Source organism: Lolium rigidum, chromosome 7, assembly GCF_022539505.1.
Source record: "Lolium rigidum isolate FL_2022 chromosome 7, APGP_CSIRO_Lrig_0.1, whole genome shotgun sequence".
In the NCBI taxonomy this organism is placed as follows: Eukaryota; Viridiplantae; Streptophyta; class Magnoliopsida; order Poales; family Poaceae; genus Lolium; species Lolium rigidum.
In genome coordinates, this window is record NC_061514.1 from 280,739,142 (window position 1) to 280,809,133 (window position 69,992).

Below are 69,992 nucleotides of genomic sequence, written 5' to 3' on the forward strand. Positions count from 1 at the left end.
CGTTTTTCTCAGATCCCCACTGATTTAGCCAATAAAACTTCACCATTTTGCTGGTATTAGTTGAGGGAAGCCCGATCTACAGATGGGTTAGGGTTTGGAGGCGTTTGGTGGTGCTGTTTAGCAACAATGGTGATGAAGTGGTGGAGGTTGATGGTGGTGTAAGGGGCTGAGCTGCTCGCTGTGGATTGGTGGTGGTGCCGATCTGCTGCGTCGCTGTTCGTGCTGCTGCTGTTGGAGAGGCTGCTCACGCTACAAGGGTAAACCCTAATCTTTCCATATTAGTGTTAACTGTGTAGGTTAATGTAGGCTGGTTTCAGTGTTAGTGTATTTATGTGGGCCGGTATTAGTAGTTGACGCAGACGGAATTTTTTTTAGGTGAGCAAAGATGACAGATGTAGTGAAGATAGTATTTTATTATGGTATGGGTAGTGTCCGATCAGATGAAATGGGAGTTAATCTGAGTGAGTTCAAATCTGTAGAGATGAATATGACTGCTCCTAGAACATGGACAATTGAGCAGGTGAAGGACTGGTTGACGTAATGTTTCGGGCTTAATCCTGAAGTGCACACAGTGGGTGTGCATGCATTGTGGACTAAGTCGATCACAAACATTTTGTGGTATCTGAGGCATGTAGATGATACCTCTAAGTGGGTGAGCTGGTTAAAAGGGTCTGAAAGGAGAGGAACTAACCCTGTGGCATTAGTTCTTCCGGTGGCGAAGGAGGTAGCGCCTCCTGAAGGCGGTTACAGTGGAGGAGGTGGTTACGAATCAGGCCGGAGCTGAGCCAAGCACCCGGCGGTGGCGGTGGTTACGAGCCTGAACAGAGCAGCCATGCGAAGATGTTTATAGTGGCCAAGGTGATGGTTACAGTGGAGAAGACGGTGAGGTTGATGGTGACGAAGAAAATGGATACAGGCAGAACCAGATGGAAGAGGAAGATACAGAAGGTGAAATTGATGCTGATGATTCCGATGAGTCTGATGATGGGGAGGAGGTGCCTATTCCCGGCGAGATGGAATCATAACTTTTCGTCCGCAATGACAATCAACGATGGTCTTGATTCTAACCGGGAGTATCACCGTAACAATGTCGCCGTAGGGGCCATGTTTCCGTCGAAGCGACATATGCAGGATGCAATAATTAAGTGGGCAATGGCGAGTCGAGGCAGCCGAGAACAACCGTGTCATCTGGAAAATACCTGACGATGGAATGTGTGGACATCAATTGTCCCGGAAGGGTGCATGGGTATGTTCCTAAGTATGACACAACTTGGCGTGTGAGCGACTTTGTGCCGCATAGTTGTGAGCTTGCAAGTATCCGCAATGATCATTGCAACTCCGTCGTCTAATCTCATAGCTCGGTCTGTTGTACACCGAAATAGTGGAAGGGCAAGCCATGAGAGTAAACGCCATCCGTGAAGAATGTTAAGAAGCATCATTTTTACACCATATCTTATGGCAAGGCTTGGAGGGCTAAGCAGAGGGCGATGGAAATGAGGTTTGGTTCGTTTCGAGACGCATACGACGCTCGTTGTTTGTTTGCTGCGTACGCCGCGGCGAGGAATCCAGACACATATGTGAACATCCGGGACATGTTTTTGCCGGAGTTCCCATCTTACAGGGTTCTGCATAGAGTCTATTTCTCGTTTGGTGTATGCATCGAATCATTCAGACACTATCGACCCGTGTTGTTCGTTTCACAGTTCACAACACCGATGAGTGAGGCACAAATCACTAGGAGTCTCGAGGCGTACCTTATGTGGCTGCTTGGGAAGGTGATGTTCACAGAGAACCATCAGACCACCATCAGCAGGCGCTACATCCCCATTGCGCAGGAGATAGCAGAGGCTACAACCGCCGACGACATCATACCGCGGAGTTGGGGTTCCGCGGTTCTAGCAGCCACGTACCGAGGTTTGTGCAATGCTTGTACACTTGTCTCCCCCAAGTCTGGCCTTCTTGGCTGTCCACTGTTGTTGCAGCTGTGGTCGTGGGAGAGGTTCCCAATTGGTCGACCAGACATAGATGCTGAACGCCCTTTCGAGGCAAACGGGTTTGATGATGCGGACCACATCGACATGCCTACGTTCGGTATACTTTGGACACGTCGCGAGGTACATGTAATTACTATATTTCTTTTGTAATTTATACTACTATGTGTGTACCTGACTATAGTTCTTTTTCTGTCCGCAGAGACGATTTGCTCGCGATCAGGTCAGGAACTGCTACCCTGCGTTCACTGAGCAGCTTGACGTGCTCGATGATAGGGCGGTGATCTGGGAGCCCTATACAGCGGCAGCAGTGCATGCAAGATACCCCGGCGGGATCTCAATCCTCTGCTATAGAGATTGTGCGTACTGGATGACACAGTCGAAGATCATCTTCGATGTGTCCGTGGAGGTAATGGCCCAGCAGAGGATCATGAGACAGTTCGGTTCTCGCCAGTTGGTCGATCCTCCTCCACCGATAGCACCTCTCCCTGCCTACGTCCACAAGTAAGTTCAGAGCGTCGCTACGGTTAAGATTGTTCATCATGGTTCGGCTTACTGACACAATAATTTTCTGCAGGTACAACAGGAAGGGTACGAGCCACTCCTCGACATGGTGGCTTCAGCGCGTTGGCTCGTATGTTGATGAGCGGCTGACTGCGACAACACACCTCTGGCGACACGATGAGCAGTTTGATCCACAGGAGTTTGAGGCATATCTGCAGAGGTACACTGCAGCAGCGCGAGTGCGCCTCATCCCGCCGATAGATCCAGCTGAGGCGCCTCCACCGTCTATGTACGATATGTACCCGACTCAGTCCACAGCCGGTAGTGGACAGCACGCGGTACGTAATACTTTTATTTTCCACCAACATATTTGTCGTTTATATGTATTGGGTTCTACGGTTTATATGATACCATGATCTACCATGTTTTTGCAGGGCCAGATGACCTCAGACTTACATGATGAAGTCGCTCGGTACACACGTCAAGTGTCCAGTGGGCCTCTTCTGCAGCCGCGCGACCAGCAGGTGTCCTGGTTGAGGCGTCTCGAGGAGAAGCTACGTGGGATCTACTCGGCTATCACGTGTAGCCGTAGTTCCGACGTCGTTCAGCGCCACCTCCTTCCACCGCGTCCCTCCACACGACACGATCCACGACCTCGTGTCACGCCGACGGCGACACCCAGACCACCACCTCCTGACCGGCCAGGAGGTTTGTCGTGGCAGCAGCAGCACACTCCTTCGTTCGACGACTTTCACGGGCAACAGCATGGATCACGGCCTCGCCTCACGCCGACGGCGACACCCAGACCACCACCTCCTGAGCAGGCAGGAGGTTCGTCGTGGCAGCAGCAGCAGCACACTCCTTCCTTCGACGACTTTCACTACTATCAGCAGCAAGCTGCTTTCGACGAGTGGCAGCAGCAGCAGGCTCCTTTCATGGGAGGAGGAGGATACTCGCAGGGTATGTACTATTCTAGCTATTCTATTCCGTATAAATTATACTCCATTTAATTTGACATCACTTATGTTTCGTGCCACAGGATACACACAGCACACTGCGTCTAATCCTTCATGGGGCGCTAGTGATCAGGACACTGAGCACATGGAGTATTACAGCACACAGCAGAACTATGTCGGTATGCAGACTCCTCCACCACTCCCCACACAGGAGACGCAAGATCGACCCCGAGTCCGGGTCCTGGATCCCTGCTCGCAACGTCGGCCCCCGGACAGGTTCGGTTGGACACCCCGTGGTACGCCACCCCCACGACAGCCCAGACTACGCCGTCCCCCCGGCTGATGTATCACCTATGTATGAGACATTTATGTATGCATTACTCCTGTATGAGACACTTATGTATGACATATTTATGTACGCTTGATTTCCCGCCACTTATCTCCCGCTCACATATTTCATTTCGTGCTAAATCAATAGTACTTTATTAAAACAGCGTAGAAAATTAAGATACAATAGAGCTGAAATTTAAATACGGCTTATCACTACAACGGAATTTAAGATACATCAAGAAACTAAAACTTAAACTAAGAACGCAGCACACCCTTTCCCTTGCCCTTCGACGATGCAGCTTTCATGGCCTTGGTGCTAGGCTCGAAGTCATCGTCCGAGTCAACTACCGGCGGTGCAGCACTCTTGCCCTTCGAGGACTTGGCACTCTTGCCCTTCGACGATGCAGCTTTCTTCGCCTTAGTGCTAGGCTCGAAGTCGTCGTCCGAGTCGACGACCGGTGGTGCAGCACTCTTGCCCTTCGAGGACTTCCCACTCTTGCCCTTCGACGATGCAGCTCTCTTCGCCTTGCTGCTAGGCTCAAAGATATCATCGTCGTCCTCACTCTCAACCGCCCACCGTGCTGGATATTTCAAATCCCTTTCCCTATCTTCTTCATTCTTCCATGTTAGTGACTTCCACTTCTCATTCAACCTGATAAGCTCACACCTTATCTCCCGTGGGCTGCGAGCGGGCATCTTCTTCACTGGCCACCCAATAGAATATTTCTCAAATTCCCTACCCACCTTACGGAGCAAGGAGTCGCTACTGATGAACTCCTCAAATGTCTCTACCTTACTCTCCCTCATCACTATGCGGGCCTCGTCTAGAAGAGGTTTGGCCATGAACTCGTTGAAAAGATGGGGGGGATTCTTATATGGGGGATCCATCTTGTTTACAGAATACACTGAAACACAAGGAAACGATGGGGGGTTTTTATAGGGTACAAGGGATGACTTTCGGCGGGAAGATTGAGCGGGAGAAATTGGGCGGGAAAAAGTGGCGGGAAAATTGGGCGCGAAACATTGGGCGGGAAAATTGGGCGCCAAACATTGGGTGGGAATAAATGGCGGGAAAATTGGGCGCGAAAAATTGGGCGGCAAATTTCGGCGGGAAACAATTGAGCCAATATTGGTCGAAAATATGGCGGAAAAGTGGTGGCGGGAAAATAATGGGGAGAAGTAACACGAGTTATGGGTAATAAACCTAACATGCAAACCATCGGAGATTAGGAGGCCAATTGGTCGGTAGTTGGCCGATCGGTCCATAGTGGGCCAATCGGTCTACAGCTGGCCAATTGGTCGATAGCTGACCAATTAGTTCTCTGGCAGCCAACTTTCAGTCGGTCGACTTTCAGTCGGTCTCCTATGGGCCGATCGGCCAGCTGCTGACCGACCGGGTCACACTTTCCAAATTTTTTAAAAACGCGCGCTATTCTTGCACTTAAATAAAAAATTCGTATTATTTAAAAAAAATTCGCCACATTGTCACACATGTACATGTACTGGCCTATGGCCCTCTGTGAATAATAGTTGCTATTCCAACAAACATTTACCAGAGTTGTTTCCAAGTAAAGTGCAAGAAAGCTTATTTTACCCCGAACAAAAAAAATCCTCTTTCAGGATTAAACATTAATCAAGAATAGATTGCAGAAATATACATATATTCCAACATAAAAAATGATAATGGAATTTCTTTCTACACATATTTTTTCTGTATAATCATGAACAAGACTATGCTTGATGAATTACAACTAATTTAGCAATGCATCAGAAGGCACCATCCATTTGTAAATAAGACACCCCGGAGTATAAATTAGACATGGCATCTCTTATCTTCATTGCTGATTATCCTCGTATCAGTCTGTGTAACCAAAAGGGTGCTTGATTCCTTAAATCTGGACCATTCATGTGTACTTTGGTTTTTGTTGCTCCATATCTTTGTAACCAGCACCTCCAGGAAGCCCCTGAAGTACATAGCAAGATAAGTTGCAATCTGTCCGACAGAATCATATGATAATTATGGGATCATATGAAAATAAAATGCATTCCCGTCTTCCCGAAACCAGATATATTGACCCTTAAAAAAATGTGGCAATAAATTGTGTTAGCGAAGTAGAAAAATAGGAGAGCTGTGGAACTGTTACGAAAAGTAGACCATGAAACTTGGAGTAGTTTGCTGGGGTTGTAAATTTAGACTTTACATGGATTTAATTAAAACAGCACCCGCTTTGGTATCATGTTTAAAGAGAATATATCTTATTTTTATCTCTTAGTAGAACCCATCATTTTTGGGGAGTCCTTACAACCGTCAAAAAAACTGTCGGAGCCTCCTGTACGGTTCTTCTTAAAAAAAACACAAAAGGCTGAAATTTCTTTGACTGTTTTTGTATTAAGGTCAACAGACTATGTTAAATGCATGGCATAGTTATTAAATATTAGAATCATGGCATAGAGAACCACTAAAATAATTCGACATGCTCAACCACGTAAAACAATTTAAAGGTGCTCCCGTGCGGAATTATAGATGGTTCTAGTCAGTCAATGACCAGGATCAGCTTAGGTTCATTAATTCCAATAATGAAACAAATTAAAACTACACGCTAATTGTCTCATCGAGTAAGATAGCTAAACAGGCACTCAACTTGCAGTTTATCTAAAAGATGAGGCTTTGCAGATTACTTAACATGGAAAAAGCAGCTTCCCCATGATAAAGTATAGATAGCACTTACAGTAGTGAACAAGGTGAAAGGCCCTCACGGACATAGTATACGAACAAGAACGAGTCGTAATGCTGTCCTTTAATGTAGTAGAACATTGGCAATCTTCTAACAAGGTTAAATAGCATCTTCTCATAGAATCTGATTGCAGGTTGATTGTATGAAATTACATGCAAATATACACCCCTGCAGTTGATGATACTTGTACCATATTTAATCACCTCCTGAACCAGGGAAGATGCTGCACGTCGAAGTTTTTTCATGGTCAGCAGAATTTTCAGAAAAATAAAGAAAATCCGGCAATAGGCACTAACCTATGCCAAGGTTTCTGTAACGATCTACCACGCCGAGTGTTAGTATATACACAAGAGTCGGGTCTTTCCACAAACAGCTGTTGCTAAACAAATCTTCAATCTGCAAATTAAGATCATTATTAGCTCTATTATGATCATCTCAATAAAATCAGATTTTTTTTTCGTTTTCAGAACTTGTTGTACCTCACTGTCTTGTGCAGAAACCATCTTGGTGGTAACAAACCCAACAAGCTCATCTGATCTGCTCGTGTCGACAGCGCCCCAGGATATGATGCCATTGCCATTAACAACATCCAGGAAGAAATCCCTCTCATACCTCAAGAAGAAAAGGCACAACGAATAACTGAGGCAAAATTTAAGAGGAACTTATGCAGATATCTAACAATACATTGAAACAGTTTGCGAGCAAGTTTACAGTTTGGGCATAACCGAGAATATTTTTTAAACCGAAGGTCCGTAGACCCAGCTTTATAAATAAAGCAAGCGACCAAAGTCAAAGTTTACATCCAACACACGACTCACGCCACACACGCGCAGCCAAGAACGGGTAACAGCTAACACGTCTTGTGCTAAGCCCAGCACCATAAGTACAAAGCGGTAGGATACAAAGCCCTGAAGCGGGTCGAAAGTGCTAAGTCGCCCTAGTCCGCGCATGCAGCCTCCTGACCTCGTCCACCGCCAAGTCCAGCAACGCGCGATCCCTCGGTCTGACCAGAACCCTCCAAGACTGCATATAAAGCAACATGTGGAAGAATGCGTCAGCTGCATTGCCGATCAGTTTCCCTTCAATAGTTAGTTTGTTCCTAATCTGCCAGAGGGCCCAGCATTGGGCCGCAAAGGTAAACCATACTAATCTACGAAGGGGTCCTAGCAAACCCTGTGCTAAGGCAATGAAATCCCCGACCCCCGCCGGGTTCCAAGTGCAGTGTAGGAGTTCCCTAACCCCGGCCCACATGTATCCCGCCATGGGGCAAGTGAAGAAGATGTGATTGCAATCCTCCACCTCACCACAAAGAGCGCAAAGGCCATTGGACGGCCCTCGCCTCTTGGCCACCTGTTCGCAGGATGGAAGCTTTCCTCGAATCAACTGCCAAAGGAAGACTTTGATCTTGGGTGGGACGCGTGTCCGCCACACCTCCTTGAAGTGTGTAACTGCTGCACCCTGCAGGAGTCCACAATACACCGACCTCGTAGAGTACTCCCCAGAGGGCTCCAGGGACCAAGAAATCTGGTCACTCCCTACTTCGTCCGGTAACCCGTTAATTTCACGGCAAAGATCATCCCATTCGACCTTTTCCGCCAAGCCAAGATGCCGTCGGAACCGGATACGCCACTCCCCGGGATTACCATCGACCACCCTAGTCGAATGAACCGTGGCGAAGGGGTTGGAGCAGCAACCAAAGAGGAGGGGGTAGCGAGTTTTAAGAGGCCCGCGCCCCGACCACCAGTCAAGCCAGAAGTAGGTCCACTTCCCATTGTGAACCTTATGACGAGCTCCGAGTTTGAAATACCATTTAAGTTTCTGTATGGAGTTCCAAAACTGGGAGCCCCTAGTCGGCACATCCCTAGAGAAAAAATCCCTTTCCCCGAGGTACTTTGCCCGAAGCAAGTCAGCCCACAATCCCCCTGTGCACTGGTAGTACTTCCAAATCCATTTCAACATCAGGGCAATGTTCATGGTTTTGGTGTTGAGGATCCCTAAGCCCCCAAATTGCTTAGGTTTACACACTGTGGCCCAATCCACCATGTGGTATTTCCTCCCCTTGCCGACTCCTTCCCAAAAGAATCGGGAACGAGGCCTGTCCATGGCCGCATGGGTAGAGTCATGTAAAAGGTACAGGCCCATAGCGAACATAGGCAGGCTCGAAAGACAGGAGTTAGTGAGCTCAAGCCGGCCGGCCGAGGCAAGAAAGAGACCTTGCCAAGGCTCCACCCTGTGACCCACCTTCTCCGGTAGGAATTCCCAATCCGCTACCCGAAGCGCCCGACTACTCACCGGTAAACCAAGGTATTTCATCGGGAGCTTACCCAGTTTACAGTTGAGCATGTGCGCAACCCTGCGCTGCTCCGGTTCCGTGACCCCTGTCACGAAAACCTCGCTCTTGTCAAAATTGATCTTAAGACCCGACATGTTCTCAAAGCAGAGCAGTAGGAACTTAAGGTTTGCAATCCCCAGATCCGAGGGCTCAATCATGACAAGGGTGTCGTCAGCATACTGAAGATGCGTCACCCCCCCTGGGATGAGGTGAGAGACGACCCCTCGGATGTGGCCAGCCGAGTTAGCCTTGGCCAGCATAGCCGCGAGGCCATCCACAAGGAAGTCAAACAGGATCGGCGAGAGGGGGTCTCCCTGCCGTACACCCCTCGCATTACGGAAGAAGGGTCCCACCTCTCCGTTGATATTGATCGCAGTCTGGCCCCCCATGACCAACTGCATTAACCTGTGGACATTCATGTCCGAAAAACCCTTGCGCTGCAGGATCTCTCGGAGGAAGTCCCAGTTCACCCTATCGTAGGCCTTCTCGAAATCGAGTTTAAGCAGGAGGCCCCCAAGCCTCTTGGCATGGAGTTCATGTGCAATCTCATGCAGGGCGAGTACCCCCTCATGCAGACATCTACCCCGAATGAAAGCAGTCTGACTTCTATCAATGGTTCTATGAGCAATCGGCGCCAAGCGGGTTGCATACGCCTTTGCAACAAACTTGAAGATGACATTGATAAGCGCTATAGGCCTAAACTGCTTGATTGTGTCCGCCCCCTTAACCTTTGGGATCAGGGTGATGACCCCAAAGTTCAGACGCGCGATATCCACCCTACCCAGAACGAAGTCGTTCAGGATCTTGAGGATGGGCTCTCGCAGGATTCCCCAGAATCGCTTGAAGAAGGTAACCGGCAACCCATCCGGCCCAGGCGCGGAATCCGGCCTCATGCTGAGAAGGACCTCATCAAGCTCAGCAGGAGTGAAGGTCAACTCGAGCGCCAGGTTTTCCGCCGGGAGGATCTGATGGTCCCCAGACCACAAGTCAGAGTGGAGGGAGAAGACCCTTTCCTCCCCCCTAGAACCCATAAGGCCACGGTAGAACGAGTAAATGTGTTCCATAAGGCCCAGCTGCTCGTCGACCTCCCCGTGGTCCGTGACAAGCCGAGGGATCGAACACTTCCGTCGCCTCCCGTTGGCGATGGCGTGGAAATACGCCGTGCAGGAGTCCCCCAAAACCGTCCAACGCACCCTACTGCGTTGCCTCCAGTACTCCTCCTCGAGGCTGTCCATGAGGAGAAGCTGATCCTCCAGATGGTATCTGAGGGCCCAACCCTCCTCATCCAGCCCGTCGGAGTCCGCTTGCCGGTCGAGACCGTCGATCTGCGCCAGGAGGTCAGCCCTAAAAACCTTCCGCTCCTTCCCCAAATTGGCTCCCCAGCCTTTAAGAAATTGGCGTAGGTTCCGAGCAATGCATTGCCATCCATCAATGCTGTCCCAGTGAGGTCCCAGCTCGTGCAGGTAGCGGTGTATTTTGCCGTAGATGAGCTCCCCAAAGCCCGCCACTCGGAACCACCATGTCTGAAAGAAAAACCGTGGTGGTCTCCGAACCGTGACTTCCCCGCTATCCAGGAGGAGTGGGTTGTGGTCTGACCCAATCCTAGTGATAGCCGTCACGGAGCAGAAAGGAAATGCCGCCTCCCAGGCGGGCGAAACAAAAACCCTGTCCAGCACACATCTGATCGGACAGAGTTGTCTGTTAGTCCAGGTAAAGCGGGCCCCCGCCCGGTTGATCTCCCGAAGCGACATGGCCGCAATGGAGTCATTGAACCTACGAATCCGAGGCCAGTTGATGTTCCCATTGTTCTTATCCCGATCAGACCGGATAAGGTTAAAATCCCCGGCCACCACCAAAGGCACCGTGCATTGCTGGACCGCGAGCTCGAGCTCCCCCAAGAACTCCTCAGTGCGGGAATGGTCAGCCGGACCGTAGATCAACATAAAGCACCACTTCATGTTGATGTTGCGCTGCAAAACGGTGGCGCTGAGGAAGAAGGTCCCCATCTTCCACGCCCCAACCTCGAAGGATTCATCCCTAAATCCCAGGAGCATACCGCCGGAGTGACCAACCGCCGGTAGATGATTCCAAGCGAAGAGGCCTCCCACCTCTAGGCTCCGCAACTCCGCAGTGGAGAAGTCCTGCTTAATGGTTTCTTGAAGCCCGATGATGTCCAACCTGTTGGTTCTAATATAATCCCTAAGTTGGGTTCGTCGGCCCTCCCGACCGAAACCCCTAATGTTGTAAGAGAGAGCTTTCATCTAGCAACTGTACGTTTGCCCCGCCCCTTCCGCACCGCCAAAACTGGGCAAGTAAGGCGTTTCGCGCGTTTCCCCTGCACCGTGCCGGACTTAGATGCTCCCTGCATCTGGTCATCGAAACCGTCCGGCACGGGACCCTCCCCGCAGGGAGAGGTAGCCTCGGCCTCCCCGGCCGTCGCAATGCGCGCAGCAGCGCCCCGGATCTCCACCGGCTGCTCCGCCTCGGGCTCCGCTTGTGCTGCCTCCCCGGCAGCATGAGCATGGGCCAGCGCCGCAGCCTCCCTGTTGGCCGCCACCTCCGCAAGCGCCGCCTGTGCTCTTTCCTTAGCTCGGATCATAGACAATGCCTCGATAGGAGACCCTGCCGAAGGGGTGAAAACCACACAACTATCCGAAGCCACACGGGAGAGATGAGAGTCAGAGAGGGAGTCAAGGACAGTAAAAGGATTACCTGTCTCCAAGTTCCGCTCCGCCGCCCGCTGTTGCGCCTTCTCCATGGTGGGGGTAGCGGCAGCTCCCCGGTTCCTCAAGCTCTTGCGGGTCGTCTCGACCACCACCGTCTTCGTGCGCTTGCCCTTGGCGGCCTTCTGCCTGGAGTACGTCGCTCCGCCCTGAACATCCTTGGCCGAGCCCGCAGCCGCGGGTGGCCCGACCCGCAGCGCCTCCTCCACCTCCACCTGGGCGCCCGGCTGGCCAGCCCGACCATCGCAGGGCGCAGCCAACTGGAGCCCCTCCACCACCAACTCAGTATCCACCAGCATCATCGACTGAGGGGAGAGGGGTGGTCGCTCCCCCCCAGCCGGGCTCGAGCGCACCCAGGCATCGACCGGATCCACCACCATGGACACCGTGTCGTCGGAGGTGAGGGAGATCTCCTCAAGATCCCCAGCGTGGGCTTTCTTGCGCGCCTGCCCGTCCGCATCCTCCGCCGTGGTGAGCGCCCGGCCAGCCCCACCTAGGGTCAGCGAAGGGAACGGGAGGGACCCCAGGTTGGACCCGTACTGGTCGCCAATGCCCGCCATCCCGCGGCGCAGCTGCGGCGCACTGCTAGCCCCCTCCGTGCGCAGCGCATGGGACCTGCCCGTGCCGCCACCCTGCAGCGAGCTCACGTCCGCCGCCTTATCCTTCTCCTTGCCGCTCCCCTTCCAACCATGCTTGTTGTAGTCTCCCGTGCTGTGATCCTCGGAGTCATCGTCCCCATCCTCGTCCCTAGGCGGTGCCGGTGGCCGAGGGGCTCCATCATCCCCCGCCGTCCCATGGCCACGACCACCCAGCTCAGCCGACACGCCCACGTTGAAGGGCACCCCATTGACGAACACCTGGATAGTCCCCTTGATTCTCTCCGGGTAGCGACATTGGAATCGCATCCGGATAGGCTCGGTCATCCACTTCCGCAAGGAGAGCTCATCAACCTCCAAAGGCCTGCCCACCATGACCATGGCCGCCATCAGTCTGTCCACCTCCAGAAGGTCCCGCGGGACCCCGGTCAGCCGAACCCACGTCGAAGGGAGCGCCTTCCCCGGTTGGGGGGCCAAGAAGGCCTCCCGAATCTCCACATCTGTCTTGCTCAGGGGAAGGTAGAGCTTCCCACTCCCCGTGCTCATCTTGAGGGTGGCCCTGGACGGGAAGTGCACCGTGAACTCAGACTCGGTGATCTTTGACACCTGCCAGTCCCACAGGTCGTCCACGAGGTTCTTGAGCTCGTCAGACAGCTGAGACTCTGACAAAGGTGCCCCTTTGAACTTGATCACCGCCGCAAACTGGTCTCCCTGACCCTCGTCGCGAAGCGGCTCCACGTCGATGTTGAAGAAGCCACCGCCCGAAATTGCGTGGCCCATGGACTGCAGCAGGAGGGGCTTGCCTCGGGTCGGACAGCTAGCGGAGCTGTGGCCCTCCTTGCTGCAGATGATGCAGAGGGGTTCGAAGGAGCACTCGGACTGGAAGTGCCCGGACCTCCCGCAGCGGAAGCACTCTCCGCTGGCTGCGGGCGCCGGCGCCTGCCCAGCCCCTTGCTTGGCCTTGCCCTTCTGCCTCTGGGAGCCCGCCGCACCCTGCGACTGGGATCTGCCCGCGCCGCCCTGGCTCCCCTGGGCACGACCGCCCCCGCCCTGGTTACGGGAGCCCGAGTGGTACGGCTGCTGCCTCTGCCCTTGCGCCCGCGGAGGCTCCTGGGAGCGCTGACGGGACAACTCCCTGTCCTGCTGCCGGCCCCGACCGACCTCCTCCGCGTACCTGCCACCATCAGGTGTGGGCCTCCGGTCATCGCCGCCCCCGCCACCATCGAACCTCCGCTTGTTGCCGTTCGTGCCACCCCCCTGGGAGCTGTTGCCGCTGTCGAAGCCGTAGCTGCTCGAGCCGTTGCCGCCGTAGCCGTTGTTGTTGAGGTTGTTGCCCTGCCCGTTGTTGCCGTTGCCGTAGCCGTGGCCGGAGTTGTCGCCGCCGCCATGACCGTTGTAGAAGTCGCCCGCGCCTTGATTGTTGTTGCTGTAGGCACCACGGCCGTCCCGACCATCACCGCCGCCGCCTCCGGCACCGCGCCCTTCACGCCTGTCGCCACCACGCCCACCGCCGTAGTCACCGCTCCGCTCTCCCCCACGGTCGCCGCCGCGAGCGCCGCTCCGATCTCCCGCCCGCTCGCCGCGCCTCTCCATCGCCACCACCTCAGCAAATGACCGCGTCAAGGGGGAGGGAGGAGGGATGCGGTGAAGGGATCTTGCAAAACGCCCGCGCCGCCGCACCTCACGAGCACGGGCAGGAAAACCTAGCTTGGGGTCTCTGCATCCCCGTGGGATCCAAAGCCACTTAACTGGCTCCTGTCGGGCTTGGAAGGCCTCCACCGGGCCGGAAGACGCCAGATGGGCCCGCTCCCCAACCACGGCCCACGAGAGCGGCCCCGGAGTCACCCCAGGACTCAGGGCCATCATTGGGTGGGCCTCCGCAGCCTCCAGGCCCAGAGCCAGCCCACCCCCAGGAACCGTCTCAGCCAGCGTGGCAGTAGGGTTTGGCGGCCCTTCCGCACCATCCCGCACCGCCGCCCCGGCGGCCGCCGCCGGCGCACCGACCAGCAGCCGACGCGCAGAACTCCCCGTCCTGGCCGGCGCCACGGGCCAAGCAGCCCCACCAACACGCCGCCGGGGGAGAGGGCTCCCGTCCCCTAACCGCCGGAAACGCGGGGCGCAACCCCCGCCGCCGCCGGGGAAACGCGAGCACCTGCCGCCCGGGGAGAAGCGGCGATGATGGAGGGAGCCCCCAAGCTCCTCCGCCCGCGCAATGAACCCTCCCAGGGTAGGTCTGGCCGGCGGGCAGCTCGCCGCCCGGAGCTCCCGCCCAACCTCGTCGTCCTCCACCGAAGACCTAGCTTCCTCCTCCGAAGAGCTCGCCTCCCCCTCCGCCCAGGGAGAGGGCCGAGCCCAGAACCTGTCGCGCCTCCTAGTCGACCTAGCCGGCGACCACGAGCCACCACGCGGCTCCGCCCTCGTCTCCTCTGAGCCGCCGTCAGAGACGGGTGCGGCCGCGTCGCCGGGGTCGCCATCGTCGTCGCCCTCTTCGTCGGGCTTACCGCTTCGAGCCATCCCTAATTCCACCATCATAACCGAGAATATCACAGTGCCATTCATTCAGTTCTTGTACCTTACAGGAAACAGATCAACATGAATCTGCTCGAGCACCTGGAGATCCGAGAGCCGAATCGGGCGGTATTCTACCGTTGGTTGGAATTTATATGTTGGGTCCAACATGAGGAGTTGAAGCCTGGAGCTCTCCTAGAGACAATTCTCTCCAACTCATCCGTGTGTCAGCCCCAGCATCCACAATGCCGATTCCTGTCCAAGCCAGCGTGGGATTATACTCCGAGGGTAGTTCTATTTTGAATCGAATCTGGGTTATCACGCACAGCTACATTATCAGTTCCGGGGGTTACACGAAGAAATCCTCAGTCTAGCATCACGAATCCACCAATCAAGTAATACGATTTCGCCATGAACGTGTCAGGTAGGTCGAGAGGGGCCGAATCAGATGTAACCTGAACCTAATAGGTTGCGATGATTGATCGGAAACAGAGCGAGGGGCGGAACTAACCTTGCCGATGGACAACGCCTGGGCTCAGATGAAGGGATGGGAGCGCGCTTTGGCTTGGTTCCTCGGTTCAACACTTCGATTTGGTGGGGGGCGTTGACAAAGAAGATGAAAGCTGGCGGCTCTGGCTGGAGAAGTGGTGGGATGAATCGGGAAGTGTAACACGCGTGAATGGAATTGTTTCAGTTTTCAACTCTTGGTTCCGAACATAAAAAACTGTTCGTCTAGCTCCTTGCCACTCATACTATCACATTCAAAATTGTTCCGAGTCTGGGCATATGCAGTTGACCTTAAAATGATACAAATCGCCCAGAATGTTGCATATGTCTTTTTATGCTTGTCCCACCGCTAGAAGAAATGTTGCGATGGGGTTGTAATAACACAAAATTTTGTTGCGCCTCCAAATTTTAAGTTCTACAAAGATCAGACGATGATAGATGGGCTGATTTTTGCCCGCACTCTGCCCGACTAGCTCTTGGCGCGCATCACCATTATATTGTTTTCCTTTTAAATTAATATGAATGGAAGTCCAACCTACCGGTGAAAAGAGCCTCATAGTCTTTCCACTCTTATCTTTGCATTTGCGGAAGAACGCAATGTTTCTCTTTGTTGTTATGTTTGAATTGGTGAGGGTTCATCTAGGGTCCCAAACTTAATCTTTATGCCCATGTCATAAGTTGCACGTGGTCCAAGCGCCCGACTCCAATCTAAGACTCCAATCCAACGGTCCAATCTTTGGTAGTCCTCAGACCTAGCTTTACTGATAAATTTAATACACAATGCAAATTGCCCACCAAGTATAATCTTTAGACCCATGCCAGAAGGTGTAAGGAGATTGTCTGTTATAGATGAAGGGGAGAGGGAGGGAGAGAGGGGGGGTCGCATGTTGAATTTTAGATATGAATCTATTTTTTTATGGATGACTCCTCCTGAATATCACTTTTGGCAACTTTGTAAGAGGAACACTAGAGAAGACAAATCAGAGCCCAAAGGTACACAACATGGTGGTGCTAGCAAAAAAGGCGGAAACACGAAGACGACACTATCGTCAAGCGACATACAATTGTTCAGTATATTCCGTAGCAGCGCACATATTGTTGAAGTGGTGTAGACCTATTTTGTGTGAGAGAGATTTGAGATGTATAGAACCTTATAAATATATACCTAAATCATTTTGTACAAATTAACAACCAAGAGTCCAATTAGCCCACTCCATGCCATGCAACCATGCCAATTAAGCTATAATCACCTAAAAAATAAGTAGTTGTTATATATGTAACTGACTTAAACTCACTGACTACTTTCATGCAAAAAAATTTTTTTTGCTTGTCTCTCACAAACTAATCATCCATTTTTGGGCAGGCCTTTCTCCCGCGTGGGTAGCCTGCTCCAGCTTCTCATCTTTCCTGCTACTCAACAATGTATCTCTTTCGTGCTACTCCACGGTGTATCTCTCTCTTCTTAATTTCTTTTCCATGCGAGATGAGCCAATAAAAACTTCACCGCACCCAATCCATGTATTCTTCTCCACCTCGTCGGTACGGGGCTTCTCCTTATCCGCTCTAATGGAGAGTTCGAGGAGCTCAATAACATGGATGAAGTCATGCTTGGAGTATGAAAATAGGGATATTCCTAACGATGTCACACACCGAAATACGGGTAACCGAGGGGGACCATGTCTGCGGTCGTTTGGTTTGTCATCGAAGTCCACCGAGCAAGATTCGTGGCCGGCAAGCCCAAATCAGCAAAGGGCGCTGCAAGCGTGTATGGTGGTTCTTTTGTACCCATGTGCAACATGTTGTGAAAAGTCTGGCGTATGCTTCAATGGAATTTTTTCATGTTACAAATATGTTATGATCACGCATGTTGTCCACATTTTGTTTTCATGTTGTGTGTGTTGCGTCACATTTTTCAATATATTGTAACCGAAATAGGGATTTGTTGCATGCCTAGATTCTTTTGCAGCATAAGCATATTTACTTGTTGCTAGAAATTTGGATGATTCTTAAGCAATGAAAAATTGTTGCAATGACGTTACAAGAGAACAATAAATGCTGCCAGCAGATGTTACAAGCAAAAAAAAAATGAAATGTTACAAACATACTTTTTTTGCAGCGTTCATATGTAAGAGATTTGCTATTTTAAGTAAATCATCACACCATGGAGAAAGTGGCTGATTTCTCCAGCTGTAGTTGGGTGACACCTAGCACTGGCCAAAATGTTGTTCGGACTCATAATAGAGAGATATCTTAGGTAATAGAGGGGCATTTTGGGACAAACACAAGAAGACGGAACAAACATAAAAAGACTTGTAAACATATACTCAACCAATGGAAAATACATGTAAAAGTAATAAGAATAAATACTTCATTTGTCTTAAAATAATTAATTTGCTCAATTTTTATAGATACAAATATATGTATAACTAAGTAGTACATCTACTTCTAAATCTAAATAGAATTAAGCAGGTTATTTTAGGACACAGGTTTTCACTCTTAAAGGACGGTAAGTCGGTAACAGATTCGGAGGACGGAGGAGTTATAAATACAGTAAATCTTACTATAGTCCGACTCCGGATCAAACGCTCGCAAGTCGGTACAAAAGGCCCGAGAGGCGCAAGCAAGAAACAGTGTTGTTCTAATCGCCCGTCCCGATATTCGTCGTCCTCAAGCCCCGACGACATATTCGGGGCCGCGCCGCCGCAAAAAGCTCTGCCCCGATTCTAGTACTCCGGAGCTCCGGCGTCGGACTCGGACGGCAATGGTGCGGAAGTCGTCAAAGCTGAGGGGCGGCCCCAGATGTGTCGCGCCCGCGCCGGAGCTCCACTGCAAGGCCCTAAACCCTATCCCCATCCCCGCCGAGATCCCCGAGTGCTCCCGCGCCGCCGAGGCCCCCCTCGACGCCTTTGTGGACATAGTGGACGAGGAGCGCCTCGGGCTCGACGTCCCCGCTGTCGCTGGTGTGGAGGAAGAAATTGTAAGAGCGCTGGCGGAGATGGGCATGGAGTTGACTGAGGAGGAGCTGTGCGCTAACGATCAGATGCAGGAGGACGAGGTGATGTGTCGTTTTCATGCTGTTCGATCAGTAGTTGATGGTAAAGCATAATTGAGTAGCTTCACTCCCTCACGGAAATTTATAAATTAAATGAGTAGATTCTGTGATAGATCACCGTAGTGAACTTTAAGATCTTTTCCGCTACTACTGATTTTGAGGGCCGATTGTGAGGACTGGAATTATGTTTTCAAATTGTCTGAAGTAGCCGCCCCTATTTTCGGTTTATTTTGCGCACCCACAGAAGAGAGATTGTACAGTTAAGCCATGCCTGCTTAATTTTGTGCTGATTTAAAATAGTACTCTACTTATTTTGCTGTTATCCTGCTTTTAAATTGGATGTATGCTTTTTTTTCCTGGAACACACACCAAAGCATGCGTTTAAATTGGACGTGTGGCGATCACTTCTTTTCGTCTGATACAAACTAAACTTTAATGTCCAGATACTTGTCTTGGGAGCAATTTTTGGAGACAGTCTAGTCATGTTAAACAAAAAAGAAGGTCAACGGTCTTTCCAGGTATGACCATCACAATCAATTTTCTAGCCATATTATTGCTAGTAAGGGCAATGTTTCAACCAATATGTTAATGTTGTTACACAGATTCATGTGCATATTGAGATCCCAGATGGTATAGATGTATCGGCAAGGCTCGACTACGGTACTGGAACATTAAATTATGGGGAAGCATGTCATGGTGATGCCTCTGATGATCTTGTGTACAAGTTTAGAGTTGATCATTTGCCTCCAATCCTGCTAACATGCTACCTGCCTCCATCATACCCGAGTCATCAACCTCCAATTTTCACCATCTCCACCGAATGGCTGGGCAAAGTGAAGCTTTCGTCATTATGTCAAATGTTGGATATGATTTGGGAAGAGCAACAGGGCATGGAAGTAATATATCAGTGGGTTCAATGGCTCCAAAACTCTTGCCTTTCTCACCTAGGGTTTAGTGATGAGATAATTTTAAGCAAAGGTGATCTAACCTGTGATGAAGATGGTGAGGATAAGCGTGCTTGTCCAGATGATTCTGCACCTGATGTTATAATTCCAAGGATTATGAGATACAATGATGATAAGCGTCATGAAGCCTTCTTACATGATATCCATGACTGCATGATTTGTTTCAGCGAGTATCCTGGTAAGTCTTAGTTTTCTGCACGACTATATACAGACTTATACTGTGGAAGTCTTGAGCTGTGTTATATTGAAAAACGATTGGTGTGTGATGGCCTTGTGGTTGTACGACAAATATCTGTTGTGGCTAGATATTACCACTCTACGTTCATCTTAGTTCTCATTACCCAATGCATCAGCTAGATATTACCACTCTATGTTGTATAGATGCCATATTAGAGGTTTTCATTCAGATGACAATCATTTTCCCTTGCTCTGGCTAGAAATATAGTGCAATGAGGTATTCATGATGCTTGCCATATCCAACTAGGATATATTCCATTTTTGTTAACCCTTAGTATCCCAATTAATTGTGCTTCTGATTCTAATTCAGTACTTCACTATATTTTCTATAAAAAAATCATTACCTCGCAGGTGTCGATTTCATCATGCTTCCATGCCATCATTTATTTTGCCGAAAATGTATGCAAACATATTGCAAAATGCATGTCAAGGAAGGAACTGTATTGAAGTTGACCTGTCCTGATACAACATGCGGAGGCATTGTTTCTCCTAATATATTGAAAACACTGCTGGAGGAGAAAGAGTTTGAACGTTGGGAAGGATTGCTTCTTCAGAGAACTCTCGACGCCATGAATGATTTGGTTTATTGTCCAAGGTGCGAAACTGCTTGCTTGGAAGATGAATGCAACGATGCAGTGTGTCCGAGTTGTCTATTCAGTTTCTGCACACTTTGTACAAATCACCGTCATGTTGGGAAAGAATGTATGACTGCAGAGGAAAGAATTCGTATGTTGGAGGTAGGAGAACTTTATCTCACATATATTTTCCTTATCTTGGACATGTAAATTGTGGAGCTGTTTCTGTACTAACATATATCCGCTAGCAAACAGAGAAGACAAGGGTTCTGGAAAAGTGACACTATTTCTGGATCCAACGGACAGCAGCGGAATTACGATGGCAATAGTGAATTACCTGATGCAGGCGGACATAAATTGCAACACGACATTTAATCATATTTAACACATCACTAGATAATATTTAGAATATTGATATCAGGTCATTTGCCTCATGATCTCATCAGCCTATGGCCCAGGGTGGACAGATCATGTCCTGCAGTCCCTGAGTGGCCAAGTGTGAGCCTACCCTCATCCAACAGGGGATTTTTGTATCCAATAAATACTGCAAACACATTAGCATTGCTTGCTAACACTAAGAGGGGCACTTGATGTTCTAATTGTAGGCTAACTTGATAGATATCTAAGCTGCCAAATGCCAGCATTGTTTGTTGTTGTATACACATTGAATACCGATTCGCCATATAAGTTGCTTTTTGTAACTAGTAATAGATTTATGTGGTTCACTGCACTTTTAGGCTAGGTGTTTTATAGGAAAAACGCACATGTATTTTTCTTTATTTCTATACACATTTTCTGGCTAACTATGCTAGAGACAATTTTGTATTTTGACAAACTTGGGTAAAAATGAGGCCAACGTATATTCTTTCGGAGAAAAAAAGATGCATACGTTGAGTCATTTTGATCTGTTATGTCCTTAGTTCTATGTGTTTTAAATGGTTGACGTGAATGCTAACTTTCCTTTGGTGCAGGAACGGCTAAAATCTAGGAAACTACAGAGTGATCAGAAAAAGATAGATGAAGCACGCAGCCTCCAGACAATTATGAGAGATGCAAAACAGTGCCCACGATGCAAGATCGCTATATCTAAGATAGAGGGATGCAATAAGATGTCATGTACTAACTGCGGGCATTACTTCTGCTACCAATGTAACTCTGAAATTTCTGGATATGATCATTTCAGTTACAGGTGAGTTCTCTTCTAGTGATATATATTTTGTTTTCATTGCCATAGATTTTACTTGACAAAAACAATCGTGTTGTTGTGTTCAGATTGGGTGCATGCCAGCTTTTTCCTCAGGAGGAAATCGATAGATGGGAAGCGCAAATGAATCCAGGGAGAAGGAGGGTTCAACAGCAAGTGGATGCTCCAGTTCCAGCTCCTGCCCCAGTGCCCGAAGTACGATATTATTACCCTTGTCCTACGTGTGGCAAACAACGTGCAAAGGTAACATGAACTTTTTTTTTTTGCGTTCCATAAAGACATCTTAGACAACAGCCATAATAATAGTTAATGAGAATGATGCAGTCCCCTACCTTTGTTTTGAAACCGCCAGCTGCCTCTCTTTTGTATCAAAAAACCAAACAAGTGATGTTTCTTATACAACTATTTGTGGTCAGTTCATTCTTTATAAAATAGATGTTTCCATTAGGACTTTTACTCCTTTGCTTTGTGCTTACCTGCAGGTACGATGGTTAAATGATTTAATCTGTTTATTCCAAGCTTGATTATACATAATTTGATCACTCGTGACTCTGATATAACTTCGACAAATAAATTATTTCTTGGTGTAGTTTAATGTTAAAGTAAATCAGCGGCTGATCTCCAAGCCATGATTGCTTGTTAGCTTGAGCCATCCAATGTAGGAGTAATCACAGCCTGCATGCTCCGATGAATTCTTAACCCCTTGAAGCTGTGGTTCTTATTTTTCTTTTCACATTGCACAACACAAATGCTTCATGATTTGTATACACTTTGATCGCAGATTGGAAACAATAACCACATCAGGTGTTCGTCATGCCGCACACACTTTTGTGCATTGTGTCGGAAGACTGTAGATAAAACTTCACGGCATTTTGGTCCCAGGGGATGCAAGCAGCATACTGCAGATCAATGAGACTGCCTGCCATATGTGCATCACTTCAACAACAGAGCAATGAAAAGAGAGCGGAATGCTGCCATACCGTGATTTCTCTCTCTTTTCCGTTCGCTCCTGCACGTAGTTATGCTGCAGGGTGTTCTATGTACATTTTTTCCCCCTCTTCTAACCAATGAAAAGCCAATATTTGCTGGATATTCCTTTTTAAATGTATTACTGGTGGTTTGCATATATAGTTATATACCCATCTCAGCACACAGCCTCAGCTCGGTGCTTCCAGCATTTTACAGGGAGCTTCATTTTCAAGTCTCCGAATTCTTGTACTCGTAACATGCTCTCGGAGTACTTGCTTGGAATACCTAGAAATTAGTCTCCAATATAGGCTGCTACCAATCATCATTGAATCGGATTGCTCCAGATTAGTGGTGGCGGTCTGTGATAGGGCTCAAGATCGTTCAGCCTATATGCACTTCATTGATTTCTGAGATTAAGTTAATGATTTTTAGTAATCATGTTTGCAAAATTGTATTAGTAGATGGAGGGCAAGCGAGGGTTAGCCACTGTCTTGCAAATTGGGCGAGGAAAGAGAGTAGAACGATGGTGTGGTTTGGCTCAGGACCTGATGGCTGAATCTGTTTTAATTCCTGCTGACTAATAAAGATCTGGTTTTGCCTAAAAAACAACAACAACAGATCAACCGACAAGTACCGAGATAGGATATTACAAAGCACAATTGCCGTAAAATCAATCTGACAATAAGTATCGTGGTTTTAGTTCAAATCCGATCCATAATAAATGTCATAGTTTTAGTTCAAATTTGACCATACACATTGCATAGTTCATTCAGGGGTACAGTAAAAGGAGTACCACTCCATCGCATAGTTTTGGTGAGATTGAAGGAAAGGAGCTTGTGGTAGTAAAAGCGGGGCCTAGTTTTTTCTTTGTAAGAAGATCCACACAGCATCTAAGACCATGCACATTTCATATCCACATAGTATCTAAGATCATGCACATTTCATATCCACATCTATCGATCTATTTTACATATTAAGGACAGAGAAAATGGCAGCCTCCTAGCATAGTTACCGTAGAGGGATCAATTTTAGCCAATAGAAATTCATCACGTCAGTTGGATGAAATAAAGAGCATCTCTCAGCTCCACTGCACATGCACGGTAGTGACTATTTTTGACCAATCACCTCGCGACACGCGTCGGTAGTTTTCTATAATAATTAGTGTTGAACAGTAATTGTTTTTCCAAAATTTTCCAGACGTAAATCATTAGCTCCAACAATAATTACCCGACCTGTAGTTATTAAACAGTCGACACTGAAAGTATTTTTCGCATGTAGTTATTCATAATTTTCCAACAGCGTGTAATTCTTCAGCGGCAATTTCTCATCAGCAGCTTACATCACAATGAACAATAATTTCCCCTTTGAATTATTTTGCCAAAAAAATCCGATGAAAATCTTTAACGCCAACGGTAATTCCAGCAGTAACTCTACAACCATGTGTAAATTTTCGGCAGTATTTTCCCGGCAATAGTCGGTAAGCTTCGACAATATTTTTTCGATGGAAACATTAAACTTTAGTAGTGATTTCTCGTCGGTAATTATTCATCGCTAATTTTCCAACGTCGGATAATTCTCTAGTGGTAATTTCTTAGCAGCAACCCCGTACCTTGCTGACCAGTAATTTTTCGTTTGTATTTATTTTCCTAGTAATTTTTCCAATGCAGATCTTGAACTCCAACGGGTGCGGCGTGACGTCGCGTAAATCTTCCTAGTCTATATATGAAGGACAAAGTAAATGAGGCTCTCACGGTGCTCCACCCCAAGTTACTGTAGATCATGTATTGCCTTAGCCACGAGCATCTAGAGCCGCAAGTACCGATCCTTTTATACATGCTAAGGTGCATGTCCGTGGGCTTATTTATCCTGGATGGCTTCTGCGACGTCCTTCACATCGATAGTCATGTTGGTGAAGGCCGTCAACTCGTTGTCAGCGAAGGAACCCCTCTTCCTCTTACCTGTGTGCAACTTTTCAAGGCGTCAACATGCTTCTCAGGGAGGGCATCTAGGATCACTGTGTCAGACTCTTGCATGTCAGCATCCTCAGCTGAAGATGCTACTGGAGGCGTGCCCTGGGCCTCACTCAAACACAAAGATTGTCTGCATCTCATCGTAGTTCATAATACATGCTCAGGAACTCGACGTCCTTGGGATGATCCTACCATTGATATGTTAGTTGTGCAGATCGAAGTTAGTGAGGAGGATATTGTGCTAACCGAGACGTGTCTGTGGTAGTGGTCAATCTCTGGGAGGATGGTTTTCGTCTCCTCACACCATTGAGCACCGCTAAGATCACAGAGCCTACTGATGAGCCATCGCACCCTCCATTTCCTCATGTGATTGTACACTTGTGTGGAGCTAACATCAGCACCGCAGTGCTCCATGAGGGCCTTGGCCATGGCACTAAGGTGGACTTCCTTGAAGCCTTTGTCGGTTCAGACGCCGCTCATGATCAGCGCACACATCTTGACAAGGACGAAGCTAGACATGAAGGGGAGCCATTTCATGGTCCTCTTCTGTGCAGGCCTCATGGCCTTCTCCGCGTCAGTGTGGTTCTTGGCCTTCGTCTTCCTTCTAGTGGCCAACCTTGCCGCTAGCTTTACGCCACCTAGGCCTAAAGGGAAGCCACTGGTCCGTCGACAAGCGGCACATCGGTAGCCGACACCTCGGACTCATCAAAGGGCTGTGAATCTGGGACCTGCGAGGGGATATGTAACTCCTCCACTTAGACACGTACCTGGCTAAAGTCATCGCAAAAGAAGTTTACATAGTGACCACATTCCACAGATGAACAAACCCACAGATCATATATATATCCTACACAATGGCAGTGCAGAGTTCGAAGACCATAACTGTAGTGCAAAAAACAGAGTCCTGATCAAGTCCATCGCGAACACGAAGGAAAAGGTCCGAGAGGCCCAAGCACGAGACATGTCCTGTTCTAATCGCCCGCCCCGAGGTTCGTCGTGCCTGTCTGTCTAGCCGCCGGTACCGCCTCAAGCCCCGACGAAACTCCGAGCCGCGCCGCCGCAGAACGCCCTGCCCCGGTTCTACCAGCCGGTAATCCCCAAGACTGCAATGCCGCGGAAGTCGTGGAAGCCGAGGGGCGGCCCCGGACGCGTCGCGCCCGCGCCTGCGCCGGAGCTCCAATCGAAGGCCCTGGACCCTAACCCCGTCCCCGCCGAGGTCCCCGAGTGCTCCCGCGCCGCCGAGGCCCCGGACGACGTTGCCTCCGTGGTAGTGGAGGTGGGGCGCCTCCGCCTCGACTCCCCCGTCGCCGCTGCTGAGGATGTTCTGGTGCAGGATGGAATTGTGGGGGAGCTGGCGGGGATTGGCGGGGTGGAGACGGAGTTGAGTGAGGAGGAGCTGCGTGCTAACCATCAGATGCAGGAGGACGAGGTGATGCGTCGTTTTCTCCCTCTCATTGAGACTCGGGGATGTTCTTGCTGTTCAGTATAGCATAATTGAGTAGCTTCACTTCTCATAAAATATTTAAATTAAATGAGTAGATTTCTCGAAGAAATCACCGCAGTGAACTTTATGATTTTCTTCCTGGTGCTTTGTCTAGTGATTTTTTAGGGCCAATTGTGACTTGTGAGGACTGGAATTGTTTTTCCATGTCGGGCCAGATAAGAGAAGAGTCAAGCCATGCCTGCTTTTGTGCTAATTTGTGGTTTTGGGTATAGTAATGGTTTGTGCCATTCATAAGAAAGGATTGGGACAAAAATATCATGCCAAGACATTCGATGGATGATGAAAGAGTTAAATACTATCGAAGACACTAGCCTCCAGATGTTCTTATTATGTGTTATATTGTTTTTAAATTGGACTTATGTTCATCACTTCTTTTTATCTGATAGAAACTAAACTTAATGCTCAGATATTTGCCTTGGAAGCAATTTTTGGAGACAGTCTAGTCATTTTGAACAAAAAAGAAGGTCAACGGTCTTTCCAGGTATGTCCATCAGTATCAATTTTCCAGCCATATTCCTTCTTGTAAGGGCAAGGGTTTTAATATATTATTGTTGATACAGATTCATGTGCACATTGAGATCGAAGATGGTATAGATGTATCAGCAAGGCTCGACTATGGTACTGGAACATTAAATTATGGGGGAATATGTGATGGTGATGCCTCTGATAATCTTGTTTACAAGTTTAGAGTTGAGCATTTGCCTCCAATCCAGCTAACCTGCTACCTGCCTTCGTCATACCCGAGTCATCAACCTCCCCTTTTCACTATATCCACCGAATGGCTGGACAAGGTGAAGATTTCGTCATTATGTCGAATGCTGGATATGATTTGGGAAGGGCAACAGGGCATGGAAGTAATATACCAGTGGGTTCAATGGCTCCAAAACTCCTCCCTTTCTCACCTAGGGTTTAGTGATGAGATAATTTTAAGCAAGGGTGATCTAACCTGTGATGAAGATGGTGAGGATAAGCGTGCTTGTCTAGATGATTCTGCACCTGATGTTATAATTCCAAGGATTATGAGATACAATGATGATAAGCGTCATGAAGCCTTCTTACATGGTATCCATGACTGCATGATTTGTTTCAGCGAGTGTCCTGGTAAGTCTTACTTTTCTGACGAGCTGCTTGTAGTGTTATATACATACTTGCACTGTAGAAGTCTTGAGCTGTGTTATACACTTGTACTTAACAATGATTGGTGTGTGCTGGCCTTGTGGCTGTACGGCATAGACCTATTTTGGCTAGATATTACCACTCTACGTTCAGGTTAGTCCCCATTACCCAATGTATGATCCTTATTTTTAGAGTTGACTAGATACTACATCTGTAACATTATTGTATAGATGCCACATTAGATGTTCTCATTCAGATGACAATTTTTTTTGCCGGGACTGTGTATTTCTTTGTAAAACACTAGAAATATAGTGCAGTTAGGTATTTTATTATTTCCATGTCCAACTTGGGTATTTTCCATTTTTGTTAACCCTTGGTAGTTGGTATATCTCAGTTAATGTTGCTTCGAACTCTAATTAATTTACTTTGCTATATTTTGTAAATTCATTGCCACACAGGCATAGATTTCATCATACTTCCATGCCATCATTTCTTTTGCCGGAAATGCATGCGAACATATTGCAAAATTCATGTGAAGGAAGGATCGGTATTGAAGTTGAAGTGTCCTGATACAAAATGTGAAGGTGTTGTTTCTCCTAATGTATTGAAAACGCTTCTGGCGGAGGATGAGTTTGAACGTTGGGAAAAATTGCTTCTTCAGAGAACTCTTGACGCCATGAACGATTTAGTTTATTGTCCAAGGTGCGAAGCTGCTTGCTTGGAGGATGAAAGTAACGATGCAGTGTGTCCAAGCTGTCTATTCAGCTTCTGCACACTTTGTAAATCTCACCGTCATGTGGGAAAACAATGTATGACTGCAGAGGAAAGAATTCGTGTCTTGGAGGTAGGAGGACTCTATCTCACATATTATTAGCTTATCTTGGATATTGTTAAAGTTTGGTCTCTTTTCAGTACTACTCCTAATATCCATTTGCAAACATAGAAAACGAGAATTCTAAAAAAGCGACACTATCTTTGGAACAGCAGAATTGTGATGGCAATTGTGAATTACCTGAAGACGCACAAAAATTGTAACAAGACATTTAATTACACTAATCACGTCATTAGTTGAATGATTAATGTGAATACTAAATTTCTTTTTGTTTGGTACAGGAACGGCTAAAATCTAGGCAACTAGACAGCGATCAGAATCAGTTAGAAGAAGTACGCAACCTCCAGGCAATTATGAGGGATGCAAAACAGTGCCCACGATGCAAGATCGCTATATCTAAGATATCAGGATGCAATAAGATGACCTGTTCGAACTGCGGGCATTACTTCTGCTACCAATGTAACTTTGCAATTGTTGGATATGATCATTTCAGGTGAGTTCTCCTCTAATGATATTTAATCTTTTTTCTCATTTTCATAGCTGTGCCTTGACAAAAAAAATCATGTTGTTGCGTTCAGACCGGGTGCATGTGATCTTTTTTCTCGGGAGGAAATGAATAGATGGGAAGAACAAATGAATCCAGAGAGAAGGGTGGGTGCTCCAGCTCCAGCTCCTGTCCCATTGGCTGAAGGACGATATCGTCACCCTTGTCCTACATGTGGCAAACCAAGTCCAAAGGTAACATGAAGTAGTTTTTTTTATAAAGATATATCTTAGACAAGCAACCATAATTTTTAATGAGAAAATGGTGCAGTTGCTTACCTTTTTGTTCTCAAAGCTTGTTGTTTCTTAATTCTTATAAAACTATTCATGGTCAGTACATTTTTTGTAAAAAAACCATTAAGACATTTTACTCCCTTGCTTGTGCTTTTGCCTGCAGGTATGATGATTTAATTGTTTCCATTCAAACTGTTTATTCCAAGTTTAGTTACATATAAGTACTCCCTCTGTTAAAAAAAAACTTTTAACAAAGTTTAGACACTTTTGGTGGGACGAAGGGAGTATATAACTTTGACCACTCACGGCTATGATATAACTTGGACAACGAAATTGTTTGTTGGCATAGAGTAAATCAGCGGCTTGTCTCCAAGCCGTAATTAGTTGCTGAGCCTGCACGCTCAGAGTGAATTCTTAACTGCTTGAAGCTGTGGTTCTTATTGTTTCTTTTCACATTGTACAGCAGAAATGCCTCATGATTTGTATTTACTTTGGTTGCAGATTGGAAATAATAACCACATCACGTGTACGTCATGCCAGACGCAGTTCTGTGCGTTGTGTCGGAAGACTGTCCAGAGAACTTCACAACATTTTGGTCCCAGGGGTTGCAAGCAACATACTGCAGATCCCGACTGACACTGCCATATGATACATGCCAGGGGCTGGTATAACCCCTTCTAATGATCTGCATATATTCAGGATACGGCCTTGGCATTTCCTGCATTTTGCAGGGAGCTTGATTTTCAAGTCCCCAGGTTCTTGTATCGTATTAGTGAAGATCAACCAAGAAGTACTATCTGTACCAAGAGGAATTATATCAAGAATGTCAATTTCTTGTTACTTGTCAGGTTTTTCGTTGCATTGTTTGCTTCCTCTCTTCTAATTTCTGCATGCATCATTGTTTCTTGTTGGGCTATACCCATCGCCGCCCACTTACCACGGCTTGTTTTGTGGTAAGCCTGCGTCCAGAGGTGCTCCCCATCACGGCATCTGTCGTCTGTCATCCCCTCTATTGGATTGAGGTGATTTCAGGGATTTTATGCCCGCTTGCAATCGCTCTGAACCAGGGTCCAGGTTGTTGTCCCATACTATGATTCACAGTCAAATCTAGGATTGCACCTCTAGTAACTTAGTGAGTTGAAAGCACAATCCCATGATTCCCCCGTCCATAAAAACTACTATCTAGTACATCTAAATTTAGACAAACTTGCGACATCCTTTTATAGCCAGAGTTAGTACAATAATTATTCAAATGTCTTTATTTTTAGTGCACCATCATAGGTCTACGGAGATTTGCTATTAGGGAGAACTATCTGTGCAAAGATTTAGTTGAACACTTCAGATAGGGAGGGCTACGAATGCATATGGAGTAGGAGTATGGACTTTAAACCCAAATGTTTGTCAAGGGAAAAACTTACTACGATTGGTATCCATCCAGGCGACGGGGATGGGAAGCTACACAATAGCCTACCTACTGTGCTCTCCGCGACTGACCACATAATATGCTCGATGTGGTAGTACCAACGACCTACGCCACTATATTCCCTCCGCATGTCAAACAGTCTGTAGATGACATGTGTCGAACAAAACATGAGACATATAAGAAGACACAAAAGGGGTGAAGAATATGCATAGTATAGAGAGAAAATTAATACGCTGAACGCCCAATTTTCCCACGATAAATAAGTGAGCATTCATGTAAAAAATAAGTGTCGCAACTTTGTCTATATATGAATGTACCTAGGTGTATTTTACTTATAGATACATTTGTATCTAGATAGAGTTACGACACTTATTTTTGAAACATAGAGAGTACTAAAGGGAGAGGTCGATTAATGTGCATGATCCTTATGCAAGCACGTGGATTTATAATTGGAAAGCTAGGAGTTAGTTGGATGATGGTCAGCCTGCTTGATAGTCGTCTACTCGTCTATGACCATCTGATCAGTGTAACCCTACTCGCCGAAGGTAACATTTTCGTGGTCTGTGTGCAACATTTGCCTGCAACATTATTTGGTTGTCTGTAAATATGTAAAAATCATGCAACATTTCTAATTCATCCATCTAGGAAATACAAAAATCATATGCAACAAATATTCATTTGTTTACAGAAAAACATAAAAAAGCATGTCACCGTTTGTAACACTAAAAAACAACTCAAACAACAAAAGTGTCACACACATCAAACAATAGAGAAATACATTTGCAACATTGAAAAAATTCCTTTGTGGCATTCACGCAGAAATTACTGCAATAATTTACTTGTAGGTCAACAACATTAACGATAGTCATTTGTAGAATTCTTAAACATTGTTTGCGACATCGGAAAATTTCCCAAAGCAAAGAACCATGTCATCCTGAGCTCATCTTCCCCATCGTCCTTGAGTTTAGAGCACGTGTATAACTTAGGATTGGAGCTACCTCCATGGGCATCCACATCGTGGGGTGCTCAACCAGCATGCTGTCAAGAATGTGTGGCACCAGCCGGCATGCAAACAACGGCAACCTAGAAGAGGAGGCGGACGCGAGCCAAAGAGGAGCTGTACTTGGGAGCATCACGGGGAAAGATTAGCAAAGGCGGTTGGCGCAAACCCATCAGCAGCAGAGGAGCAACGCGGGTCAAAGAACATTTCCCCACTGTCATGGTTTTATGTGTTAGATAACAACATTAGTGATGATCTAATGACATGATAAGTGGTACAGGATAAGAATGGCTAGCTAGCATCGAAACTCAAAGTTTGGAATCATATGTGTTGATGAAAAAGGGTTATGCAAAGAAACTACATACCGGATATTCCAGGTGAAGTGAGGGTCGGATTATAGGACTTTAACAAGCCCAAATGCGCGAGCCCCAGTAGCCCCCCTCCCCCCAGATTATTGGCTAGGGATTTTGTTCAGGCTGGATATTTGCTGAAACCGAATTATCCGGCCCTAAGTCGGGGAGGCGGATGATCCGGCCCCTGTTTTTCACCAACGGCTCTATTTTGTGGAGGGGTATATATACCCCCTCCCTTCCTCAACCTGTCCAAGAAGAACCCTAAAAGCCGAGCCACCAATTTCACTAGATCTCCTCCCTCAACCACCCAAAGCACTTGATCTTTAGAGAATCGAAGGAGAGGACTATGATCTACATCCTCACCAAAGCGATTTGCATTTCCCCCTCATATATTTGAGGACCCTTTGGCTAGAGTTTTCTTTGGAAACACTAGATGTTGTTTACACCATTAGTAACTTGTTATTGTGTTGTAACAGTCTTGGAAGCCTCCAATTAGGTTGTGGATGCATGCCCCAAGGACCATGTAAAGGTTCAGTTTCCACCTCGAGGAAATCCCTTAGTGGACAAGTAAGCTAGGCCATTGTGATGGTGCTCACCTAAGAATAGGGTGAGGCCTTTGTGCCGTTGGTCTGGCCTTCGTGGCGACCACACCCCTCCGACGTAGACGTACTTTCCCTCAAAATGAAGGACCTACGGGAATCATCATTTGTGTCTCCACGTGCTCCACTCTCGGTTACCTCTGTTATTTATTATATATTGCATCTTGCTTAGTGGTAGCTTGCTTAGTTGTGTAGCTTGCCATCTAGGTAAATTCACTTAATAGCATATCTAAAGAATTTACCTTTTGTGTCAAGCCTAAATTTAAAAGGATCTAAAATTTGGTGGCCCCTATTCACGCCCCCTCCCCTAGGCGCGGCATACAAGTAGGTCGGTGGCTACGGGCGGAGAAGGTCCTATAGAGGCAACAGAAGCAGGTGCAGCAGCCATAAGACGTGAGAAGAAGAAAGTCGGTAATGCTGAAGAGATCCATCGCCCGTCGTCGAACCGGCTGGTCCGGTAGAAAATTATCATTTTCCTAATTAAAATGGCTATCCAGAGACCAGAGCTCCGCCTCCTCCTGCATATGCACTTTGGTTGCGGTGACAACAACACCTCTAGTTCTCCATGAACTAATTGGTACCAAACCAATTCAGAAATTCAGCCATCTAGAACTCCTCACGGATCCAGAATCCATAGGACACAAAACAGTTCAATATCGAAAATTAGTCAAGAAGGATAAGGGAACGAAGCAAAGCAATACAAGGCCACAAAACACACGACGCTCAGTCGTTGTGGAGCTCGGTCGTCTCTGTCATCCGTGTCATGCGCTCCACCTCCTCATGCTCTCCAGTGGTGTCAACGGCTAGGCCAACAATGCATGCTCAGACGTAGTCGCGAGCTTAGCCACCGCTGCACTCATCCTGGTCGACGGGGGTGGAGGAAGGAGGGGATCAACAAGATTAAGAAAGACAAGGGAAAGGGGAGGATTAAGAGCATGTCCAGTCGCAGTCGCGTCTTCCAAAGCGTCCCCTAAACCGTACCGGATCGAGCGTTTGGAGGACGTGTTTTGTTCGTGCTGCGTTTGGAGGACGTCGCTCCCCAGTCGTGTCCCCCAAACAAAATTTCGGAAATTTAAAACTTGAGCGAGATTCGATTAAATTCATCCAAACTTGGCATATAATACATAGATTCGAACGAGGTTCGACTAAATTTAAACTAAACCTAATCTAGAAGTACTTGCAGCAGCCGGAGGCGTCGTAATACTGGTGGAAGTTGTACATGTCGTCGGTGACGACCTCCTGCTTGACGCGCTTGTCGGGCTCGTCGACGGGCTCGTCCTTCACCAGGCCGCTTGGTCCTGCCTCGTCGTCGTCGGTGAGGTCCACGAGCGGCTTGCCGGAGTCGCAGATGGACATGGCGATCGCCGTGTCGAGGTCGCCCCTCCAGGCGTCCTTGTCGTTCATCGACGCCAAGCACGCCAGTCGCAGCCCTGGGCAGTCCTCGGGGTCGTCGCTGCTGGCGATGAGCCGCAGCTGCCGCTCGTACTCCGCCAGCAGCGCCTCCTGTGACGCTTCCTCCGGCTCCTCCTTCACCTCCGGCTTCGGGATGAGGAGGGCGCCGCCGCGCCTCTCTTGCTGCCGCCGCGCCTCAGATTGACCGGTGTCGCGGGCTCCTCCTTTACCACGCGATTGCGGACGGTGTAGGGCGCCGAGCGGTACGACGAGGACGGCGTCGATCGGGCCGGTCCTGAGGAGGAAAAGTTCGAGGAGGACGAGTACGTCCTCCTCAGCTTCCATTGCGCTGCGGGAGATGGTGGCAGTGAGGACGGGGTCTCCAACCTTGGAGCATCGTTGTGGATGCCGTGGATGACGCTCTCCAGGGTGTGCCCGGGAACGCCCCAGAACAGGAGGCGCCCGTCCCTGTTCCAGCTGTTCGGCCCGCCGATGAGGCTGGTGGTCTTGTGCATCTCCATGTCGTACTTGGCCTTGAAGTAGTTGGCCCACCAGGCGTCGTTGTTCTTGGCCGCCTAGGTCGGATCCGCCCGCTCCTCAGCGTCGAGTTCAGCCCGCTTGGCCCTGATGCCGTCCTTCCGTTGCTCCGTGTCCGGCTTCGACGGCAGCGGGATGCCAATGCTGTTCACGGCCATCTTCCAGCCGCCGCTGCTTGGCAGGAGCATGTCCGGCGGGACGGGATATCCCGCGTGGTACAGCGCCCACGCCTCCTTCACGGTTAGGCTGCCGCAGCCGAAGCCGTTCGCCGCGACGATCTTGCGGGCAGACGAGGACGACATTGCTTGGAACGGCGAGAAGAAGATCTGGGGGCGGCGAGGAAAATGTTTGGGAGCGGTGAGAGATTGGGACGAACCGCAGGCCTCTTAATGTACAGCGGCGGCAGCGGGTGGTTGCACGCAATAACGGCGGCGCGGAGGAAAATAGGGACGCCGTTAACGTCGCTTGACTAAAGGTAGGCGACGGGTTTTAGGCTTCCGAGCCGCTGACGCGTCGGGCCTGCGTCGCTTTGCCTCGCTTTTCGTTGTGTCCGGTGTGCTTGGAGCGTCCCCTGTGGAGCGGGGACGGGCTCGGGGCGCCGGACACCGTATCGGGCCGCGCCGGACAAAAAAAGACTTTAAGGGACGCGGCTAGAAATGTTTTTTTTGTCCGGCGCACTTCAAATCGCTTTGGGGGAGCGACTGGAGATGCTCTAAGGTCATATTAGCCGCACGCCTAGGGCCACCCACCGGTACCGAGTAGAAAGTATGCTAGAAGTTACATGAATGGAAACATCTAAAACACATGTTCTTCGCATGTCAACATTTTAACTGCTTTAAGAACGTGTGATATAGAGAATCGGTGCAACCCGGATAACCAGATGAGCCATTTTTTGGCCTAGCCAAGTACTTTAGTTTGCTAAAACGGTTTACATTATGGAACATAGTCATAGAGAGTTTTCTTGCCCGATCAAAACTAAGTGTTCAACATATTTCATAGCGGTAGCACACTGTGGTTTGTATATATCATGGCGCACTTGCGAAAAGGACTCTGCACGCATGCACGTCACGATAGGATCAAACACCACAAACGCAGCAGAAAAAGAAGCCGGCCTACGATTCTTTTTCCCCTTCTCCCCAAGCTTCCTTAGAGCAATTCCAATAGTATAGCCAGCTGCTAGCTATAAGCCAAGTGCCATGTCATCTATAGCTAACATAGAGCCAACATATACAATAGTGAGCTATAAAAGTGTAGTACTTTTACAATACATGGCCCACCTTTTAGTCTCACATAGTGCTTTAGGAAGCACGTCTGCAGAAATTGGCTACAAGATAATAGCTCACTCCTCTTCTCTCTCCTAATCTCTCTCCTCCAACTAAGCAAACTTATAATATTTTATCTCTTATAGCCAGCTGAGTGTACCTTATTGTACTTGCTCTTACGACGGTGTGCTCTTTCAACCATACATTAGCTCCTCCCCCTCCCTATCTTCAGCATTAATGCTAATTACATCTTCTCGTCTGTGATTGCTTGAGCAAGATACTCAAATATACAGTTCTTAATTAGTACTCCAACTTATTAATGCCAAATAAAGGCAGCGGAGGGTCAAATATAAAGTTTTCCTTTTCAGGCCGTGCTTGCGTCCCCCAGACCGAGGGTTCAGTCTCAGTTAGAGCTTCCGTCCCCAGGAAAAGCAGGCAGGGATTGCTCTTGGCGGCAGGCACCAAGTAGTGATTGGTGACTGATTCAGGTATGGTTCTTCCCAATTTCCTGTTCTTATAGAGCTTCTGACGTTCCTGCTCTTTCGATTAGGTTTCTCTGTTCTCCCATCAGAAAAGGGAAAACAATTCTCTGTTGCTTATGGTTGATTAGGGCGTGATGCCAGTGCCTTCCTTTTCGTTTGTTTCTTCTCTAGTTGGAACTTCCTATCGAATTCTTGGTTTCCTTCGGATGATATCCTGTTCTTGTCGAGGTTATGATGTTTCCGTTGTTGAATTAGGTTTCATGGAAATTGTTATCTCTTTGGTGCCCTCTTTCTCCTTCAGATTTCAGTCCTGAACTCGCGAATTCCAGCTTGTTCTCTGCCACCGTTTGTTTCTTGTTATGGAAGAATTTTACAGTATCATTATTTTTTCATTAGATGGCACCTATCCTATTGAAGCTGCAAACTTTACATGTTTCTTTGTAATAAGGATTGAATTCTTGCAATTCGATCATGTCTGGGCCCTTGCCAAGAACAGTGGTTGGTAGGCGAAAGTTTGTCCCATACCTTAATTTCGGTCTCATACATAAAATTAAGGACTTTGGAAGGATATTCAACGAATGTTCGAGTACACCTTCTAGCTATCGATGTTTCAGTTTCACCAGTCATCCTAGCTCTATTTTTTGGTCGGCCGCTTACCATTTGGCAGTACGTGAGAATTCCATGCTTCATGTATACGAAATATTAGTGCTACCAGTATCATATACATCACAAAAGAAGTTTATGCCAACAAATTCTTGCCATTCGACATGGACTGAGGAGTCGGATTATTAGGAACATCACATCCGACCGCGACACCCTTTGCTCTCTTCCCTTCTCCTTCACACGTCTCCTACTGAACTTTTGATTTTATTAAGTTGAGTATACGGTGTTTGGTACTGATACCTCACATACAGACGACATTTCTGAATTTATCATTATTGATAGAATGCACCTCTCTGAATTTTGGCAGGTGTCCGCGGAAGATCATATTGTCGATCGGACACTGGGACAGTGTTAGGATGTTGACCAGAAGACTGCAGGGATGCACCGCTCTTCTTATCGTGTTTCTCCTCTCCAACGTGTCAGGTATATGCACATTGCGAAAGTAGCTATTTGCTGTTGGTTCATCAGTAACATCACGTATCTTTCTATCTCGCTTTCTGTTTTTTTCATTATTGAGATTCCTAGTGTGACCACAAAATGCATAGCCATAAAGTGGAGCAACTTTCGTGGCTAGATTTATCCTTTCCATTCTATGAAATACATTCTGGCTTGCAGTTGGTCTGCAATCCTTTTCATGTTTTCTGTTTGAGTAGGATTAGGAACTACATTTTTTAGGGAACCTGAAACTGTCTTTATTTACTTTACCAGTCAACCTGAAACAAACACTCCAGTATGTGTGTACTTCTACTAAACGTCAATCAATTTTGTAAATGACATTCAGCTTTTTGACAGAATATTTCTGATTTTCCGCTTGATTCTTGTGTGATTTACAGGCAGTTTCACTGAAGAAACGGAAGGAGAAAGCAAGAGGCGGTCGCTAGCGACGGGGCTGTTCTGCGTGGCAATGCAGGGAGCGGACCCAACAGCGCTGCAGACGGGGCTCAACTTCGCGTGCGGCCCGGGCCACGCCGACTGCTCGGCCATCCAGCCCGGCGGCAAGTGCTACAAAGCCAACGACCTGCCGGCGCTGGCCTCCTACGCCTACAACGACTACTACCAACGCAACGTCGCCTCCGGCGCCACCTGCAGCTTCAGCGGCACCGCCACTACCACCACCACAGACCCCAGTAAGCACCCTGCTCTTCACTTTCCACACGATTTTTTTCGTTCTCTGGCACTGATTCTTCCGTGTGATTCCTCGTTCCAGGCTCGGGGCAGTGCGTCTTCGCGGGAAGGTGATTTTCATCGGCAATCTCAGTTTCCGTAAGCATTTCTGCATTCTCTGACGAGGTTCAGAACTGACATGAGTAAACTTTCTTTTCTTGGCGGCGGTGTGTAGCTCCATGGCGGGAGGGTCGAACTCGAGCACGCCGGGGGCGAGCGCCCCTTCCAGCTTCACCCCGCCGTCGTCGACGTTCACGCCGGGCTTCACGCCTGGCTTCGGGAATCCCGCCGGCTCCTTCAACCCTCTGCAAGACGCCGCGGATAGCCTCATGGCCGGCGCTCGCAGGTCGCTCTGCGTGCTGCTTCTTCTGCTGCCGCTCTCCTTCTGATCAGGGCCTCCGCTCGACTGTACATTGTGCTCCATGCCATTCGTTGCATGTTACTAGAGATTATTATAAAGTTACATGACAGGGAGGATCACTAGAGTATCACCATCATCTTTACATGTTCTTTCTTCAGTACTTCAAGTCGGATCTTCTATAAACTGAACCATATATGTAAATAATTTATGGAGATCGCACATTTTTGCTTAAGTTTTGAGATGTTGGTCTTAGTTCAAAGTTTATTTTGTTTGTTGGCTTGTTTGATCTGTTTGATGCCGGTTGTAGCATGGTACATTTGTTGTTTGTCTTTTGGACTTTGTGATGGTTTTATTGGAATGGGGGGTTTGCCCAGTTGAAAAAAAAAATTATATGATATCAAAGTTAAGAGGTCTTAAGTTCAAGCCTCTGCCCGGTTGAACCTATATTCCTCCAAATAGAAGTGCATAGGAACCTATATTGCTCCAAGGTGCAAGTGAGTTTCAGGTTGCATCTGAGACATGTTCTAGAATAGCACAAGACAGAAAGCCAGGATCCACAAAAAAGGTGTAATGCAGGCCTTATGGTTAAGATGAAAACTCATGTTATCTAAATAAAGATGGGAAAAGTTACGGAAGGTCATATTGGTACCAGTGTGAAGTCTGTAGCCTCGGACGTGAGGCTCTCGCGTCTAGGTCTTCCTCGCCTCCTGCCGGCACCGCCGTCCATCTGCCCCGCCTCTGTGGCCTTCAGGCCATGGGCGTGCGGTGGATCGCGGCACTCGTCAGCGGGAGGGCTCCACCCCTGTTTTGTGGGCTCCGTTTTCCATTTTTAGGGTCAAAGTGTGTAAGGGCGGCGTTCAGGTGGTGGTGGCGCCGCCTCGTGCAATAAGGTCTCCCCGGCTTGAACCCCATCTCGGCGGCAACATCGAGAGGCTTGTGAGAGTGGTGTCGTCTTCGAGTTTTTGGTCTGGCTGTGGAGATCTACGGACCGTCAAGGAGCTTCAGCGGCAGTTCATCCTTCTTCTTCGTCTTCAGAACAGATGTGGTTTTCTTGACTCGTTCGACGACTTTCTGCCTGCAACCAACAACGTCAAGCCGACTCAGGGAGGAGCGGTAGCGGCGGCGCGCCATCGACATGGTCTAGAGGTCGAAGATGAAGGGCTTCTCAAGGATCTCGTTGTAATTTTCGTTTTTCTTGGGGTGCTTTGTACTATTCGCTGTTTCTTTTAATGTCGGTGTCCTATTCGCAAAAAAAGATGGGAAAAGTTGAATGGAGAGCGCACCTACACATTTTTCCATTTTGTCTTTGTATCTTCCAAGTTATGTAATATTTCGATTTGTTTTTTGCAAGTCACTCAAAAATAACAAATAGAATGGAGGAAAAACATTTTGGATTTTTTTGCAATTTTAAATTTCTAATTATTTTAAAATTCAAAATAAATTCTTAAAAAATATATATATAGAGAAAAAATCAAAATATTTTACCTACATTCTAGTTGTTATGTTTAAGTGATTTTCAAAATGTCAAGTTAAAAAATTATGTGATGTGACAAATACAAAAATGAGAAGTTGTTTGAGAGAGAAAAAAAAAGCTAGCATGGATCTTGATGCAGTATAGACCGTGTAGATAGTGGTGCGAAAATTCTCTCTCAAGAAAGATGTAAGAGTAAGAATAACCATTAGACAAACGGTAACAACTAAAATACCCTAGATTTGTGCAATACATCGAATCCAAGGTAAGAACTAAAATAGCCTAGATATGAGAGAGTGTTGAAAGATAAATATATTGCTTAGCCTAGTTCCACCGGTTTAAACTAATGAGTAAGTTGTTCAGGTTCATACAACTTGCAACCGGATGTTTAGGGTTCAGTACCCAAATATCGCGATAATATTGTGGCATGCCCTAAAACCTAAAACCCTAAACCGATAATACAATAATTGTAATAACAGCCTCCCGTAATCCCTCCCGCACCCAGCCTCCCCAGCCCTAACCACCGCCGCCGCCGCCGGTAGCGCCGCCGGGGCAAAGACCCACGGGGCGTGGCAGCGGCGGGGGCCCCTCCTCGTCGACGCCTGGTGGACGGCGGCCGAATCTCCCTCCTCGACGCATGGCAGGCGCGTGGATGGGTTGGGCGGCGGCGGCCTGCGCTGCGCCCCCTTCTCCCGTCGGCTCTCCCCTGGTGGATCGGTCGGCGCGGGGGAGGGCGGCGGCGGCCAGCGCGCCGGCCTCCCTCCTCCCGCAGCACTCCGGCAGGGGCTGGTGGTGGGCGGCGGCCAGGCTCATGGCCTGTGCCATTTTCCCCCCTGACTTTCGCTGGTGAGTGGAGGCGATCTCGGGCTTCACCCGCGACACGAGGTCGTCCGGGGCAGCAGCCTTGGGTACGATGGTGGAGGTGGCCCTCTTCTTCGCCGGAGAGGGTTGGCCTGCGGTTGGTGGTGGCGGATCTTTCGATCTATCACCGCGTTCCGGCGGCAAGATGGAGATGCTTGGAAGCCGGCGACGGAGTCGCCGGTGGAGGGTTGGAGTGGCCAGCCCGGGATGGTCGCCGACGTGGGGGTCCGACCTGAATAAAGGCGGTGGTCCTCTAGGGTCTCTCTTGCGTGAAGAGGAAGACCTACCGGAGGCCTGGACTCGTGATCTAGCCGGAGTGTTGAGTTTCGGAAGGCTCCGCCGGCGAATGTAACAGTGCTCTTTGCCTGGAGTTTGTTGGATCGGTGGTATTCGGTCGTGCGCACCCATGCTTTTATTCCGGCCGATTGGTTCTGGAGGGAGCGGCGCGAAGCTCTTTTTCTGTGTTGACATCAAGTGACTATGGATCCATGATGAAAGTCGGAAGAAGAGAAGTTCATGAAGGCCGGAGGGAGGACTAGCTAAGGGAGGTTCAAGTCTCCGCGTTGTTGAGGGACTTGCTTGGTGTTCCGGGCTTCACAGCAGCGGTATGAAAGTGGGGGCGACAATACAGGTGAAGTTCGGAGTCCTACCTTTCGGGGTGAAAACCCAAGGTCCGGCCTTAATCTGGTTGTGCCCGGCAATGACCTTGTTGGAGGCATTGTTTTGAGAGCGGGGACTATCTTCAGTGGTGAAAACCTAAGATCGTTGATCGGGCGACGATGGTGTTAGCGCACCTGTTTCCTTCTTGGAGGCGTCGTTTTTGGAGAGTCCGTATTTCAGGTGTTGTCTTGGCGGTGGATGTATTGCTGTTGTTAGGCCCGAGATACTGTAGCGGGACTTTTGTTTCTTAGTTTTCTTTTCCTTTTTTTGGCTGTGTGCATCCGTAGTGCCATTAGGGCGGTGCGTTGTTGCAGAGGCTGGCTGTAATTGGTATCGTTTTGATATTAATATATTCCCTTTATCGAAAAATATGCTATTATGGAAGAGAAGGGGTAACCAATATAATCCAATTTTAGCTCTTAAATAAAGCTCTGTAAATAGGAAGCAAACAGTGTATAAACTCGCACTGAAACACACCAGACAACGGCGAAGCCAGGACGAAAATCTATTATATACTAAAACCAAAATAAGGGTGTTTTTTCGAGGCACCAGGTTAGTCCACATATGCTAAAAAAATATAAACCAAAGATTTTAAAATTAACGTCTGAGATTAAAAGATAAGATGTGTTACGTACAATAATAGACGTGTACAAAAGTAAAGATATGGCACGTAAAAACTATTTGGATCCACACGTGAACATATCAAAGTAAAAGGAAAGTAAAGATCTGGTACGTAAAAGCTATTTGGGTCCACAGATGAACCTATCAAACAAAAAGAAATAAGAGGCAGTTTCAAGAAAAAAAATATGTGTACACAACTTACATGACTTACACGTTCAATGTGGGTAGGAAAATAGGAAAGCTTCACATAAAAATAGGAAGCGATCAGCGTCCATGTGAAAAAAAACCAATCCACATAAAAATAGAAACTGATTATCTTCCATGTCAACAATAAAGAAGCAATTTCCTTAAAGGAGTCCTACAGTCATACGTTAGATATAGATTAGACAATTAGATTTGTTTCCAAAGGAATTAGACATGTACGTGTCCATGTAAGCACAGGGTAGACTACAAATGTGATATATGTAAGCAAAATTATATTATTTAACTATATTACTTATTCAACTATAAATATAGTAAGACATATCGCAGCTCAATGGGACATTTGCATGTTCCAAAATTTTAAACCGCTCTCTTCGTGTGTGCATGTAATCCTAAATGGATGTGAGTAAAAATACTTCGTGTAAAAAAATCAAATATCTCAACTCAATGCGACACGTGAGTGATAAAAAAGAATGACACATAAAAAGGAACTATATGAACAGACTAAGGAGTTTGTATAACAACATACTACATTCAGCTGTGAAAACCTACTAAATTCTAGATTATTATGATAAGGTCCCCACAACGGACTGAGCGTGAGGAAAGAGAAGTTTCCAAAAAATGTTACTCAAAGGTATAATAGGAACAAACTAAGAAGTTTGTACATATGACGACGTCTAAATTCAGCTATAGAAAAAATATAATAAATTCTAGATTATTATGATAAGGTTCACGGAATTTCCTTGGACCGTACGTGAGGAAACAGAAATTTCCAAAAAAATATTACTCTAAGAAATGATAGGAACAGACTAAGGAGTTTGTACATGTCATGACGTCTAAATTCAGCTATGGAAAAACATAATAAATTCTAGATTATTATGACAAGGTTCGCAGAATTTCCTAGGACCGGGCGTGCGGAAATAAAAGTTTCCAGAAAAATATTATTCTCAATTTTTTTTCAAACAACAAGAAGTAAAAAAGGCAACTTCAAGCCAGAACTCATGTACATGATCTGAATCATAGAAAGAATAATTGCCAGATTGAGCGAGACACATAACAGTAAAATAAACATCACTTGGAACATTGCCATGTTCATGACTACAATTGTAGTCGCAAATATGATAGTTTAAAATGAAATCATTTGAACGTAGAAACCCCCGCGAAGTAATGCATTGCATAACTATAGTATTATGCCTTATTGCTGTGTAATACTTGAATTTTTATTTATTCTAAAATATTTAATGAGTAATTTTTTTGTAATAGTATATGAGCAGTTTTCTCTAGATTTATGCAAGTCATGCATATGTGCCAACTATAGAACACGAAGCGAACTAACACATATATCAACGGATATATTGCAAGGCCTTTGACAGTCAAGCCAAGAATACGTAGCAACTAAAAATAATTCATTTTGGTAAAATTCATTCAACACTAGGATTGGTAGTTTTAATGATCATATAGCATTACTAATATAAAGTTATAACATATAAAACATTACACAGAAAGTGAATCATTAAAAGTAGATAGCATTTTGAGATGTTGCCCTTGCATTTGCGAGGGCCACCTTGCTAGTTATGAGAAAAAATGCAACTAGCAATGAGGAAAAAGATATTACACGACTAAGCTACACATAAAAGCGTCTCAACTGCTCAGTGGTGCTCCTTGCAGCGCCATTCTGCACGCGCCCTGACGATCTCGGCCTTGTCGTCCTGCTGCCGGATCAAATGCGTGCTCTGCAGGTCACCGCTGCACAGGCTCGGCGACAGCATCCCAGTCGAAGACATGGTGGTGAGGGACTCCAGGAGCTGCGACTGACGGCACTCACGGCGATAGTCGAGCGTGATGCTCGTCAGGTGGTATTCGACGAGCACGTTCAGTGGCACGCTCTGCGCACGGATGGAACGTGTAAATTCAGATATATTGCACGGCAAAGTTCAGAAATGATATGATAGTTGCTAGAAGCAAGCGACAGGGCAGGAGTACCTCCAGAATCCACCCGATGTATTTGACATTGTTCACGTGCTGGTTAACATCCATGTCGCTCCATCTCGGCTGGAGAATTAAGACAATAGTTCTGGAATAAAACTTCACTTTTTTGGGAAGAACATGTGATTCAACGAGTCTTCTTACTTCTAGTCCCGATCGTACGCTCTCCGCTGTCGCGTCGGTGAGCTTTTCGATCCTGCGGTTGGGGCTGGGGTTGTGGTTGTCACCGGCAATGATGTTCCTGTCCAGGTAGAAGGGCAGCACCTCCTCCCTGACCTCTTCAGGGATCTTGGACAGCTTTCTCGTCTCTCTGTTCATCATCACCCAGTTGCTGCATCCATAAATCATCAAACGGCATCAGTCGATCAAGCATTGTTGGATGAATCTGGCTGTACATGTATCTCAAATAAACGAAGCCAGCAAGAGGTGAATTTACCTTGTAGCTCTTGCAATCATTTTCTTCGTTCTGCGGTCTCGGATGATCCAATCTCGACGCATGCCGTTCTTCCCGGACGATGCAACCCACGTGTCGATCTCGACCACATCACCCCTATGGTCAGAGATTGTAAGTGATATATTTATTGATGATTTTATTAATTACGGATAATGTTCAGTACGATCTAGAGGAGTGAAGGAGCTGGTACCACTGGCTGTACTTATCGACCTGGATGTTGATTCTTGTCACGACCCAGATGAGCTTCCTGAGACTCATCTGCCGTGTTGCCCCAAATCCATCCCCAGCTAGCCCAGAGCTCATTACATGGTTCAGCGCTGTCTCCTGCGTTAATTTACGAGTAGTCAACTTCAGACAGAAACATATTCTAAATGCAGAAACCTTTGCAACAAACAAAGACAGAACGCTAGTTTGGTACCGAGTGGATAATGCGATATGTACCGGAAAATTAAAACAGTGCTTATGAAGATATATACTACAGTACTATACATACCTGCAAGAGGTTCATAAGAGTCTCCATGGTGGCAGTCCGGTCAGGCCCGATCTCGTAGGATCGGATCACAAACCTCTGCCTGTACACTAGCCTTCCTTCCACGAATTTGCCTAGCCTGAAGGTGTCGTCGCTGTCCACGGTAACTGGTTGTGCTGCTGAACTGCGAACATTCGCCGCCTTTCCATTGATCTTGACGGCTCCATTAACTGCATTAGCACATCTGATGTTCCTGCCACCACGGCCTCCACCATTGTTGCACCTCCCTACAGACAATATGCTGGACTTCGTCTTCTCAGGGTTGCCAAAAAAGCATGGACGCTGTGTGATTCGCCCCGTGGATTGCGACGCCGGCGTGGCCATTAATGCTATTGATGCGTGGCCACTTTGTTCGTCAGTGGCTCTATATGAAAATGAAATGGTGTGCTTTGAGTTGAATAGCTCGGAAGGAACCAACAAGAAGGGAAGCAAAAAAAAATCAGGATCAAGTTTATGCAATCCTGTTTTGTGTGGTGGTACATAACGAGTGAACATAATCTAGCTTATACTAGTACATTACTAGTCCCAGATAAGGACCAGTCGCGAAAATTTGGTGACCAAATATGGTACGTACTTAGCTCAACTGCCCTGCCAACTGTTACACCTAAGAACAATTAGAAACTGCTACACCTAAAAGGACTCTTCTGATACTTGGATCCACCAAACCTTGTTGAAAGTATAAGCAAGTTTTCACAAAATTTAATCCAGAAATATGACAGATAAAGCATGATAATCAACACAATCATGATAATGGCATTTTACAAAATACTCATGAAACTATGGACGAGATATTGTAAATATGATAGCAATAACATTTCAAATCGATCTGCAAGTAAATGAAACCAAATCCCTAACCAAAGGGATAGAAACACGTAAGGTGCAGAGTGCAGACAAAGACCCGTTTGCGTTGGCGGTGTTGTCAGCAGTGGCCATGTCGATGAAGAAGCCATCGACATCGGTAAAGTAGTCGTTGAGAAAGGAGTCTTCTGCTGCAGTGTCTGGGAAGATGGCAGTCATGCTAGAGCGCTCCCCAAAACATGGTCGCCCCTCTCCTACATAATCAAAAGAGGTGGGGTTCCAAATATATTTTCCATGAAGCCAACCTTTGTCTGATTTTGTCTATTAATTTTTCAAAATCCTATGTCCAGGCCTTTCCAAAGTGAGAGTGGAAATCCCAAATAAGTGATAGGCACATTTTAAATATGACAATCTAGCGGGCAACTCAATTCCTCAATCACCAAAGTATCACGATATATAGGCGAAATTGAGCGTTTTGCCATTATGCAATGCAGAGTTCAGGGCACTCCAAAAACATCGAGCACGTACCTTACGGTATTACAGCATATACGAATAAACATTAGGGAATAGGTTGTTCATTTGTGAGAGGCTCAATCAACCCACAGGTTTCAGATTTATAAAACACAAGCTTAGAGCACCCATCGAAATTATGAAAAAGCAAGGTGATAATGGGTCACCTTGCCTTAAACCACTCCATGCCAGATTTTTGGCCTTGCCCCATTTAATAGGATGCGATCATTGTGTAATTGTTGAAACCGCCGGAAAATCTCGCCGGATTTCACCAGCCGCCGGGGACAGAGGAGGCTTCGGGAGTTTTCTGGCTGTCTCTCTCTTTTTCTTGATACTTCTCTCTTCTATATGTTACACCTGAAAAGTTACAGGTAAGTCCTATGTACATTCAGTACTTATAAATATATCCTTCTACACTCCCCCTCAAGATGAGGCAAAGATGTCACATAACCTCATCTTGTTACATAGTTTCATAAAAGATACACCATCAATGCCCTTGGTTAGAATGTCAGCTAGTTGATCAGATGACTTGACATATACCACTTGCAAGACTCCCGCATCTAACTTTTCCTTAATGAAGTGTCTATCTATCCAAACATGCTTTGTTCTATCATGATGAACAGGATTATTCACTATATTGATGGCAGCTTGATTGTCACAGTATAATTTTAATGGCACGCCATTAAACAGTATCAATTCAGAGAGCAATATTTTCACCCACATTAATTCACAAATGCCCAATGCCATTGATCTAAATTCAGCTTCAGCAGTGGATCTAGCAACCACGCTTTGCTTCTTGCTTCGCCAGCTAACAATATTCCCACCCACGAATACACAGTGCCCTGAAGTAGATTTTCTATCATCAATACTCCCAAGCCAGTCTGCATCAGTGAATCCTTCCACGTTAAGATGTCCATAATTAGAGAATAAAATTCATTTTCCAGGACTACCTTTAAGATATCGAAGGATTCTATTGACTGCATTCATGTGGCTAGTCCGGGAGAATAAAATTCATTTTCCAGGACTACCTTTAAGATATCTACTTATTACACTGACCGCATATGTAATATCAGGTCGAGTATGTGACAAATATATCAGTCGACCCACTAATCGTTAAAATCTCATTTTATCCACCGGTTCTCCCAGATCTGCCTGTACAGTATGATTTCGTTCAACTGGCGTGGAAACCGGTTGACAGTCCATCATTCTAGTTTCTTTCAATAAATCAAGAGCATACTTTCTTTGAGAGAGGTAAATACCTTGAGCACTATATGCCACTTCAATTCCCAGGAAATAATGAAGGTACCCCAGATCCTTGACTTCAAAGGACTTCGCCAAATCCTTCTTTAGCTGCACCATCTCCTGTTCATCATTGCCTGTTATTATAATATCATCAACATATACAATTAGAATAACAACCTTGCCCTGATTATGCTTGTAGAATAAGGTATGATCAGTGTGAGAAGCCCTTATTACAAATCTCCTTTCTAAATTTTCCAAACCAAGCTCTAGGCGATTGTTTTAAACCATACAACGATTTCTTCAATTTACATACTCTCCCTTCAGTCTCTCTAGTATTAAAACCAGGGGGATTTCCATATAGACTTCCTCTTGTAGATCACCATGAAGGAAGGCGTTTTTTACATCAAGTTGAAATAACTTCCACCTTCGGTTTGCCGCTACAGAAATTAGAGTTTTGATGGTGTTCATCTTAGCTACCGGAGCAAATGTTTCATCGTAATCTACTCCATACGTTTGGCTGTAACCTTTAGCCACTAGCCGAGCCTTGTACCTTTCAACTTTCCTATCAGGAGTATGCTTTATTGTAAAAACCCACTTACAGCCTACAGCTTTCTTACCCATTGGAAGAGTAGATATTTCCCATGTGTGGTTTTTATCAAGAGCCGACATTTCCTCTAACATGGCCGCTCTCCACTGAGGGTACTTCTTCGCTTCATGCCAATCATGTGGTATATGAATTGTCGAGTCCAAGGCTGCAATAAATGCTTTATACATAGGACCAATAGATGAATATGACACATGATTTGACATATCATAAGAACTAAATTTTGAAGGCAATTTCCCACTAGTAGTGCGTAATGGTTTTCTCAATGCAATGGGTACATCCAAATCGTCATAGGAAGACATGAGATTACTGGTGTCCGAGGTAGATGGAGCATGATCAATGTCTGGCACCACTGAAATACCTTCTGGATTCTCTTGATCCGTAATTATTTCTGCATCAGTTGGCTCTTCTCCTAGTAGTTCAAGTTCCTCCCCCTGTCTTGGGTCTTGGTGAGCTTCTGCTAAGTTCTTTTCTTGATTATCATTTGAAACGTACCTTGGTATTACACCGATAATTACATCTTCACTTGTAACTTGTATGTTTGCTCCTTCTTCACCTGTCTCATGTCTTAAAACTGAAGCATCATCAGTAAATAAGTCGGGAAATACATTAGTCAAATCAGGAGATTCTCCATAAAATGTCTCATTTTCCCTGAACGTAACGTCCATGCTCACAAACATTCTTTTCTCTATTGGGCACCAACATTTATAGCCTTTTTGAGTCCCAGAATAACCCACAAATATACATTTCAATGCTCTAGGATCTAGTTTTCCTGCTGATGGTCTATGGTCTCTCACAAAACACACACATCCAAAAACCTTTGGTGGAACCACATATGTTGTTTTTCCTGTCAAACACTCTATGGGTGTTTTGTAATCAAGTACTCGAGTTGGCATTCTATTTATCAAATAGGATGCTGTCATCACAGCTTCTGCCCATAAATATTTAGGAACATTCATATTCATCATCAAGCACCTAGTTACTTCCAAAAGATGTCTGTTTTTCTCTCAGCTAAGCCATTTTGCTCTGAAGTTCCAGGACAAGTTGTTTGATGAAGAATCCCAAAACTTGAGAGATATTCATCAAAGTTCTTGTTTACGTACTCAGTGCCATTGTCCGTGCGCAATATTTTAACACATGCATCATATTGAGTCATGATTAATTTATGGAAGTCCCTAAAGCATTCAAAAACATCACTCTTGTGTTTCAGTACATAAACCCATGTGGTTCTAGTGCAACAATCAATTAAGGTTACAAAGTAGCGATATCCATTAATGGAATAAACTCCACTAGGGCCCCAAACATCAGAGTGTATGGTATGAAGTGGCTGCACACTTCTATTTTCAGATAGTACATAAGAGCTCTTAGTAAGCTTCCCATACTCACATGCATCACACACCAACTTGGTCTTATCAACTTTGTCATACAGATTAGGATAAAGTCTACCCAAATTATTACAGCATATACGAATAAACATTAGGGAACATTAGGGAACAGGTTGAATGTGTGTTCAATTTCCTCATGCGAGGAGAGTATTACACTATTACTATCCCATCCTACAAATTTGCAATGAGTTTTTTTCTCCTCATGTGACTTACTTGAATGTGGAAATACTTTTATGTTTGCATAACCAGCGCTAAGCTATGTCATACGGGATCTCTGACAAGCCATGCTCCTTTGAACGGCGTAGAACCCTAGTAGCTTCTTTTTTAAGTTTTTTTCCTTAACCATCTCTCCTGAAATCACAGTAGCCTACAATCTTCAGCTTGGTCCGATAGGCATATGAATGTGTTAGCCCATACAATCAGTTCTTTACTATCTCGAAACTTCTTTGCGCTCCAACTTTGCAAGGCCTTGGCAGTTTGTTTCAGTTCTTTTGTTGATAAGACAGATCAGGTTCCTCACATCTTTGGCTTCACCACCGTTCCATGCCTCATTGACAACCTCAAGGAAGCCTTCCTTAGATAGGCAGTATGATTCAAAACGAAATCTTTTGCACTTGTAAGCATTGAACACCCTGGACAAAAGAATTGGACAGTGTTCCAAACAATTTTAGGATGTACCTTGAAAGAATGCCACTCGACTGACCCGAACCTGCAGAGCGTGGTGTTCTGCTTGTCGTTCGTCCAATTGAAAGCTCCACCATTCAGGAGTATATATTTGAGAAAGAGATCATCAACTACCTTGCTGAATTTCCCTGTCATACATAGGCCTAGTGAGGCTTCGGTTATTTTTTTCTTCAGCCTCGAGAAGAAGATTGAAGTCTCCCATGAATCCATGATAGCCCATGGCCCGGGTGTAAATTATTTCTGGAGATCACGCATTTTGTAAGATCCTAAACATACATTTTGTTTCAGTTCTTTTGTCGATAAGACAGATCGGGTTCCTCGCATCTTTGGCTTCACCACCGTTCCATGCCTCATTGACAAGCTCAAGGAAGCCTTCCTTAGAAATCTTTTGCACTTGTAAGCATTGAACACCCTGGACAAAAGAAGTGGGCAGTGTTCTAAAACATTTGAGGATATACCTTGAAAGAATACCACTCGACTGACCCGAGAACCCCGCCGATCTTGCTAAGAGTGGTGCTCCGCTTGTCGTTCATCCAATTGAAAGCTCGACCATTCAGGAGTATATCGTTGAGTAAGAGATCATCAACTAACTTGTGCAATTTCCCCGTCATATATAGGCCTAGTGAGGTTCTTCCGGTTACTTTTGTCTTTGGCCTCCAGAAGAAGATTGAATTCTCCGATGAATCCATGATAGCCCATGATAGTCCATTTCTGGAGATCATGCATTTTGTTTCAAGATTTCTCGATGCAAGGATCAACATGTATTTCACACTCTACACAGGCGATGCATTTATGTACCGCACGCAACATCTTAGGATCTTACAAAAGAATCCTTGAAACGAATACCCGGAGATGATACTTTGGTCAGAAAGAAGAACAAATTGAGCCTAAAGTTCAGGCTTCTCTGTCTGCTCTCACGACCGCCGCCGCTCTGGACGCCGCCTTCTCCATCCGAAACCTCCTGAAGTCGGCGACGAGGCCGACGTCCACGTCCCGCTTCATCCTCTCGGCAAGGGTCGACAGAACCTGCACAATCCAACCTTTCAGATCTTCTCGGAACTAACGATACTAATCTTCTCGGAAATAACAGATGAATATATCTTACCGACTCGGCGACGCCTCGCAGGACACCCTCCGGCACGATCCGCAGGGGCGGCGGGAGGGCGACGGTGATGGAGATCTCGAGGTGGCCTCTCAGCCGGGAGCCGCGGCGCCGGCCCCTGTCCGCGTAGAGCGACCCCCGCACACCGAGGTCGAAGCTCGCCGGCGCGTAGCCGCTCTCCAGCCCCCTCAGCTCCCACTCCGTCTGCATCCACAATCCAAAAGCACGCACTTCAGTTCACCCAGTGTGCCAGTCCAACATTCTGTGCATAGATAGATGAGCGTATGTGTGTATATGCACGCACGATTCGGAGCTCGAGCACGCCGCCGCGGTTGCGCAGCTGCATGACGACGACGGGGCGCACGGTGATGAGGAGGAACTCCAGCGGCAGCATCTGGATCCGCCACTCCTCCTGCACCAACACAGAATCCAATCGATCCATCAGCCGCGACACCGCCGCCGCTCTACATTAGAATTCTTCGGTAAGTAATTTACATCGCTCAGCCGCTGGCTTCTGCTCTCGTCGGGGAACATGGCGCGGAAGACGCGCGGGCGGTCCTGGAGGTACTCGTCGAACGACACCTGCGGAAAGAAAACCGCATGATTTGAGCTGTAATTTCCCAAATCCCCAATGCGGAATTGCGGAGATCGATGCCGACGCTTACCCCGGGGGGTTCGTAGAGGGGCATGTCGGTGTCGATGCTGGAGGAGTACGTGACGGCGTCCGGCGAGGCCGAAGACGGCGCCCCGGCCCCCGCCGCCCGGGAAGTGGTTGTGACGGCGTGCCGCGGCGCCCACGGCTGTGGCGGAGCGCCGGTGGTAGAAACCCTTTTGGCGCAGACCAGCCTCGCGCGTGAGGCGGCAGGCAGCGGCCATGGAAGGTGGTGGCTTCGAGCTGTGCTCGACGCCGCGGCGAAGCCCGTGGCCATGGCCGGTCGTAGTGCTCTGCCCATGGCTAGGGGCTAAGCTGGCTGGCGCGCCGCAACGGAGACCACTCCTTCGGCTTTCCTCACGTGACGGGTCGGGAGTGGGGACATGCCGTAGTAACCAGACTGTATGCAGATTGGCCCATTAGGCCTGTGGCATCGTTTCGCATAAGGTTTTTCAATATGGCCTCGGCCCATTAAGACTTTCTTTGACCACCTTCACCAGCGAGATGAGTAGGGATGTAATAATTTTCGCTTCAAATCCGCATCCGTATTTTAGGAATCCGCCATGCAGATATTGGTCAAGCGAATATCCGACGGATACGGTAACGGATATGATATTGATAAAATATGACGGTTACGGATTATCCGGCACTTTTTGCGGATAATCCGACAAAATTTGTCCAGCCCCAACCCCAAATACCTAGACAACTCTATGGATCCAACTATACATGTTGTATCCACCGGCAAGTTGGTTTGTTATACAAACAAGTGTGCAGCTTTGGATATAGTCTAGTGTTACACTTTTGGCTTACATTTTTACATAAAAGAAACATATTTCTCATTTTATGTGTATTTTATCGAATATCCGCTTTCGATCCGAGTCCGCTCCGAATCCGTTCCATATCCGCAATCCGATATAATCCGCATTTGAATTCGTATCCAATCATTATCCGCTCCGGTCCGAATCCGTCAAAAGGATATGGTAATAGCAATATCCAATCCGATCCGATCCGTTTACACCCCTAGAGATGAGGAAAACCCTATGCATCACCCGCTGCAGCGCTCCATCAACTAAATCATTTTAATTGTGCCGGTCCACATAAGGGCATTTACAATAGGAGGTGTTTAGAGTGTATTTAGAAAATAAAATATTATTGGTCTAACCATTTGTACTTATTTGTACTAGAAAGATGCCTATCTAAAAATCTCTCATATACAAATAAGCATAAGTACTTAGCAGAAAGCTTGAATTATTTTTCTAAACACCCATCTAACCCTCTTTTATTGTACATGGCCTAAGGGTTTCCTTTTCACGGTTTTACAAAGCTTCTAGAAGGTTAACATCGGTTTTTCGTGGTTTTCTACTGCTTTCCTTAGGATTCTTTCGGTTTTTCTTGGTTTCTCATTTTTGCTGGTTCTTCGGTAGTTTCCAGTTTTGAAAATTGGTCAGATTTGAAATTTATTCTCATTTTAAAATTGTTCAAATTACAAATTAAAAAACTCTTCAAATTTTAAAATTGTCCAGTTTGAAAAATGTTTCAATTTAAAAAAACAAAATTATAAAATCTTAAATTTGAGGAAAACATAGCTTTTTAGAATGTTAAGAATTTGAAAATATTCAATTTTTTCAAAAATGAGCAATAGAAAAAAAAACAATAACTTGACGTGTTTTTTGTCCAAATAGAAATGACCAATGAAGATATTTCCTTTAGGTGGACGGAACTCGTCCCGCATTGGGCGATGAATATGAGGACGAGTTCTTTCGGCCTTCTACTACCCAAGCATTCTCCTTGTTCTTTCCATTCTTTTATTTATTTTTTATATTTGGTATGTATCTTAACATTTTTCCTACTATTTTTATTTTGTTTTTTCCTTTTTATGTACCTTTTTCCTTTTTTTTTTCTTTTTGTTCCTTTATTCAGAAAGATGTCTTCTTGTTATTACAGAAAACAAGTTCCACAATTTTTTGTTCCTCGATGTCATGTGATGTCTGTTTTTGTTCCTAGTGTACAAATATTTGTTCCTTCATCCAGAAAGATTTATTCCATTTACTCCTCAAAATTAGCTTCAAATTGTTGTCTCTAGATTTTTCTGGTGGCTTTGATGTTCATGCGATTCTTATGTGTCTAAACTTTGTTCTTTGTTGGGCAACAACTGGTGCTCCTCTTATACTCGTGGTTTGTTCCTCTTATAATTTTTCTTCTTCTTCATATGGTTCTATTTTAAGTTTGGCTTTATATTTTATTTCATGTTCCAATTTTATTGACACCTTGTACTAATACCCATTGCATTGCTGCCACCTTGTACTAATACCATTGCATTGCTGCAATGCAAAAAAAAAGTTTCTTTAACCATTGGTCCTACTAAGTTTGTCTTGGTGAGGGCTTCAGGAAAAATCCCATCCTATATTTCGACAAAAGAAATTTCCACGATTTTTGCCCGTAATGGGTTGAGATACCAATTGGAACTCCGCAAATTATCTCGTATAACATCACGACTAGTACTTGTATATATGTACTCCGACCACGAGTACTCCAACATTGTTAACTGCGTAACAGTTTTTGTTAAACTAATTAAGCCATTGAATGGTGGTGGCTTTCATGAGAGGATAATGACACACGGTATAGCAAAAATGAGTGGGTCGTCATCTCTTTTCATCCTGAAAAAATTGTCGATTTCATTTCACCGGCTTCTCCAGAAATGAAAAGGTAGAAACCAGCGACAAAAATGAAAAAAGTAGAGAGCAGAAATGGAGAAAGCTGGAAAGAAAAGGAGACTAACAGATTTGCAGAGGCCGAGTCTGCAAAAGCCAAAACACGTCAAATCCAAGTGCACGCAGCACGCAGCGAATGGAATCCTTGGATCGTGATAACCTAACCATATATATCTGGGTGCAGATCGAACCGGAGAATTCGGTAGGATACCTACGCTAGCATCATGCTTTCTTGCAAGAGACAAGCAACTTTGTGAGTGCGGTTTTTCGGTCGCCCGCGGCCGCGCGCCATATATACACTGTGTGTACTTCAATGATTCGGTCTATTTATAACGAAATCATGCTTGTGTTTGCATAAAAGTATGGGCCAAATTGCCAAAAGCAAAATATAGGCCCCCAAAACATGCATATCTCTTTTTTGTACGATAAATGTATACTTTTCTGTGAGTCACATGTGGGTATATTTCATCGTAAAGTTTTGCATGAGCCGGTACTTCTGCAGATACTAATTTGTGGCTAATTGTGTGCGTGTGAGTTCTATACTTCTACTATGTGAAGGTGCCTTCCATGCCCTTGCACAGTTGCACTCATCCACAAGAGCATCTCTTCCGCCTCTGCTGGTCCCTCTCCACTACCAATGGATGTCACAAATGAAAGCACATGATAATTGTTACAATGAATTAATAGTATTTCTGTGAGTTACAATGAGAGTATATTTTCATCGTAATGTTTTGCTTGAGCTGGTACTTTCGTGAAATACTAAGGATCTCGAGATTGAAAGCGGTGCTTCTCCAGCGAGCCACATTTTTCAATGCCAAGCCAGGTGTGATGAGGTTGTCTGAAAATATTAATGGTGAAAGGTTAGTAAAATTGGGACTTTTGATGTTGCAAAAAAAATTCCGGCATGTTGGAGGGGATCATATATTGATGTTGCATACACAAGGTAAATACGGGAGTATATTGACCTATATGTGTTTTTAAGTGAGCATAATGTCATCTATGAATTCTATAGAGAATTACAGTGGCGTTTTTTGAAAGGCGAAAGCTACATTGGCGTTTCTCAAATAGCCAGAAATAACAGTGACACCTCCAATTAACCCGACTTATAAACCCTTGTATGCATTTGTTTACTCTTAAGTGTTGGGAATGCTCTTTTTTTTGCATCTTTTTAAATTTTCATACATGTAACAACTATAACAACACATAAGATATTGCTACAATCAAACACTACTCTCTTATCACGACTCGATCAATCGACCAGATGGTGCAGGAGATAGTCAGATTTTTTTCTCTAGTGTCTGGTTGTCTGATCGACACATATGGCATATGTGCTTGTGCTATTTACATTTTTTTACCAACATTATTCCATAAATAAAGGGAAAGTGAAGATGTTGAATGCCATCATACTCCATTACACAAAGCACATATGAAATAGCATGGAGCACTCATGTGTGTTTATAGAAATTAATGACAATCTTTAAGGACTAATGTTTGTGTTAAATTATGTTTGAAGGGTTGTCTATTGACAATGCTTGAACCATATGTTGGCTTCAAGATTGAAAAAATAATAAAGTGACAAAGATTAAGTGATGACCACTGTATTATATTATTCGAGGAATGATCCAAAGATTGGTCGTGAGAGATTTTTTTAACAGTTGGTCGTGAGAGAGTTGAACATATGAAAATTATGTCTTGAAGAAAAATATTGAGTGAGATCTCATGTGTACCTTCAAGACATAACATAATGACGAAGAAAATATAAAGTGCGAGTTCAATATGAGCCATCTCAAATATATCATATTCTTGAACATTGTCATCCATGTAGTGATGATGAACATGTAAATATATCTCTAAATGAGGCTCTCCTATAGTGGAGTATGGGGAAGAAATATTCAAGACTTCACCACAATCAAGAAAGGTGATCCAACTTGAGGAGGGCATGATCATCATCATCTAGATCATGTGGAATATTGGCAAGGCAAATGTATGATCTTGACTTGTTTTATATTTTTATCAGTCTCATGATGTTAGTAGGAAGACCGTGTTATAGGATAGATAGTCGTAATATCAAGCGGGTAACTTGATTGTATCTTGCGGAGAGAGCTCAAACCTTTGTATCCTTGGCATCATCTTTCTTGGTTTTATTTGAATTTTATCCATGTGATGTTTTAGATCGTGTGATTATCTTCAATACATGCTCAAATTCATAAAAAAGATTTTGTCTGAATATTTTATTGCATTTTTTATATTGGAGATTTTCTCGATTCATCTTTTATAGAGAGGTCAAACCTTTCATCTGGAAGAGTTGTACTTCTTTGTTAGACTATGATGTTTCTATGCATGATCTTGTAGAGTATTTTTATAATCTAAATGGGCCCAAGTTCATTGAAATTGGAGTCCGAATGCTAAGGATATTGACGTTTTAGTTTTATCTATATCTTCCCTTTATAGGTGGGAATTTATGATGTGATCAGGCCAAAATTTCCGGCTTGAACACCAAAATTTCCGGACAAAAAATTATGGTGTGTTTTACTCAGTTGCACCGGCGTGGTGTGCCTCTTTGTTATTTGTTTGGAAATTGTTCTGGAAATTTGGAAATCAATCTTGCAAGCCATAATTTTCTGACCCTTCTAGTATTGAAAATTCCGGGGTAAATTGGTTGCAATGCGTAGTTTTCTAGGGGACCTATATAAGTCTCCCTTCTTCCTCAAAGGGGGTGGTTGTTCCATTTATCTCCCCTCCATTTTTGACCTTGAAAAAACTTTCGCTATCTTATGGGCACCTTATATGAGGAACTGGGAGAGAGAAGATAGACATGAGGTGAAATGGTCATCAACAGCCAGAAGGAAACGGATTGAACTGAAGCGACGCATTGCTACACCATTAATCGCACGAATCAATAGGGGCGGCGCCGCCATGGTCGTTCCCCTGCCATCGGTCTGCCTTGTCAGAATGGACGAAGTCCAGGTCGTACCCTACACGACGTGGTATGCATCGACGAACTGGGCTGATAGACGTTGCTGCTAATCATTCATGGGACTGTGGAAGCCCCATTCTCAGCCAGATTAACAAGAGAACGTCTACATCAGCTTGCACAGTAGCAGCCCGTAAATTTTTGCGCAGTTTGGGAATTTTTTTTTGACGCGAACTAACGGTGGGCTCGGTTCCAGCGATGTTTCAGCTCGGTGGGAGATATGGACTGTTAACGGGGTGAGGCATGGCGTATTGCAAGCCTGAATACCTATGGCCCATTTGAAGGTTTTGCAGCCCGACTAACGAGAAAACGCTCAATTCGACCTGCGGAGAAGAAGCCCTTTAAGGTTGGGCCGGCCATTTGGCGCGAATCAACGAAGCGTAACAACTGTATGGACGCTCGGCTCACTTGGGATGATCTGGAGCATTGAACAGTTCGATCCGGCGGTGTAGAATGTCAAAACGCTGTGGAGGCTCCTAGGTAGGCAAGTTATACTGTTAACTAATATGTGCTCACACCTACCACGGAAATTTCTTGTCAGTATTTTTTTATCTTGGTCAATAATTACTATAAGTGACAATATTTCAAGAACAAGTATTTGCCAACTTATTTAAGGTACTCTAAGTTGTAAGACACATTTGATCATAGTAGAAAATATCATGCCAAAGTACAATTTATAACTCTAGAAGTTTCTATAATTTTTCTTATATGATCATACACTGCAAATATATTTGTTAGATTGCAAACATCGAAATCTCTACCAACATATATAATGATATAAAAATGGAGAAGAACACCCACAAAAAATTATACATACACATAATATAATTCATCAAGTATTGAGACCGTATTTTTGTTTTCACATTTAATTAAGGTGTTATCATTCCAATACTTTTTTAAGGGGCAATGACTCATAAAGAAAAACAACTTGTAGAAAGCCATGATAGATTTTCAACCATATACATTACAACTATATACCGAAAAGCAAAAGTTAATTTTCAGCGAGACTGGTGTGTAATTTAGCAATGCTAAGTAAGCAATATACAACTTTTTTTATTAACAACACGTCATAATAAAAATACTGAAATAAGTATAAAGTTTTATTATCATTGCATTAACTTAACTTGGACCGGGTCCAAAACTTACTTAGACCGGACCTAGGAGGATGAACTATGACGATATCGCAGTTTCCACGTGTTGGCACGCAAAATCGCCGCGCAACACAAGGATAACCGTCGTACTTTCATGACGACGAACGATTGCTTTTTCGGCAAAGCAACAAAGGATCCTCGATTTCGGGGAGGAGATACGACCGCTTTTCAGCGCAAAACGGCAAAGATGAACCAAACCCTAGGGCTGCTAGGGCATGGCGGAGAAAAACGATAAAGAGAAACAGTACGTAAAAGTAAAAATAAATGTAAATTGTATTGAGTAGATCGATTGCCGGGGGCTTTCTTCAATCGGCCGTAGCCCTTTCTATAAGGCGCAGGACTTCACGTGCTAGGGCCGGCGGCCAGACTTGTCGTGCACGAGTTAAATTCCAGAAGCTAAACCGAATATGACTTTCCTTGATTCGGTTGCCAAGTACGTCTACAAAGCCTAATTGATAATAACGACTACCTACAAGACCCAGGTCTACAAACAGTCTTGCCGATAAATAAAATACTACGGCCATATGGATGCTAATCACACTCTCGCTGATACAAATCTTGTATGTCTCGTGTATCACCATTCATCCATATGTGATCCTCCCTATTGCACCATTTTCTTGCGTGCTTGAGTAACCTGTAATGTGCTTTTTAGCTCAGCGCTTGTCTCTGAATTCACCAAGAATTTGTCTTCCGTAGCCGCTAATGCAAGCAAAACTTTCGATAATATTTCTGGTTAATGACTTCCTTTGTCCAATCTGCCCCGCAGCGCATTTCTAAATTAATTTGGCCGATCATACAAACAAACGAGCCAAATTACGCCATCAACACATGCCCCCCTGTTTTTGGTACGATTTAATTGACCAAAAACACATCCGCGATACCTTAGTACGATGCCAATAACTTCACCAGCCATTAGGGCGATGTTTAAAGAACACATAGGACAAAAAATTTCTTATTGTGATGTGTAAATAACTCATTAGCCATAATTCCTTAGGGCGATATTTCGAATAAGATATCGGCCATAGTATCATCAACCCTACATCCACATGATATGATAATACTTCTTCAAATATTTTTCGTTGTGAACTTTGGACAACTCTCCCTGCAAGGAGTATACCAAACATGGATTTCTAGGAACATATACAACTCTATATAGGCCTTTCCAACTCGGCGACCATTTGCCGAATTTTCTGTATTTAGTTTGAGTACTTCATACTCCCTTTAGTATTGATAAGGATTTTCTAACAATGTCGGCAAATAAAAACTCGTTCTATTTAATAGCCATAGCATCTCGTAAGCCGACAGATGTATTGTGATTATTGCTTCGTAAACTTCACCCATGGCTAATCTCTACTGATCAAAATCCAAGAACTTCAACATCAAACCATGTATAGTTTGGCAGTATAATTAGTCGTTCAACAAAAGTGTGTATATCTTAAAGCTGCTTGCCGAATTTTTGAATTCTAGTTTGACTTGGACCCTTTAAATAATTAACTAAAGGAAAACTGCAATCACCTGGTTCTAAACTATTTGATAATTCGGTTGTTTGTGAACCAGGTACCGAATTATGCTTGCTATGTACTGCTAGTTGTTGATGTTGAACTGACACAGTGAACTGACACAGTAACAGTAACAGCTGCACCATGCACTAAACTCACACTATCATGCTTGTTTCACTCTCAACAACAGCCAGCATCGGCCCCTTTAGTATAACTTTATTTTTCTTTGCCAACGTAATGACCAGATGCTTGCTGTTCTAGGCAATAAGCTTTAGAAATTTCTTTCCTAGGTATATGATAAATAGTGAACGTATCTAGAAGCTTAATTATATATGAACATCGGTCCAAATAGTAATCTGTAAATAAGAACACTGAAATTCGCTTTTAATTTGTCATACTACTATAAGCGAATCTAAACAGACCGATGTTTGATAAACTACAATGTTAGGTGAAATTAATATACTGCCGACGCCTTTTTCATCTCTATAAACCGATCCATTAAAATAAAAGTTTCATGGGCATACACTAACATAATCAGTATTTTCCTCATCCTTAATCCTATAATCAATAGTAAAATCGGCGATAACTTGACCTTTTATAGCACACAACGATTTAATTGCTAACTCATATTCGTATAAGCCGGTTGTTGTGATATAAATAGTTAACATGTCGGCTGGCAAGTTTCACACATATACTAAAGAGTAGATAATGTCGAAACTTGGTACACGCATAATATAAAGATAAGCATAACTTCTTAATAAACACATACCGAGCTTCGGCGTTGAGCAAACGACGACTTAGGTATGCAATGGTGTACTCCTTCCCGCCATCTTCTTGCGCCAACACCGCGCCGATCAATCATGTTGTATATACACCAATGCCTCTGTCAACGCGATGTACGCCGGATTATCCGCCTTGATCAACATCCATATGGGTAGCTGCGTCTCTAAAAATTTCTGAAATTCCATCAGCAACCATATCATCCACATTTGTATTTTTATCCGCCACGATGCCTTTCTTCTTCCAAACCATTTTCGGAGGAACCATCTGTCTGTCTCTACTGAACCACTTTTCCAGCTCTTTCACCGCTCTTTTTCCTCAAATTCTCGATGCTCGCAATCGCTGCACCCGTCGTTTCTGGGTAGGTGTGAGTCCCGTTGGGCACCATCGAGGTCCCGGTTTAGTGACAGGCGTGGCTGACTTAATCATCCTGCCCCCCGAATTCCTTGACATGTACTGACATACTACTGTTTGTGGGGTAAATATTCCCCGTTTGGCCGAAAATACTCTGTCCTCATCAAATACGTTACTAGTTAGAATTTTCTGGCCGCACCTACTGGTGGAATCACACCAAGGTGTAGATGTGTTAGCACTAGACTTAACAACCTTTGGACATAAACTAGCTGAAACGGCATGTATGCTAGCCGATTCAAATTTCTTATTTGTATTTGTACAAGAAGATGCAACGAGTATATTTTTTGCTCGTTTTGCTTCTGTACTACCAGGTTTTCATTGAACAGAACCACAACCAACTTCATTGACGTCGCAGTTTCTCGGCCTGTAATGACGTATTGCAGTTTTTGGGACAAACTGTCTGTCCTTGGCCGAATTATTTTTCTGCTGATTAAATAAACCATCAGCGTCAAATTTCCTGCTGCTTCTGGCATATAGATAAGAGGATACTTGAGCTGAATCACTAGTACATGGACGTACAACTACCTTCTCTGAACGTGTCTGCACATTATGTTTCGAAAAAGCATTTTGGCTAGTACCTTTCTCTGCAATCTTCTTGGTGCAGCCAGGCTTAGCTCCATTATGCATAACAATATTTGCTGCATGGCTTATACTGTCTTCTCTGTTTTCCAAGCTAAGCTCCAACGTAACTTCATTTTGAACCAGATGAGATGTTTTTTCTGCTGTGGTACACCACTGACACCGTCAGCTATTTTTGATCCTCCATATTTCAAACCATGATCAGCATCAGTACCATTTAAATTTCTTCCAGACTTACTCGCGACCGTACCACTAGCCTTAAGTTCAGCATGAATCACCGGTACCCACACGAACTTGCATCCACCCTTGTAACTTTTATCATCGACACCACATCTCTCGCCCGAACTGAAAAATCCCAAAGTTGGCTCCTCGTGACCACAACTCACAAAGGAGCGTGGTCTAGTTTCATGCTTAAAGTGAGCCCTTTTCTCATGCAAGTGTGGTCTGAATATAGGCCTCCTCCATGAAATATATTCCATCTGAAACTTACCTGTTGGCTTTGTAAGATATGGCTTCCAGTGATTACAACTCCACAGAGGAAATTGTGGATATACAGAAGGTGCACCGCCCCAATATGTCGGCTCTATTGCAAAATACGGCTGCCGGACAAATGACTTACCTCGCCGGGGTTCACGACCTCCATGTCGAGAAACAGACCTAGGATGCTCACTACCTCCAAGCCGACTAAACACATTGTTGGCCTTGCGTGCAGTATATTTATCTAACAACTGTTTAACCGTCGGCTTTGATCTTGGTGTTGATTGTGTCTTTCTTCCACTGACATTCGAAACTTCTACTTCTGGAACTTTTGGCATGATCATCTTTGGAGGAGCATTATCATCGATGAACACATTCTTTCCTCTGTTATAATTGATCTTAACATTATTTTGCTTTGCCTCTTGATGATTTTCGAATGTCATGTCTTCCTTCTCTTCTGGATCTTCGGTCTCTTCACGTCGACGCTCTTCTTCAACCGAAGATGGTTCGGCTATAGTTTCTTCTTCTTGATGCTCGTCAATTTCTTTGGCACGAAATTCATATGGCAACATGAAAGGTCCCTTACATCCAGAAAAATCAAGCACAGTTGTTTCACACTCACCATGTTCTTGCTCAACAAAGCTTTTATCTACTGTCTTGACAAACTCGGTTTGTGTGTCCGACTTGGCTTTACCAAAATTTAATTTAGCTTGAACTAAGTCGGTCGTGGTAGATGTGTCAATCATCTTTTGTTGATTTGACTCGGCACATGATTTGTCCAACCCGGCCTTAGCGAATTTGCGGTACTGACCGAGTCAACATTTATCTGCTGGTTGGCTCGCATAACTCTGACTTCGAGAAGCTTTTTTGCAAGATCTTCACAAGATTTCAGATATATATCATTCCACTCTTCTGATGTTCGCCCCTCATATGTCTCAGTATGTTTCGGCAATGACTCTTGGGTGGTACCGAAATTCTGGAATTGTGTAGGGGGTGTACCACATGCTACAATATTAGACGAGGGCACATGAACTCCTTTTGAATTTTCATTTACTCGTCTGTAATCATTGTGAAGCTGTGTAGCCGAATTATGAATATCTCCGGTTACATATGGTGCTGAAAAGTTAGTAACATAAGATGTAGCATATGATGGCTGGGTGTAATTGGCCAAATAGTCAGTACTAGAACTTCCAATTGCTCTATCCATTGGCATGTGTGAAGGTGAACCAACATATTGCAAGTTATTTGCCGATGGATAAAAGGGCGAAACACTATTTTGCATGCTATTAAAATCTATAACATTGGGTGTTTCATATTGATTTACTGAATTCATCACATTGTTCATCGGCATATGAACTTCCGGGGTTGCCGATGCATGAGAATTTGAGTATACATGTTGCAAGTTGCTGTAATTATAAAAATCAGAAGCATGTAGATTGTTTTGAATCGACATTTGCACATAGTAAGAAATAGGGCTAGCCGATATAGTAGGCATATCATAGGATCTAGCAACATCAATATAAGAGTTATTTGCATCTACATAAAAACATTGAGAATTCATGGTACCGTGTAGATTGCAGCTTTTTGATGACGCTCTTTACGAAGCAAGAACAGGTTGAAGACCAGTCGATGCTTCGTCCCCAGCAGAGTCGCCAATTGTGTTGGCACGCAAAATCGCCGCGCAACACAAGGATAACCGTCGTATTTTCGTGACGACGAACGATTGCTTTTTGGGCAAAGCAACAAAGGATCCTCGATTTCGGAGAGGAGATACGACCGCTTTTCAGCGCAGAACGGCAAAGATGAACCAAACCCTAGGGCTGCTAGGGCATGGCGGAGAAAAACGATAAAGAGAAACAATACGTAAAAGTAAAAATGAATGTAAATTGTATTGAGTAGATCGATTGTCGGGGGCTTTCTTCAATCGGCCGTAGCCCTTTATATAAGGCGCAGGACTTCACGTGCTAGGGCCGGCGGCCAGACTTGTCGTGCACGAGTTAAATTCCAGAAGCTAAACCGAATATGACTTTCCTTGATTCGGTTGCCAAGTACGTCTACAAAGCCTAATTGATAATAACGACTACCTACAAGACCCAGGTCTACAAACAATCTTGCCGATAAATAAAATACTACGGCCATATGGATGCTAATCACACTCTCGCTGATACAAATCTTGTTTGTCTCGTGTATCACCATTCATCCATATGTGATCCTCCCTATTGCACCATTTTCTTGCGTGCTTGAGTAACCTGTAATGTGCTTTTTAGCTCAGCGCTTGTCTCTGAATTCACCAAGAATTTGTCTTCCGTAGCCGCTAATGCAAGCAAAACTTTCGATAATATTTCTGGTTAATGACTTCCTTTGTCCAATCTGCCGCAGCGCATTTCTAAATTAATTTGGCCGATCATACAAACAAACGAGCCAAATTACGCCATCAACACCATGATGCATGGACTAGAGCGGTGAGTGGGATGGCTATGAAATATGGTTGTCTAATTGAGGAGATGGCTCTATGATTTGACATCCCGTGAATTGCTAGTGGAAGTCCTACAATGAGGATACGGAAAAGGAGGTGATCACTCACGTGTTTATGTACACGACGCGTACGTTGTTCGGTGACCGATGAAAACCTAGCGAACGCTAGGTTTCTTAAATCACCCATGCACCATTCACATGAAGATAATGGAAATGATAGGTGTTTATAACATGGGTAGTGAACCAAGCGGTTTAGGGATATCCATCTGGTTCGCCAAATGTACGAAAATCACATGATTTAACCTTTTCGTTTAGGCATGTGATCAAACCTCTTTTTGTAATATGAAAAATTATCGAAATATGCATATGTACCTTCTGAACGCGGGACATATGGGCCGATGCTTCATATATGTTCAAACAACATTGTTCCGTACAAACATGAAAGTGAAGAGGTCGAATGCCATCGCATCCGATTACCCAAAGCACCGGCATCCAATGCCTTTGCACGAAAACGACGATCACTTTTTCAATCGGAAAGGGAAAGCACACGCCGTGGTACGCATGAATCGGCTCAAAAGTCGTACCATGTGTTGTGGAAGCAACGCCGATTTGGCTTGGGCGGTAACATGGGCAGATCCATCAATTCCCCTAGTTCGTTTTGTTTTCGACGAGCTAGGAGATGGCTGACACGGAACGTTCCCCGGTCCAGTGGGCGGGCCGTTCCAGGCCGACGCACAAGTGGGTCAATTGCCCGTGTATCCCTCTGGCCTTTGGGTTGAGCCATTCCCCGATCAGATCCCATCCCCAGCGCCATCATGCTCACGGGTGCCGAGGGACACAAAATCATCCTCCTCCCGAATACTCGGACCCAAAGAGAGACACACGCAGCGCCGCAGAGGGGGAGGAGAGAGAGATTCGAACATGCGGTGACGCGGATCGCGAAGCGTGAGGAGGCTGGGTGGCCGATGAGCGGGGCAGAGGAGGATGCGGCGCGCGTGGCCGGCGGCAGCGGGGCAGTGGCATCGCGGGGGGGTCATCGGGGAGCGGGGACGGCCACCCGCGCCGCCTGTTCGACGATAAGGCGCTCGTCACGCGCACGTCGTTCATCCTCTGGCCAAACATGTTATGATCCGGTGGGCGGCCGTTCTAGGTTGGCTCACAAGTGGGCGTCGGTCCAGAGCTCATGTATCCCTATGGTTTAGTGGCCAATGTGCTCACACTACCACGGAAATTTCTTGTAGTGAGAACCCATGGTATTTTTATTTTCGTGAGCAGTTACTATAAGCGACACTGTTTCAAGAGCAGGTATAGATCATAACATGTTTCAACTTATTACTAAAGTACTCTACATTGTAAGATATATTTGATCATGGTAGGAAATATCATGCCAAAAGTTCAATTTATAACTCTAGAAGTTTCTACAAATTTTCTTATATGATCATACACTACGGTTATATTTGTTAGGCTGTAAACTGCGGAATCTGTACCAACATTAATAATACAAAAATGGAGATGAACACCCACACACAAAAATATACATTAATATAATCCATCAATAGTTAAAAATAGTTCAGAGTCAGTTGTGTTTTCGTCTTTTTTGTATTCACATTTAAGTGTTACTATTTCAATATCTTTTAACGGGAATGAACAATAAAGAAAAACAACTTGTTGCAAGCCACGGCTATATTTTCAACGATATACATTGCAACTATATACCAGAAAACAAGAATTATTATTTAGCGACGTTGTTGTGTAATTAGCAATGCTAAGTAATCAATATAAAACCTATTTTTGTTAGCAACACATCGTAACAAAAAAATATAGAAATAGGTACAAAATTTTATTATCATTACATTAACTTAACTTGGCTGGCGTTAAAAAGTTTCTTTGACCGGCCCCTAAGAGGTTGTACTGCGGTGATCTCACAGTTTCCCCTGATGTGTCGGATGTGTGTACTAGAGCGGTGAGAGGCTACACGTTGATGGGATGGCGGAGTTTGTCTATGTACCATGGTGGTCTGACGCCGGAGAGGGGTCTAGGATTTAACATTTGGAGAATTGGTAGTGGAATACATTCCAAATTGATATGGATGAAGAGGTGATCGACCCCGTATGAAACTCAAGTTGTTTGGTGTACCGACAATAACCTATCGAACACGTCAGTTTCTTGAATTAGCCGTTCATTATTCGTATGGGAATAATTCAAATGGCGGGTGTTTAAAACATGGGCAATTGGCTAGGAGGTTCATGGATAACCATCTGGTTCGTCAAATGAGCCGAAATGCGCATGATTTGACCTTTTTGCCCAGCTGGATGGCGATGATGGTCCACAAAAGTTAATAGTTCACAAAGGTCGTCGGTTTTTGTTTTCTATGATCAGCCTGCGGTCTGACATTTTTTTTAATATATGACAAATATCAAAATATGGGTGTGTACCTTCTGAACGCAGGGCATACGAGGTGGTGCTTCTTATATAATAGTGTTTTCAAAGAACATTATTCCATACAAACATGAAAGTGAAGAGGTCGAATGCCATCACACCGGATTACCCAAAACACCGGCATCCAATGCCTTAGCACGAAAACGGCGGTCACTTTTTAAATGGGAGAGGCAGCACCGCCGTGGTACGCATGAATCGGCTCAGAAGCCGTACCATGTCGCGTGGAAGCAACTCTGATTTGGCGTGGGCGCTAACATGGGCAGATTCGTCCGACCATCCATTCCCCCTGTTCATTTTGTTTTGGACGGGCTGGGAGGGAGATGGCTGACACGGAACGTTCCCCGGTCCTGTGGGCGGGCCGGTCCAGGCTGTCGCACAAGTGGGCGTCCGTCGATCAAGCGCTCCCTCGCGTATCCCTCTGGCCTCGCCATTCCCCGATCAGATCCCATCGCCAACGCGATCACCCTCCCCCACGCTCACGCGCGCCCAGCGACACAAAAGAGCAATCAACCCATGACCTCGAACTTGCAGCCGTAGTGTTAGCCCTGAAAGTTTGGCGTCATTACCTCATGGGTAATCGATGCGAGATCTATTCGGACCACAAGAGCCTGAAGTATATCTTCACCCAGAAGGAGCTGAATATGAGGCAGCGCAGATGGTTAGAGCTAATCAAGGATTACGATATGGAAATCCACTATCACCCCGGCAAGGCCAATGTAGTAGCAGATGCCCTGAGTAGACTGCCTTGTCAGTTAAACTCCATGATAGCAGAAGAACAGCCTAGCCTATACCAAGAGTTTGAACAATTTAGAATGGAGCTAGTTAGTGAAGGATACCTAGCCAGCATAGAACTGCAGCCTACCTTGATTGGACAGATCAAAGAAGCCCAGAAGGGAAATGCCCGCATTGACGGAATCAAGAGTCAGATAGCTGCAGGAAAAGCACCAGGATTCAACATAGATGAAGAAGGAGTACTTTGGTACAACGGTCGCATGTGTGTACCGTCAGATTCAGAGTTGAAGCAAGTCATTCTGAAGGAAGCTCACGACACCCTGTATTCCATCCACCCCGGAGGAACCAAGATGTACCAAGACCTGAAGGAACAATTCTGGTGGCACGAAATGAAGCGAGAGATAGGAAGTTACATCGCCAAGTGTGATATATGTCAACGAGTCAAGGCAGAACACCAACAACCCGCAGGACTGTTGCAACCCTTACAGATTCCTGAGTGGAAATGGGATTCTGTCGGTATGGACTTTATCACAGGGTTGCCCAAATCTAGCCGAGGAAATGACTCCATTTGGGTAGTCATCGATAGGTTAACCAAGGTTGCACATTTCATCCCTGTCAAGACCACATACCAAGGACCAAAGTTAGCTGAGTTATACATCTCAAGGATAGTCGCCCTGCACGGAACCCCGAAGTCAATTGTGTCAGATAGAGGATCACAGTTCACCTCAAGATTCTGGCAAAAGGAGCATGAAGGACTCGGAACCCGTTTGAATTTCAGCACAGCCTATCACCCCCAGACTGACGGACAGACCGAGAGAGTTAATCAGATACTGGAAGATATGTTGAGGGCCTTGATGTCTACGGGTGCTTCTATTCTTGTAGACAGTGTTGGGCCTCCAAGAGCAGAGGTTTGTAGAACAGCAGCAAGTTTCCCTTAAGTGGATTACCCAAGGTTTATCGAACTCAGGGAGGAAGAGGTCAAAGATATCCCTCTCATGCAACCCTGCAACCACAAAGCAAGAAGTCTCTTGTGTCCCCAACACACCAAATACACTTGTCAGGTGTATAGGTGTACTAGTTCGGCGAAGAGATAGTGAAATACAAGTAATATGGATGTATATGAGTGGTAATAGCAATCTGAATAAAATATGGCAGCGAGTAAACATGCAACGAACGAGTAAGTAAACGGTGTTTTCAGTATTGGAAACAAGGCCTAGGGATCATACTTTCACTAGTGGACACTCTCAACATTGATCGCATAATAAATACTTCTTCTCAAATGTGCTACATACACTCTTGTTTGATAATGAACATCATTGCGTAGGATTACACGAACCCTCAATGCCGGAGTTAACAAGCTCCACAATTCCATGTTCATATTTAAGTAACCTTAGAGCATAATAGATCATTGCAAAATAAACCAAGAACTAACATAGTGCACACTATGAAGGAGGAATAGATCACATCAATACTATCATAATGATAATTAACTCCACAATCTACAAGAGATCGTGATCATAGCCTACGACAAGAACCACAGGGTGCACACACTAATCACCTTTACACCAAGTAGGAGGAATAGAACTACTTTAATAACATCACATGAGTAGCACACAACTAGTAGCGATACAAAGCTCATCATATGGATCTCAATCATGTAAGGCAGCTCATGAGATCATTGTATTGGAGTACGAGAGAGAGATGAACCACATAGCTACAGCGGAGCCCTCAGCCCCGGGGGAGAACTACTCCCTCCTCATCATGGGAACAGCGATGGCGGTGAAGATGGCGGTGGAGACGGCTTCCGGGGGCAATTCCCCGCTCCGGCAGGGTGCCGGAACAGAGACTTCTGTCCCCCGAATCTTGATTTCGCGATGGCGGCGGCTCTGGAAGGTTTTTCTCCGTATCGTGGTCTCTCCGTAAGGGTTTTCGATGCAGGGGCTTTATATAGGCGAAGAGGCGGCGCAGGAGGGTCAAAGGGGCGACCACACCATAGGGTGGCGCGGGCCCAGCCCTGGCCGCGCCACCCTATCATCTGGGCCCACCAGGGCCCTCCTCTGGTGGCTCTCGGGTGTTCTGGATGCTTCCGGGCAAAATAGGAACCTGGGCGTTGATTTCGTCCAATTCCGAGAATATTTCGTTACTAGGATTTCGAAACCAAAAACAGCAGAAAACGAGAACCGGCACTTCGGCATCTTGTTAATAGGTTAGTTCCGAAAAACGCATAAATATGACATATAATGTGTATAAAACATGTAGGTATCATCAATAAAGTAGCATGGAACATAAGAAATTATCGATACGTTGGAGACGTATCAGCATCCCCAAGCTTAGTTCTCGCTCGTCCCGAGCAGGTAAAACGATAACAAAGATAATTTCTTA

At 45.6% G+C, this 69,992-nt stretch overlaps 6 protein-coding genes across 6 annotated transcripts; 3 read left to right on the forward strand and 3 right to left on the reverse strand.

Annotated features, from left to right (window-relative positions):
- Positions 1-5,459: 5,459 nt before the first annotated feature.
- LOC124678498 (histone acetyltransferase MCC1-like) lies at positions 5,460-14,932 on the reverse strand. Its single transcript, XM_047214374.1, has 5 exons — positions 14,740-14,932; positions 6,996-7,128; positions 6,813-6,912; positions 6,511-6,739; positions 5,460-5,745 (listed from the first exon to the last, which is right to left on the reverse strand). Exons 1-5 carry the CDS (start codon positions 14,844-14,846, stop codon positions 5,595-5,597), a joined length of 720 nt encoding a protein of 239 aa, XP_047070330.1. The 5' UTR covers positions 14,847-14,932; the 3' UTR covers positions 5,460-5,594.
- Positions 14,933-17,943: 3,011 nt separating this feature from the next.
- On the forward strand, positions 17,944-22,128 carry LOC124677368 (E3 ubiquitin-protein ligase RNF14-like). Its single transcript, XM_047213358.1, has 7 exons — positions 17,944-18,237; positions 18,678-18,752; positions 18,837-19,377; positions 19,788-20,173; positions 20,983-21,200; positions 21,284-21,458; positions 21,997-22,128. The coding sequence occupies exons 1-7, from the start codon at positions 17,944-17,946 to the stop codon at positions 22,126-22,128; spliced, it is 1,821 nt and encodes a 606-aa protein (XP_047069314.1).
- A 3,134-nt stretch (positions 22,129-25,262) lies between these two features.
- On the forward strand, positions 25,263-29,036 carry LOC124677369 (E3 ubiquitin-protein ligase RNF14-like). The gene is made up of 7 exons (XM_047213359.1): positions 25,263-25,583; positions 26,065-26,139; positions 26,219-26,759; positions 27,233-27,618; positions 27,888-28,099; positions 28,185-28,344; positions 28,885-29,036. The coding sequence occupies exons 1-7, from the start codon at positions 25,263-25,265 to the stop codon at positions 29,017-29,019; spliced, it is 1,830 nt and encodes a 609-aa protein (XP_047069315.1). The 3' UTR covers positions 29,020-29,036.
- A 6,881-nt stretch (positions 29,037-35,917) lies between these two features.
- LOC124678641 (glucan endo-1,3-beta-glucosidase 4-like) lies at positions 35,918-37,851 on the forward strand. Its single transcript, XM_047214502.1, has 4 exons — positions 35,918-36,517; positions 36,928-37,221; positions 37,302-37,329; positions 37,434-37,851. The coding sequence occupies exons 1-4, from the start codon at positions 36,451-36,453 to the stop codon at positions 37,645-37,647; spliced, it is 603 nt and encodes a 200-aa protein (XP_047070458.1). The 5' UTR covers positions 35,918-36,450; the 3' UTR covers positions 37,648-37,851.
- Positions 37,852-43,026: 5,175 nt separating this feature from the next.
- LOC124672830 (palmitoyl-acyl carrier protein thioesterase, chloroplastic-like) lies at positions 43,027-44,726 on the reverse strand. Its single transcript, XM_047208996.1, has 6 exons — positions 44,367-44,726; positions 44,064-44,197; positions 43,856-43,969; positions 43,564-43,750; positions 43,417-43,485; positions 43,027-43,319 (listed from the first exon to the last, which is right to left on the reverse strand). The coding sequence occupies exons 1-6, from the start codon at positions 44,724-44,726 to the stop codon at positions 43,083-43,085; spliced, it is 1,101 nt and encodes a 366-aa protein (XP_047064952.1). The 3' UTR covers positions 43,027-43,082.
- A 5,562-nt stretch (positions 44,727-50,288) lies between these two features.
- Positions 50,289-51,656, reverse strand: LOC124672831. Its single transcript, XM_047208997.1, has 5 exons — positions 51,393-51,656; positions 51,223-51,309; positions 51,032-51,139; positions 50,731-50,931; positions 50,289-50,651 (listed from the first exon to the last, which is right to left on the reverse strand). The coding sequence occupies exons 1-5, from the start codon at positions 51,654-51,656 to the stop codon at positions 50,520-50,522; spliced, it is 792 nt and encodes a 263-aa protein (XP_047064953.1). The 3' UTR covers positions 50,289-50,519.
- Between the last annotated feature and the right edge of the window lie 18,336 nt (positions 51,657-69,992).

What these genes read in the sequence shown, in the direction of transcription:
- LOC124678498 (XM_047214374.1), bottom strand. Translation starts at nt 14,846, where the DNA reads ATGTTGGACCCAACATATAAATTCCAACCAACGGTAGAATACCGCCCG. An exon ending in GTTGATCTGTTTCCTGTAAG is followed by an intron (nt 7,129 to 14,739) that starts GTACAAGAACTG and finishes TTTCTTCTTGAG; the next exon opens with GTATGAGAGGGATTTCTTCC. An exon ending in TTTCTGCACAAGACAGTGAG is followed by an intron (nt 6,913 to 6,995) that starts GTACAACAAGTT and finishes CTTAATTTGCAG; the next exon opens with ATTGAAGATTTGTTTAGCAA.
- LOC124677368 (XM_047213358.1), top strand. Translation starts at nt 17,944, where the DNA reads ATGGTGCGGAAGTCGTCAAAGCTGAGGGGCGGCCCCAGATGTGTCGCG. An exon ending in AAAGAATTCGTATGTTGGAG is followed by an intron (nt 20,174 to 20,982) that starts GTAGGAGAACTT and finishes CCTTTGGTGCAG; the next exon opens with GAACGGCTAAAATCTAGGAA. An exon ending in GTGGCAAACAACGTGCAAAG is followed by an intron (nt 21,459 to 21,996) that starts GTAACATGAACT and finishes CTTTGATCGCAG; the next exon opens with ATTGGAAACAATAACCACAT.
- LOC124677369 (XM_047213359.1), top strand. Translation starts at nt 25,263, where the DNA reads ATGCCGCGGAAGTCGTGGAAGCCGAGGGGCGGCCCCGGACGCGTCGCG. An exon ending in ATCAGATGCAGGAGGACGAG is followed by an intron (nt 25,584 to 26,064) that starts GTGATGCGTCGT and finishes CTTAATGCTCAG; the next exon opens with ATATTTGCCTTGGAAGCAAT. An exon ending in GTTGGATATGATCATTTCAG is followed by an intron (nt 28,100 to 28,184) that starts GTGAGTTCTCCT and finishes TGTTGCGTTCAG; the next exon opens with ACCGGGTGCATGTGATCTTT.
- LOC124678641 (XM_047214502.1), top strand. Translation starts at nt 36,451, where the DNA reads ATGTTGACCAGAAGACTGCAGGGATGCACCGCTCTTCTTATCGTGTTT. An exon ending in TCTCCTCTCCAACGTGTCAG is followed by an intron (nt 36,518 to 36,927) that starts GTATATGCACAT and finishes TGTGATTTACAG; the next exon opens with GCAGTTTCACTGAAGAAACG. An exon ending in CAGTGCGTCTTCGCGGGAAG is followed by an intron (nt 37,330 to 37,433) that starts GTGATTTTCATC and finishes GGCGGTGTGTAG; the next exon opens with CTCCATGGCGGGAGGGTCGA.
- LOC124672830 (XM_047208996.1), bottom strand. Translation starts at nt 44,726, where the DNA reads ATGGCCACGCCGGCGTCGCAATCCACGGGGCGAATCACACAGCGTCCA. An exon ending in GTCGATAAGTACAGCCAGTG is followed by an intron (nt 43,970 to 44,063) that starts GTACCAGCTCCT and finishes CTCTGACCATAG; the next exon opens with GGGTGATGTGGTCGAGATCG. An exon ending in GCGTACGATCGGGACTAGAA is followed by an intron (nt 43,486 to 43,563) that starts GTAAGAAGACTC and finishes TTAATTCTCCAG; the next exon opens with CCGAGATGGAGCGACATGGA.
- LOC124672831 (XM_047208997.1), bottom strand. Translation starts at nt 51,656, where the DNA reads ATGGCCACGGGCTTCGCCGCGGCGTCGAGCACAGCTCGAAGCCACCAC. An exon ending in CCCTCTACGAACCCCCCGGG is followed by an intron (nt 51,310 to 51,392) that starts GTAAGCGTCGGC and finishes TTCTTTCCGCAG; the next exon opens with GTGTCGTTCGACGAGTACCT. An exon ending in GCGTGCTCGAGCTCCGAATC is followed by an intron (nt 50,932 to 51,031) that starts GTGCGTGCATAT and finishes TTGTGGATGCAG; the next exon opens with ACGGAGTGGGAGCTGAGGGG.